We start from the raw sequence: 72,089 nt of genomic DNA, 5'->3' as shown, positions 1-72,089 counted from the left end.
TAGTCTTCACGGTAGAAGCGGACGCGTCATCCTCTACTCGGATGTGTTCATTGATGCGCTGCATGAGTTGGCCCATGGAGGTCGGCTGATGCATGGTAAGCGAGTCCCACAGTCTATGTCCGACCGGGGGACCTCGCTTGTACCGTGTGATTGCAAGGTTGACCGGGCAGTCCAAGATCTCGTTGAAGGTTTCCCAGTACCTTGAGTTGTATACCTTCAGTGTGTCGCACGGTTCCATCTTGACACTTAGCAAGTGATCGACTTCCTTTGGTGTTTTTGTGTTGGTTTTGAAGCGTGTAACAAACGCCTCGGCCAACTGATGCCACCTTTGTATGCTCCCTTCAGGCAACCGCTCAAACCACTTTAAGCCCAGCTCGCCCAAACTTGACGGGAAGATTAGGCACATAAGTTCGTCATTGCGCCTATGTCCGGCCATAACCTGTCGGAAGTGGCTCACATGCATGTATGGATCGGTTTTTCCGTCATAAAGTGTGAACTTAGGCTGGTGGAAGCCTGCCGGAAGTGGTGTTGTTTCAATTTCCAGGGAAAAAGGAGTGGCACTCAGCTTGGCCAAGTCCATATCTTCAAGGAGTGGCACTGCTTGGCGGGGCGGAGGCATTCCGACCTCCTCGCTGGCGTGAACCCCGTAAGATAGTCGTTGGAAAGCTGGTATTCTCTGGGCTTCACGCCGGCGGGCCCGCTCCTTTAAGACCGCCCGTAAATCCTCTGACTGAGCAGAGTAAGAGTACCTCGACGTCGTCTCCGGACGTGAGGGTTTGTAGGTGCTGTCTTGCGCGCTAGACTTCCCTGCACCCACGTCGGAATCACCAACCTGGTAACTTCTTAATGGATATTGACTGAGTACGTCGCTGACTCTGACCGCCTGAACGGCGGGATGGGGTGCGCTCACTGTGGTCTCCCACTCCAACTACACCCTTCCCTTTGACATGCCGCTTGAGATCTTCCATCTCCGCCGCCATTCGCCGGATGACAGCATCTTGATCCCTCAACTTGCTTTCCAGTCGCCTGGCGTGCGAGTCTCTCCTCCGCCGGTGACCGTCTGGACTCCGTGAATGTCCATGACTTCGTCCGTGCTTGTCCCGCGCGTCTCCTGACTGTCCACTAGTGGGCGTTCCCAAGTCAGCCATTGGGTGGACAGCAGGAGGTCCCTCTCTCCTTCGGGTATACTCCGGGGTGGCTCCACCGATGGCGGACAACGGAAACTCGTCGTTGTTCCCCATGGACAGCGATCAGATGAACCTGGAAGACAAGGTTTTGCCTGTCAAGCTTCCCACAGACGGCGCCAATTGTACGGGGAGCAAATATTCCGGCAAGCCCATACTCCTTTCTTCCGTGCTCCGTCGATGTCCGATCACCTGCGAGCAAGAAACGGTGAGCTACCTGGCGGTGTGTGGCCGGAAAAACCCTCCGACGGTCAAGTTAGCACACACCTTAGGATGGATAGAGAGAAGGGAGAGAGTGTTTGAGTGTAAGAATTCCTTACAGAGATGTTCGTGTGTCGCGTATGGGGGGCGCAGACATGCTTATATACCTTCTGAGCCCCATATCCACTCCCAGTCATCTCTTGACACGTGGCTCTGCTATCCCATCTGTCAGCGTAAACCTTGCCGATCATCACCTAATCTCAACTGCCTGACTTCACAGCTGGAGCTCGGTAGCCGAGCTGCTCTACCACGGCCATGCCATGCTTCATACCCAAGCGCCTAACCGGATAAACACATGAAGGACCGGGCTAGGCGGCGTCCCGGCAATGCCTAGCCCGGGTACCTCCTTTGGTCGGCCTTTCTGCCGGTCAAACAGTCTCCTCGGTTGACCACGCCTTTCCGCCCGCCGGTCACTCAGCTTGTCTGGCTTCAGCCATCCCCTAATCAGGCAGCTCGGTCCAACCAGGCGCTATCTAACCGAGCTCCGTCTTGGGCCGGGGTGACTCACACTTGGCCCAAGTTCTGGCAGCCCACTTCTTGGCGGATGGCCAATCATCTCGGCCCCATGCACCGTTGGGCTCTCAATCTGCTCGGCCGTTACTTCGGCCTAACTCCTGATCATAAATCACCCTCTCACCCAGGTTTTGGGATAGATGTGTGGGCTCACTTTGCATGAGGCTTGATCTTTGGCCCATGACGGAGAGCTAGATATACCCAGCTTGATTCATCGATTTTCTGACATCGGTGACAGAGGCAACCTTCTTTGGCGAGGTTTTTGGCAACATGCCCTCTGTTTATGTATGCTTGCGCATTTTTTTCTTTCCCCTAGTTACGGCGGAACTAGCATTCGGTTGATCGAGGTGGACCAATGTCTGAAAGAAGGTAAGAGTTGTATCGGTTTGGCGCTACCTGAGACCTTGATGGGCTTAGATGCTTTTCATTGGCGAGAGACCACCAGATTTGCGGGGAGTCCACTACTTCTTCTGGTATTGTTTTCCACCCTTTCTGATATATGCCTCGCACATCACTCGGCACTCATGCTCTATTTTCTCTCAAAGCCCTTTCTTTACTTTTCTCTCTATGCATATCTCTCTATTCTTTAATCTCTCTTATCTTTCATCTCTTCCCAGGTATGGCTCATGGATAAGTTGAAGGTGGTGGACCCTTGCCCCGAGTATTCAGCTCGAGCTTATTTCTTCCGTCAACGAATAGTGGACTTTTCTAATAAGAGATAGTGGTGCAACTGGATGTGTAGCAGGTCTGCAGCTGACATAGCTTGGCGTTGCCCCTGGCTCAATCTGACTAAGATGAGTTACAGCATGACTCGGCAACCTGGCATACAGTTGATTGGCCTCACACACTGGGTGTTTTAATTTCCCTTCCGGTTCAGACGCTAATTTGGACATGATCAAACCTGCCCAGAGAAGGGGGTAGAATACCCAGCTGCATTCTCGATTTGTGCTTCACACCTGGCTAGGTACCTTGTTGCTTGGAGGACGAGAGAGCTTCTGGCCCTTGCCGCTAGTTTCAATTATGCCCTTTCTGGTGAATGCTTGGCTTAGCTCAAGGATAAGGCACAAGTTGGGCCAACTTTGGCTACAGAAGCTTCCGCAAGCATATACAGAGGATGCAGGAGCACCTGACTTGCCTATACCCCTAGTTTATTGCTTTGACCTTTCTTTTCAAATTTTATGATGTAAAAGAAACTTTGATTTGTATCAGAGAGTTGGAGAATGTATTTCATGTTGAAATCAATGGAATTAAAGTAGTGAGCACTAAAAATTTTCCTTTTGGTTTCAAAATGGTCTAAGTTGTAAAAGGTAAATTTTGAACAAAAATCAACTTTTATTAAAACTTTCCAAAACCATTTTTGAAAGTGATCACTGCCTGACACGCACAGAATCGATTCTCAAGATGTACAATCCCAAATCAGCAAATCATAATTGCCCCTGCTTGAATACCACTACTGCTCTGCATTGTAACTAGCTTTTTTTTCCCAAAATGAGGATCACAACGGAACTAACAGATGATGAACAGAGATGACCTGATCAGAAAAACGGACAGGACAATTAAGTTGGAGATGGTTACGGTCGAACTTCAAGATGAAGTTGTCTACGTATCCCAAAGATGGGAATAAAGCCTTACGTAGTTCGGTTCAGGTTCACTCGAGTATTAACTCTCTCCTTTTACGCTCTAACTTTTGCCAAAGTCGCCCTTTAGGATTTTCAACCTTGCGAGCTCAGTTTTTCTTTATTTCTAATTTTTCATGCTCTAACTTTGCCTAGGTCGCCCTTTCGGTTTTTCGGCCTAGCGAGCCTCTCAGGGGCAATATTTCTTTAACTTGTCCATGTTAATTGGCTATGAAAATTCCATGCCATCTAAGTCTATGAGAATAACTGCCTCTCCTTACTAGATAGTTTTGATAATGTAAGGACCAGTCCAATTGGGTCTAAATTGGCCCCTAGGGTCATAGATGGGAGCTCGGTTGTCTTTCAGTACCATATCTCCCTCCTTAAGATTCTGGGACTTAACTTTCTTGTTAAAAGCCTTAGCAATTCTGCGTTGGTAGTCCTGAACATGATACAATGCCTTTAGTCTCCTCTCATCAAACAACATTAACTCCTCAAATCTGCTCTGTTGCCAATCCGCCTCCGCTATCTGACACTCAGCCATAACTCACAGCGACGGGACTTCAATTTCAATAGGTAAAACGGCTTCCATCCTATAGACGAGAGAATATGGGGTTGCCCCTGTAGATGTCTGGATCGAGGTCCTGTAGCCCCAGAGTGCGAACAACAGCTTATCTGGCCAGTCCCTGTAGGTCTCAACCATCTTCTGTAAGATGTTCTTGATATTCATATTGGCAACTTCAATAGCTCCATTGGTTTGTGGCCTGTATGTGGATGACTTACGAAAAGCCATGTTGCATTTCTCCAATAAGTCTATCACCTCTTTGTTGAAGTGGGAGCCATTATCTGATATGATCTCATTCGTGACTCCATACTGGCAGATGATATTGTTTCTGATAAATTTGGCCACATGCGATGCTTTCAACACTGCATAGGATTGAGCTTCCACCCACTTTGTAAAGTAATCAATTGCCACCAAGATATATTCATGTCCATTCGACCCTTTTGGTGAGACCGCCCCAATAACATCGATTCCCTAGACCGAGAAAGGCCATGGCGAAGTCATGTCGTAGAGCTTTGACAACAGAATATTCATGTGATTTCCATGAATTTTACATTTGTGGCATCACCGTACAAAACCAATACAATCCTCCTCCATGGTGGACTAAAAGTATCCTTGTCTTAGGATCTTCCGGGCTAACATCACACCATTTATGTGTGCCCCACGTTCTTCGTCGTGGATAGCCTCCATGAGGCGCTTCGATTCCTTTTCCACCACACACAATATATGTATTCCCTGATGACCTCTTTTATATAGCTTACTTTCGCAAATGATAAATTGGACGACCATACGCCGTATTCCCCATTTGTCCTTGGCATTTGCCCCTGGTGGATACGTCTTATTTTCCAAGAAGTTCCAAATGTCGTAATACTAGGGTTTTTTTGTCTTGCACTTCATCTATCGCGGCAATAGTTTTGTAAGCCGGTGTGTATTTTTGTTCAATGATAATTGGACGCATCCGGTCCCTAAGTGGGATGTCTACCATAGAAGATAGAGTTGCTAAAGTATCAGCGAACCTGTTGTTCTCTCTTAATAGATGCATGAATGTCATTTTCAAACCTCAGAATCAAAACATCCAAGGTCTGATGGTAAACCTTCATCTTCTTTTCTTTGGTTTTCCAGTCTCCATTTGTTTGAGAAATAACCAAGTTTGAGTCCCCAATGACATCCAACCTTATTGCCCCTAGTTCTAGGACGACTTCTAGACCAGCAATACATGCTTCATATTCTACTTCATTGTTGGACACTTTGAACCGGAGTTTGAAGGCTAAAGGTATATGGGAATCGTCGGGTGCTATCAGCAACACACCTATCCCATAACTGTATTGATTGGACACTCCGTTAAAGTACATTGTCTAAGTTTCCTCTTCAACTTGCAGAATGTCTTCATCTGGAAATAAGTATTCCACTACCTCATCTCTTTCTATTGGGTGGTCTACCAGGAACTTCGCTACAACTCTTCCTTTAACTGACTTGCGGGTGACATACTTAAGATCAAATTAGGAGGGAAGAAGCAACCAACGAGCCAGCCTGCCTGCAAGCGTTGGTTTCTTTAAGAGATATTTGATGGGATCTAATCTCGAAACTAGGACTACAGAGTGAGCGAACAAGTAGTGCCTCAACTTCTGGGTAGCCCATACCAAGGCTAAACAAGCTTTCTTTAAAGGAATGTACCGGGTCTCATAATTTAGCATTTTCTTGCTCAAGTAGTAGATGGCTTTCTCCACCCTATCTTCAGATTCCTGAGCGAGCATACATTCTATAGTCGTGTTTGTTACTAACAAGTACAGAATCAAAGGCTTCCCCGACTTCGGTGGCGACAACACAGGCGGATTCTGGAGATACTACTTAACTTGTTCAAAGGTAAACTGACATCGATCATCCCGTCAAAATTTCTTTCCTTTCTTTAGGAGACCAAATAGTGGTTTATAAGTCAAGGTTAATTTGAAAATAAATCGTCTTATGAATTTCACTTTACCCAGAAAGCCACACACCTGTTTTTCGGTCCTTGGTGGTGGCATTTCTAAGGTGGCCTTGATTTTGGAAGGATCTACTTCAATTCCCCTCTGTGTGATCAGAAAGCCCAGCATTTTTCTAGCCGTTATGCCGAAGGTGCATTTTTGCGGGTTTAACCTCAATCCATATTTCTTGATCCGTTGAAAGAATTTCTTCAGCGCAGTGTAGTGGCCGTCTCATTCTTTGGACTTGACAATCATGTCGTCCACGTACACCTCAACCTCTTTGTGGATCATGTCATGCAGAATGGTGGTTGCGGCCCTCTGATTGGTAGCTCCAACATTTTTCAATCCGAACAACATAACCCGGTAATAATAGGTACCCCACAGTGTAGTGAATGTGGCATTTTCTCTATCCTCGGGTGCTATCAGAATCCGGTTGTACCCAGAAAACCCATCCATAAATGATAGTAATGCAAGGCCCGCAGTGAAATCCACTAATTCATCAATATGCAGCAGAGAAAAGTCATCTTTCAGACTGGCTCTGTTCAAGTCTTAGAAGCCTACACACACCCAGATTCTACCATCCTTCTTTGGCACTGGGACGATGTTGGCCTACCAAGTCGGATACTTGGATACAAACAAGAATCCTGTATCAATTTGCTTGGTGACCTCTTCTTTGATTTTTAGTGCTCAATCTGAACGAATTCTACGTAGCTTCTGCTTGACTGGTCGAGCCTCGGGGTCAAGAGGGATCCAGTGCTGTATAATCTTAGGATCGATTCTAGGCATGTCTTCGTAGGACCACATGAAAACATCTTTGAAATCATTTAGTAAAGCGATTAAACTCTCGTGCTCCTCTAAAGACAACGTGGGTTTGATCTAGACCAGACGTGGATCCTTCTCAGTACCCACATTAATGGCAATGATTTCATCAGCATAGGGTTTAGCAAACCTCTTCTTCTCTCAATTAATCAAGTTTTTCAAAGCTAGAGGAATTTCTTCCCCTTCGTTTATGTTAAAATTCTGAAAATCTTGGTCAATACATTAAACCAATAGCATAGAAAAGTACACAGAATTTGCAGAGTTTTCATTCAAAAGGTCCTGATTTTCGGTTACAAACTCAAAACAAAAGCTGAATGAAGACCTAGATAGGATCTTGGTATCCGGGTTACCACCCCCAGAAATACCAAACTCAGACTCAGAAGAACTTGAATCTGATCCCGACCCCACAAACTCGGTGGAATTAGATTCTAGCTCATCACCGGATGCAGAACTAGACAGATAGCCTTCCTCTAGTTGCCAGGTAAGAGATGGTGCCCCTGATACATCCAAAATGCCACCGGTTGGGTTCACACTCGGTTCTTCCCCAATCATGGAGACAGTAAGGTTATCCCCCAAGTTCTCTAGGTCAGTTGCGGGATCTGTCAGAAGACTAGCCAGTGTTGCCCCTACTCTAGGTTCGGTACCATCTGAGTCACCTTCCGTGCTTTGTTCAGCTTTGATGCTTGGTTTAGCCCTTTCTTCATCATCACTGTCCTGCAGCTATAGATCAAAGAAGATCTCGAACCTAGGAACACGTCGTTTCGAGGAATTTACCCAAGGCTCAGGAAAGCCACAAAAAGGAAAATCCTCTCCCTCTAGAACAAAATAGCCATTCAGTGTCCCTTGGATTGGCCTGTGCATGAGTTCATAATGTTTCCCGGCTTGCTTAGCTTTGGCTCTACCTTCCATCTCTTCTCCCTTGCTGATCCAGTCCTCTTTGGTGGGCACATAGCCTAGTCCAAAGGCATGTGGGTTGTGTGTCACATCTGTCAATGCTGCAACACCTTTCTGACCACTCATTTCGAGCCCCATTCTTGGAACGTACTGTAGCTTATTCATGAAGTAGATAGATTGGGCACTAACGTACATGCCTTTGTCTATGGCTAGAATCGTCTACACTACCCAGGCTTCAGCCAAAGTGAATCTTGAGAGGAATACATCCTCCTCGCCATGGTTGATTTCTAGCACTGGCGTAGTTACCTCTAGCGGTGGGTGGATGGATGGATGAATTTCCAAAAATAATTGCCACTCCTTCCTCATGAGAGTACTTTAACATCTGATGGAGAGTGGAAGAGACAGCCTTCACATGGTGCAACCAGGGCCTCCCTAACAGCAAATTGAAGGTAGCTGACACATCCAAGACATGAAACCTAACCTTTTGCTCAGCTGGGCCCACCTGGACTCTGAATTGCACTGTGCCCATGACTTCTCTACTTGTATTATCATACACTTGAATTACTTGGGTTGTGGGAACAAAGTTCGCTGGTTTGAGGCCAATTGTGTAAGCAGTACGAGAAAGACAGACATTAATGGCCGAGCCAGTTTTTACCAACACCACCGACACCCATTTCTCCCTACACTCCACAGATATGTACAACGGTTTGTTGTGAGTCGAGCCCTTTAGCGGCAGCTCTTTGTCAGAGAAGGTAAGCGTTGGTTTGGCACCACTTGGAAAGACCAAACCCACAAGTTGCTCGGGCGTGGTGTCAATGAATAATTTAGCCTTGTCCATTGCAGAAAACATTGCTTACCAGTGTACTCGTGAGGCCATGAGAAGACCCTAGATAGAGATGTCAGCCTGAATTTTCTTGAGCTGTTTCAATACTGCCTCTTCTTATAGTTGTTTCTCCTTCTATTTCTCAGCCTCTTGGTTCTTTCCAGACGCCTCTGTTTGATCCAGTTGTGGCAGCTTAAAATATCACCTACTTCTCCTTAGATGGTCTATTTCCTCGGCATACCACGTATTGTCAAGAACGCATTCGCCCCATTCTTCATCAGTATGGGCCGGATGCAGATCATTATCGTCCCACCATTCGCCTTCAGTGGCCGACAAATAATTGTCTTGCTCTGCTTGTATTACCTTCACATCATAGGTGTCCCCCATAGGGTGTTGTGACTTTTCAATTTCTCGGCTGTCTTCAATCCTTTCTCATTCAAAATGCCTCAGTGTAGCTTCCTTTTGGTATCCACAGTGCTCACAGTGCCCACTTCCTGGGCTGGGTTTTCCACACTAGCGCTCTCTGGCAGCTTTTCTTTCTTATCATCCCTTCCGACTACTATAGCTATCTCTACTTCTTTTCCCTCTGGTTTTATTCTAGTTTTTCTTCCTTATATGGCTCGTCACTCAGCCATCCAGTGTTGTCAGTTGAACCGTTCAAGTCGAACCACCCGATTTGTATATCTCTCTGATCCTGTTCATCAAAGAACTGTAGGTTGTCCAAATCCTCCTCGAGATTTGCCAAATCATCCAACCCTTGGCTCAGGCCATCTTCCCTGATCACATTGATGTCTACCAAGGTTGGCAGCACCAATTCAGGCTTAATTTGACTAGTTGACACAATATAGCAACTTGGATTATACACCAAGAGGTGGCCAGTGTATGGATTAAGTTGAGATTTCGAGGTGGGGGGACTTGATTATGGGCTAGGAGTGGATTTGTGGTTACGTTTGGTTTTTGAGGTGGAGCGATCACCTTGTTGTCAATGAGATCTTGAATCTCATGACACAATCGAAAGCACTGGTCGGTGTCATAACCATGTTGTTGGTGAAACGCACAGTATTTTGCGAGGTTGTGTTTGGGCGGGAGAGGATCAGGAAGTGGGTAGGTTCTAAGGGTTTGAGGTGCCTTTTCTTGACTAGCACCTTCATGGCTTGAGAGAAAGTCATGTATAGTTGGTTAAAAGTCCTCTCGGATCGGGTAGGGTTGGACGGTGTTTGTGAGCTTGTGTTGGCAAAGGGGCCAGTAGTCTTGGTTGTGGTGACAACACTTACATCTGACGGCCTCGTAGCTGTGCTACTGCCGATAGTATTGGAATTGCGAACAAACGCCCTTTTTGCCGGCTCTTTCTCATCTACAATAAGCCCCTACTTCATGGCGTCTTCGATTTGCACTCCTATCTCATGGAGTTCTATAAATGTAAATAAATGGAGCACAATCATTTTCTATAACAACTTGCCATGAAGATTCCGGATGACCATCCTAATCTGGTCCTTCTCAGAAGGCCTCGTGGTCATCATCGGGGCTTTAGTTCTCTACCTTGTCACAAATTCAAAGAAACCCTCCTCCTTCGACTCTTGGCGTGTTGCCTCGAGATCACGAGTTGTGACCTCGATTCGTGTATTATACGAGTACTAAGCAATGAAGGCCTCGACCATCTTTTCCCAATTCTGTTTGACAGAATCTTCCAACTTAGCATACCAAAAAGTCGCTATACCTGACATGGTGCAGGTGAAGAGAGACAGCTTCTGTAGTCTCTTTAAGCCCATTGGCCGCAAGATACCTGAAAACAGCCGTAGGTGAACCATCGGATCTCCATAACTGTCGAATCGGTCAATGTGCGACATTTGAAACTAATTTGGCACTGTAACTGCAGAATCAGTATACCCGTCCTTTATATTTGGGATGGAGTTAACCCCTTTTGCTCCCTTGAATAACTTTTCTAGTTTATTGACCTTGAGTATAGTTGGGTCAACCTCGAACTCGAACGGAGCCTCGATTTGATAAACAGGGGTTTTGGAGGCTTGTGTTGGGATTGGCTCTACTGGATTGCCTTGGTTTTCTTGAATATTGGCAGTATGAGCGATTGCTTCGGGTGCTGTGATAGCCATGGTAAGTGCATGGGATGCAGAGGCCGTAGTCGGCTGTGATTGTTGTTGTTGTAGCTTGATTATAACCTCAGCCTGGCGGGCCTCATCTTGCTGTAGGGTGTCTCAACTATTTTGTTGTAGATGATGTATCAGTTCTTCCATACTGACTGGGAGATACTGTGCTATTGGAATAGGTGATTGATCTCGTGCTGGGCTAGAAGTAGATGATCGTTCCCAAACCTGACTGGACACAAGTAAGTTGATAGGTGACTGCTGTAAAAACTAAATTGGTGAATTCTGCCTGATTCTCATTTGTTTTGTAACCAGTGGGAGTGAGGTAAACACGGGTTGTCCCCGAACAAGATCCCTGGCTTTACAAAGTCTTCTGACTCAAGCCTAGAGTACTTAGGGGATATTTGAACTTTCTGAAGCTATGGTTTTAAACTACCTAGCAAAAAAAATAAAGCAAAAGAGTAGTAATTAGAAACCGCACAAGACCTTAGCTAAGATGTTATTAGATCAGACATGATCAAAGCTGAAGGACTGTACACCACACTAAATTCTGCCCCCCAAACAGATACCAAATTTGCAACTACTATGCACATTCCTGTATAGTTTCACTATAAAACACATACCAGTTAAGACCAAAACACCTCTATGAGGGGGTAGGGTTAGCCTGTCCTAGTTTTGTCATGGACTAGGTTTCACTATTTCAATCAAGCAGTTTCATGCAATCTTGTATTTCGGGTGAGTATCCTGTCCTAGTTTGGAACAGTTACTAAGGCTTTACTATATGCAGCTAGGACAAATGGTCAAAAAGGGTACCTCAACAAGACTACCTAATATACCTCTCACATCTAACACCGAGAAGTGAAAAGAGGATCACACGGTATAGCGGTAGTCCAGATCCAAAGGGTTATGTTCCTATCATGGTAGAGCCCACGATCGGTCAGCCTTTGGGCAAGCTTTTGAGCAAGCCTTTGACAAATCATCCAGGAATAGCAGATGGCAAACACAGTGACTTAAGCGCACCAATGCAAATGCAATGCAAAGAACATATAAGTGTAGATGAAATTTCACATCATGAATTTCAAGTCAAGTTCTCTAATTTCCCCAGCAGAGTCGCCAGAAACTGTGGCTCGATTTTTTGTGCTCCTTTCGGATATGACTAGTCCTTCAGTTCAGACACCCGCGGTTCTGAATCTAATCTCACACGTGCAATGTGAAATAGATAAACACCAAAGAGTCCAATTCCGAAAAATCTTTTGAAAAATTGATTTTGAATCAAAATGCCAAAAATGGACTGTTTTGCCAGATACAGAGTCACTACCTAAATATTTTTAGAAAATTTAAGAAACCTATGACTTGTGCCAAAGGCTACCTGTTTGTCATCATCAAGATTGCCTTGGCTCGGGAACTTAGGTACGAGAGGGGAAGGTCATGAATTGAGCATCCCTGCTCGCCCGATCAAAGATCGGTCTCTACTAATCATGATATGAATCTTATGTACATTATATGCTCTTGTTCCGGTTTATTAGGCTAGCATTTACTATATGATGTGCACGCAAGTATAGACTAATTTGCAAAAATTGGAACATTCTGATTCACGTTTGTTTTGAAAATTGTTTCGAATATGTACAACTTGAATAAGTGATATCATATATACATTAATTAAATTATTCCAATTCAAGCAATTAGCCTTCATCCATAGGCATTCAAACAATTTATCAATTAAGCACTTAGCCTCATGGCAAGCATGCTAGACATAGCAACAATCACACTCGTGCAATATGCTAAAGAAAATAAAGCTTACCTAGTACTCCGAGGTGAGCCAAAAGAAACAAAAGAGTTAGAAAATATGCATGCTTCTTACTAATGCAACATGGCTAATACAATAGATGCGATATGCAACTAATAGGCTCGGCTACTAATTATGACATGTAAATCAATTTGATAGTATGCGGTTTAAACACATATTCAACAAAGTAATAAACAAAAATGCTTTGTTTAGAATGATGAATCGAGCCTTGATGAATGCAAGACAAGTGGATGCAAATCATGGAATATGCTAAATGAAACATGATGTTCTAAACTACCCATTATAGACAAGTAACTAAAAGGGAGAAAGACGTGGGGTTGGAAGACATACACAAATATTACATATTGGCCCTTGTGCAGGAGGGTCCGAATGAATGAGCTAGCTAAGCGGCGAAGTAACTAACTATTACAAACCAAATGAATAAATTAACTACACTTGCTAATTAACTAATTATTACAACACAAATTTAACTAACTATTCTAGCTAATTAAATGAAATAATTACAATACAAAACTAACTAGCTATTTCTAACTAATTAGTTACAAACTTGCTACTTTAAGCACAACATTACTACTATTATAACATCATTTCACAAATCCCGAGGATTGAGGGATGACTCATGCATGAACACAGATTTCCACCCGATAATGCTCTTCGTTTTGTTACTAGAATGCCTCTGTTGCACAGTTAGAAAATTGCACTTTTTTCACCTCAGCCTCTGCTCTGCTCTGCTAGAAAAAGGACATTGTCTGCCTGGAAAAAGTGGCCAGCAACCCAGAAGTAGTGGCCAGCAGGCCACTAATAGTGGGTTGCCGTCCAGTAAAAGCGGCCTACCGGCCACTTATTTTGGTTCTTCCTTGCAACAACAGAGAACAAACAGAGCAAAAACCAGAGTATTTTCAAGGGATGTTTGTCCACCCTGCCTCTCCTTATCAACAAACATGTCAAAGGGGGGTAGGCTTGATTCCCAAATCATCAATCGACGCAATTTCATTGCATGATGACTTATGAATCAAGGGACACAATTTCAATAAATGCATAACAAAGACCAACAAAACCTCCTTCCTATCATGGATTGATCAAGGGAAGTGGTTGACCTTGAAAACTTGGACCATTTCATCACTAACAAGTATGAAATAGTCCAAGTCTCCATGTGTTCAATTAACGTCCGATTAAACACAACACCTTTTATTATCTTATTCCATTTTAGTCCAAGTTAACTCCTCTTTTAATTACCTTTCCATTCATTAACCAATTAAGTCCAATAATGAGCTTTAAGTCCATTAATAGAAAGAAGCACCAAACCAAGTGTTGTTTTAGGCATGAGAGAAGTGTCATGCAATTGGTAACGAACCCCCAAAGGGATTAAACCATTAAGCACACGACCTCTGTTTCAAGCTTAAACAAGCAATTAGTTTGAAACAACTTTCAAAACAAAGAAAAAGCCAAGAAAGGAGGGAGGTTGTAGAGATGATTAGAGGTTATCACACGTATAGAAAGTTTGAAATAAATACTATCAACTTAAATAGGTTGGTGTCTAATACCTAAAACACCAAGGCTATGAGGACCACTACACTACAAGCATACTATACAAAGCATGAATGAAGGTAACACATAAAAACAGTCCTAAAATAGTCCTAAAACAGCCCAAAAAAGTTGCTGGACAGATAAAAATAACTACAACAACTAGCTAAAATATTGAGGAATTAAAACTAGCGCAGAAGCACAAGGAGGGGAGACAACCCCTCCACTTTTGGGACTTCAAAACATGATTTTTGCCTCTAAAAAACCTCTGAAAATCAGTGGTAAAAAGCTCAAAAAAAGGTGATGAGAAGGTGGGAAACACAAGGGCAAAGGCCTTAGAAGCAAAGTTAAAAGAACGGTTATCAACCCCTCTACCTTTAATGGCCTTAAACCACAAGTTTCAGCCCAAAAACACAGGTCATAAATAGCTCCAAAACAACAAGAAATGATAGAAAACAAGTAGTGAAAGGATGGTACAAAAAGCACTAGAAGGTATACGTCTTGAAGATGAATGAAACCTTAAGTTACAAACCACCAATTTCACACTCTCAAGTGCCTTAAGAGCTAAAATTCAATCCCAAATCACCTCAGCAAGGAACTCTCTAGGTTTGGTTTAGAGTGTTTGAGCAAAGGCTATGTAAGTTGCAAGAGAGAGAACTGTAGAGAGAGAATTTTGCTCTTCCAAAAATATTTTCTCACTCCTCAATTTTTCCAACCTTGAAACCAATTGGGGAGGTCATCTATATATAGAAAACCATGTGCATATCTTGAAAATATCTGTATACATACAGTTGGAATGGTGTATGCACATGGGGGGACAGGTGGCAGAAAATATCTATTTTTTTTACACTAGTGGCTGACAGGCCAATTAGTGGGCGACAAGCCACACTAGTGGACGACAGGTCACTAGAGGCATAGGCATGAAAAACCACTATTTTGGTCCAAAACAAAGCACAAGGTTTGAAGGTTCAAAACTAAGGTTTTCTACTGAGGAAGTCAAGCATTCGACAAGCGTACACATTCATCATTGAGTGGCGCCCAAGTCTTAAGGGGCGTCAAAAATAGGGTGTCTACAATGGTCCAACAATATATAGAGGGTTTGCTCGAGCACACACTTGGTCGCTTGAGCCGTCTGTAAAGACTGCAAAAGTACTGTGAGCTCGTCAAGTTCGCTTGAGTGCACACTTGGTCGCTCAAGCGGTCTACAAATTTCTTGGGTTTTCCAAATTGCTCTTTGAAGTTCAAAAATGCAATTCAAAGCCTTGGTCCAACAATATATGGCTTGTTCAAAAACATACAATAACTTTGGAAAACATGTACACATGACCCCTAAAAAATCATTTGCTCAAAATTACTTTAAATCCACAAAAATTGAACCAAAAACTCATACATGTAAATTACTCCAAGTTCTTTTCTCAAAACTCACGAGTTTAACAAAATTGAGCTCAAAAGCTCAGTACATGTACAAAATCCTTTTCCACAAAATGAATTTAAAGGTTAACACATAATGGATGAAACATGCATGCACAATATAACTCATAATTTCAACACAGACGCTAGAATTTAAGCTCAATATGCCAAAATTCAACATATTCTTGCATGCATGTAGAACTTCTTCACTTTTTGACTTTAATTGACAAAACACATGCAAATGATCATGTATAAGCCATGAACCCAACTCTAAATCACATCATCTTCAAGGATTAAGAGTTAGATGCTTACCTAGAGGTTTCAAACGCACTGTTAATTCTAGCACAACTTTGATCAATTCAAGCTAATACTTCAAGTTTCTTTCAATCTCTACACTTTCTCTCTCTAGAATGAAGTATCTCTCTCTCTCTCTCTCTCTCTCTCTCTCTCTCTAGGAGCTCGTTCTCCGAATTTATGAGTTCAATGAAGAGGAAAATAAGCTCAAATGAGCTTATGGCACAAATATATAGCTAGGATAGCATAATGCAAACAATTAGAATATTAAACTAATTAAACACAACTTAATTAATTAATCTGAATCAATTTTTGATCAAACTTGCTATAAGGTTCTAAAATTCCATTTAGTCTAATCATGTGCTCAATTTTGGTTTATGGCGCCATTAAGGCCTTTAATTTTATATTTAAAGCGGAAATCACAACAGATTTTCTTATGATCAACAATTAGTTTCCAAAGTAAACAGATATACACAAATTAATCACTTGGCACATATCAAAATTAATAAATAACACATAATTAAATAATTATAATCATGATATGCATGTTGGGGTCGTTACAGTATATCTATAATTTGCACAGATTAGAGAAACGCTAGTATAGATAGAGATATATATACTTGTATGAATAATTGTGTGTATGTAATATGCATATATAAGAAATAAACAGAGAGGTATGTATGTATGTATGTAATTTGCATAGATAAGAAATGGACATATAGGGAAAAATGGCTTGGTCAATTTCAACAGATAGGAAAAACTAGGATAAGAATTTCAACAGATAGTTAAAAAAATTAAACACAAAAAAAATTTACATAGACAAAATTGGACAAATAGAAAATTTACATAGATAAAACTTGGAGAGAGAGAAAAAACTTGAAAAGATAGATATAAATTTGAACAGATAGTAAAAAAAAATCAATAGATAAAGAAAAATTCAACAAATAAATTAAGGAGTAAAATTAGAAATAAAATATCATTCAAAACTAACAAAATGATTTTTTACCAAACTATTTCACAAAGGGTAGACCTCTCACTAATAAAAAATATTCATTGGACCTAATGCCTCAGACCCTCATTAGGTTGGACTTTTTAACAATTATCTCAAAAAAAATTTAGGACGAATTACACTAATAATCCCTTTAGTTTGGGACCTGTGCCATTTTGGTAACTGACCTTTCAATTGTGATACATTTGACTTGAGGAGCCATTTGGGAACATGAATAAAAAGCCAAAAGCTAGCTTTTAACCCATTTTGGGCACATCACCTCTTACATAAAAAGCTAAAAATGTTAAAAAGTCAGCTTTTAACCATCTTTTCAAAACACCTCTCTTGTTCCAAATATGGATAATTGAAGATCTTGTTTCTTTTGCAAACGCTCCATTTTAAGAGCAAAGTCATCAATTTGATAAAATACAAAATACTTTGACAAAAATAAATATGAAAAAGATATTTTTGAGTTTTTGAAAATTATTTGTACCCACTAGAGATAAAATTATATAAAAATGATAAATCTTTTACATTTTAAATTTTTTTTTTTTACCAAATTAATTTTGAGTATGTGTTTTGATAATGATCATGTAATGGATAGTTATTTTTGTTGATGTTTTTTGATGGTTATCATGCAATGAATGGCTGTTTTTGTTATTAACAGATATTTTTTTAATGTTTAGTAGGCTTTTAATAAGTAATCGATTTTTTGATTTAATGACATCAAAGTTATTACCATGTTTGACTTGAGTTTTTGAGATTATTTTGAGATTTTTATTTTTTGTAAAAATAGAAACTAATTTAATAAAAATAAATATAATAGATGTATATATATATATATATATATTTCTTCTACTCTCCCAAAAGATAAAATTATATAAAAATGAGTAGTGTTTTTTTTTTCACCAATTTAATTTTTAGTTTCTAAGAATTTTTTTTTTAAAAATAGATTTTGAAAACCAAACTAAACAGAAGTTTGTAATCAAGAAAGTGTTAGCATTATTTATTAAAACAAAATACAAGTTAATCAATACAAAATAAATTACATGACGACTTTGTCCTTTAAATGGAGAATTTTTCATTTGCAAGATTGTGATTCAAAATTTAGGGTCAAATGTATCACAATTAAAAGGTTAGTGACCGAAGTGACACAAGTCCCAAATTATAGGAACTATTAGTGTAATTCGCCTAAAAATTTAAAACAAATCACTAAAATAAGCACACACAAAAAACAGCCATTTACCTATCTTTAGTAATTTTTTTTTTCAAAATATTAACTATTATTATATGTCTGTCTACTAAAATTAACTATTTGAAAATATTGTTTAAATTAAAAAAGAAAAGAAAAGAAGATGTAATCACCACTTTTTATAATATACATAAAACCTCTATGATGAGCTTGACATCAAATCTTAATTAATATATTTCTCAAAAAATATAATCATGTAACTTGTTACAAAATCATCTTCCATCTTATTACGTAGTTTATTTTTGAAAAAAAATTATAATTAAAAATATATGTTTTTATGAGTATAATGACAATCCGTTTCAATAAGTGATATTAAATTTTAGGAGCTTGTTCTAAGAATGGCATGTTAAAGTAGACAATTTTTTATTTTTTATTTTATTTTCAAACAATATTCCTATTTTTAGAGAATGAACAAAGAAGAATGAATGCAACGTAAGATCCATAACCAAATTAAAGTGTGATTTATAAAAGAAGAAAAAAAAAATGTATTTTTTTATCAGCAAAATAAGACACTTTATTGATGAAACAAGCATGAAATACATGAAAAAAGGCCAATGAGCAAAACATCATACTGACCTATCCTAATCCCTGCGAGGTTGGCTCCAAGAGAACCACAAAATCATCTGCAAGCTTAAGACCAAGTTGGTAAGGTACCAACATCAACAAAACAAAAAGAAAACAAAGAAACAAACAGACAAACCGCAGCTCCAAAACCTTCCCAACACAGAAAAGAAAAACACCAAAGCTGCTAACAGAGTTCTCAACCCTCACCACCAATACATATTCGAACTTGGTTAAGATTATAAATAAAATCATTGACCGTGTACTGCCACACCTTTAATGATGATGTCAACCAAATAGCCACCCTAGATTTAATCAGGTCAGAGAGTTCCTAAACATCAGCTTTAGCATCATTGATGACACAATCATTTCTTAGCTTCCATATAGACCACAAGGCAACGAGGGAGAGAATCCTCCAAACCATCCTCTCTTGCTTCTTAAGCTTACCACCCTCCCACCAATTCAACAAAGCAGCAACTGTACCACGAATGACCTATCGTAGCCCCCCACCACTTTAATATGGATGAACAAACATTCCACATAAAAGGACAATGTAGCAGCACATGAAGCACTGATTCCTCTTATTTTTTACAAAAGTAACATAAGGTGGATGTATCTCGAGTAAGAACCCCAATCCTTCGTAGGAAAATTGAAGTTTTAATATTATGCTTCCACGCGAGCCAACCAAAGAATTGCACTTAGGAGGTAAAACATTATTCCAAAGCAAATTACTAGGTCTAGAAATAATCCCTACCTTCATAGTGTTAAAACTATACAAAGAAGACACTGAAAACAAACCTAAGGAATTGGCTCCCCACCATGGGTGATCCACTATTTCCATGCTAACTACAGGGTCAGATCCAAGAACAGAGACTAACCTTGGCATTTCCAATCTTTCCCAAAAAAAAAAACTCCCTTCTAGGTAGCATATTCCACTCCCCTAATGTATCTTTCAGATTAGTAAACATACTGAGTGAGCCTTTTTTTCTCCTTTGATAGACTAAACAATCTGGGAAAATCACCTTTCAAATAATAGGAATCACACCACTTATCTTCCCAAAACCTTACCCTACTACCATCCCCCACTGTTATTTTAAAATTGTTCCGAAAACTCTCCATTAGATTCGGATTAAAATTGACCATTGAGATTATACCAGACCATAATCGTGACAGTCTAATGCTAGCAGCACAAGAAGGTAGCCAACTGCACTTCTCTTGATTATACTTGCTACAGATCACTCTCCTCCACAATGCCATCGTCTCACTTACAAACCTCCACCACCATTTAAATAATAAACAAGAGTTAGCTACTCTAATCTTTCTAACGTCCAAGCCTAACTCTTGTATAATTAACAAGAGTTAGCTATTGATCTTTCTAATGCCTTTTATTTAAAATAAAGGGCAAACTTCACTTTACCCCCTTGTGGTTTGAGGTGGGTGCGGATTACCCCCTTGATATTCGAATATCACTACATAACCCCCCTATGGTTAATGGATTGAAGTGCACAGTTAACACCGTTAACGACAGAAGTAAAAAGACTATCTTGCTCTTATATTAATAATCCTTGTTTTCCATTTCTCATTGAACCATGCATTTGAGAAGAGTTTCAATCACATTTCCTAAGTTCATCAATTTACAATAAATCATCACATTTCCAGTCACAAAATCATCACATTTCCAATCACAAAATAAATCATCACATTTACAGTAGGGGAAATGTGATAATTTTGATTTTGTTCTCGTTCTCTTCAGAGAGAGAGAGAGAGAGAGAGAAAAGGAAGAAATGGCACAAGTTAGCAAACTTTCCAGTGGAATCCAAGGCTTCCATTGCAATCCCACTTCACCCAAAACCCACAATAATCACAAACCTTTTCTAGGTTCTCTACTTTTTGGATCAAAGCTAAAGAAGGGTTCAGAGAATTCACTGTGTTTGAGCTATGAAAGGGCTGTGAAGAACCAGTCAGCTCCACTTAGGGTTTCGACTTCGGTTGCCACCACTGATAAACCCCAATGTCACCTGAGATCGTGTTGCAACCCATCAAAGAGATCTCTGGCATTGTCAATTTGTCAGGCTCGAAATCGTGTTTTCAATTTCTATTTTTTGGTGTTCATGAATTATGATTGTAGTTTAGGTTTTGAAATAAAATTGAATTGCTCATTTGGGGTTTTGGGTTTTGGTCTAAATTCTATGATTTTTTTTATCTGATGAATATAATTAATTGAGTGATTTGGTGAGAAATGATAAGAAATGAAGAGAAAGAGAACAAGATCAAAATCATCACATTTCTTTATCCTAAATCATCACATTTCCAGATCTGATGATGAAGATGGAAAAAATAATATAAGGGCATACTTTGGAAATTGATGATGAAGATGAGGGCATTTTAGTCATTTAATTTGGAGGGAAAATTATATTTTCATGACCATTTGTACATGTTATACACAGGCTATTATGTTAGATGGAAATGTTAACTGTGCACTTCAATTCATTAACCACATGAGGGTTATGTGGTGATATTCGAATGTGAGGGGGTAATCTGCACTCGCTCCAAATCACAGGGGGGTAAAGTGAAGTTTGCCCTAAAATAAATGCCTTTTATTTGTTTTTATATTCTTTTAGTCACCAATAGGTCGAAAGTCAGCCAAACCCACAAGAATAAAAACAATTAAAAGAATTTAATTAACTCTAAACAATATAGAAATATAACAAATAATACATTTAACAAATAGAGTAGATCAATATTTGATAAAACTCAATTTAGAAACTATTTTTAAAATTTTGTAATGTAAATAATTTGGAGGGTGCAAACTACTAAAATTTTGAGAGTGCGAAATACTCCAATTTAAAATTACCTTATTAATTACTATAGGATAATAATATACATAATTTTTTAAAATTTTAAGGGTGTGACCGCACCAGCCCGCTCCCCTTACATCCATCCTTGTGTGCAATGTGCTTATTCAGATGTCTTGGTATGTTGGAAGAAGTGTCTGGCACAGGAGAATGGAGAATGGTTGAGGTTTGGAGGTGAGGTGCATGGCATGGGAAGCAGCGAGATTCCTTTGAAGGGCGGGCTACTTACGGGCCTACCAATGACGGTTTGAGGCCTCAAACCCAACATGAGAACCCTATTTAAAATCAGCTGCAACAGAAAATGCATAGAAGCGTCAATTAAAATTATTTTGCAGTTAGTCCACATAAAAATAAAGAAATGATCAACAAACTGCAGAATACAGAAACAACAGTAATGAGAACTTATACTCTTTTGATTCACTGAAATGAGTCATAATGGAATGGAATGACATTCCTTAGAGTCTCATATGTAATGACCATTATTTTGATATAGTGAATAATAATTCAATTTATAATGCATTTTGTCATTATTTTTTTAATTAGCCAATATTTTGATAAAATGATGATTCCATTCCGTTTTATTCTAGTGAACCAAACACCACCTAAGGGTAGAATGGCATCGAAGTCAATGTCACCTTAGCTTCCAAATTGCATCCTTTATTAACATCAGTCAAAGAATGGCAAAGCATACAAAATTAGACTGCAAGCTAATTCATAAAGAAAAGGCAAAATTAAAAATGAAAAAACAACAACGATGACAAGAAAAGGAAAAAAAAAAAAAACTATATTCCAAAGCATGAATGTACTATTAAAAACAGAGAAGGAAGTAGTGAAATAAATTTTAAAACCTAATAGGTCATTGAATTATGAAACATTCAGTTTGGACTACTTAAGAAGTGGTTCAATTTTAGCAAAAATGATGGATTGATGATAATCTACTACTGAATCAAAGACAAGAAGCTTCTGTACCACATTGAATATTACACAAAATAAAGCCAAGTGATGGATTTGTTGGGGATCCGCGATCCCGCCCAAGACCTTCCAGAAATCATACCAAGCAGAAAAACACATTCACCCCCAAGGAGACACAATATTTAACGTGGTTCGGCCTCAATGCTTACGTCCATGGGAGAGTAACCGGTTATCACTATAACAATGGAGAGATTACAGAATGATTACAATATAGACGGAGCTCACACCATCCTCACTCACCTACACACCTGTCTCACTCTCTCACTTCGAGAGAGACGGTCTTTCTGCCTCACAAATGGTAGAGAGCTTGGTTGGCCTTGTACATGGCCAGCTGTTCCTTCACTTTTGGTGGTCATCTATCTTTACAACTTTTCGGTTGGCAAGCTAGGTAGCCGTGTTTCCTTGACTCCATGGCTTCCATTCACACATGGAGCAAAAACTCAACAATCGCTCCCTTCTGCTCATGTGGGGTGATGTGTCATATCCACAACAAAACCTATTGCCAATCTTGTCACGCCCAAAATCCAGGATAGTCTACATCTCCTCACTGAGACACTTGCACCCCCTGAAGTTAGAGATAACACACTAGAGATACAAGAGGAGGAGAGAATCCTACATCCTCAACTCAACTTACACCACTCTCTAATTTGGAGAGAGCCTCTGCTCCTATCTCGCACAGGTCTCTTCCATGCTTCCTGTCTTGGATGTCTTCACCTGCTATGCTTGAACTTACGTAACCAAGAAATCCAGCACCCTCTGATTGGATGCCCTAAGTGACACTGCAACTCCTCTCTAGAATGACACTAACTTGGCATGCATCACAATATATGGCTAGATCAATAGAAAACACTCTCTGTTTTTCAAACAACACGGTTTGCTGGTCAACTTCCTCTATCTTCTTTGCTTAGAGCTTTTCCTCTAAACTCTCAGTCTTTGCCCTCTGCATTTCTGAACAACCTCCTAGCGTTCCTATATGCTCGTTGTCTATGCCTTTGCAATCCCTGATTTGCTGTTTAGTAGATTGATAGTTGATAGTAGCTCCATCTGTCAAAGCATCGTCTGTTATGCAATTTCTTGCATAGTGCTCACACCCATGGCTTTTGGTCTCTCTACGCTCGAGCTCACCTAAGAGATCCAGATCAACTCTATCTTCCGTTGCCATGGAACTAAAGAAACAACCATAGAGAAAAGAGACTTGCCACACTTTGGCGCTCACTGTTGCGTTTTATCCATCTCAATTTCTCTGTCTAGAAGTTCCTATGAACTTTCAACAACCCGCTGTTGCACACTCTACCCGTGTCTTTTCTGTACTGTACATCTGCACCTTGTACGACACTCTTGTGTACCTACTTGTGCTCTTGTACCTCTATGCTTGCGCTCAGTATACTTCTCTACAACTATTGTTCTATTCGTCCACATACCACCAGTACCTACTCGTATACAGTGCTCCAACTGCCACAACATTTCCCTAAGCCTGTATTGGCTGCCAATCATTTATTAGTTAATGAAGTGGACTTTTGATTGAACCAGATCTTCCGATCAACTAAAAAAATAATCATTTCTGCAATCCTCTAATCGCTCATGACCAATCTTGATCTCCCTCGATCCGCCATTTGATCAAGCCTTATCTCCTTTGGTCTCCAATGATCTATCTCGATCTATATCTGGTTGTCCAATCTGGTCAGAATCTTTCCATTCTAACCTCTTTAGTGAATTCGCAATGTTCCACAATATTCGGCAACCTCCCCCGGCTATTAAAGATGACAAACTCTCATATTTTGGCTATTTTCAAAAATCATTCAGAATCTCACTATTCTAATCTCGTGGTTGCGTCCAGAATGGCCCATTTAGCTTGAACTAACCTTCGCTGCACTTTCGGGGACCTCACTGAAAACGTTTTCTGAAAACTGGGCCACAACACAATTTTTAAAAAATTTTGGGCCAAATTGCAATTTTCAAAAGTTTAGGGAATATTTTGAGTTCCAACAAAATATTTTGACTGATGACATCACTCTGCATTAGTGCCTGTGTCATCCTGGTATTGATGACATCATCCTTGTATCATGATGATGTCATCATCCACTAACTCCTTTTGGATCGGATCTGGGTCGGGTTAGACCCGCCTGCTTGCTTTTATCCACTGATGTCACCATTGCGTTAATGCTGCGTCATCCTCCACTTAAAAAAAAAAAGCTCTCCTTACGCTGGGGGTTTTTTGAACTGCTGACCTCTGAGAGAAGAATGAAGTCCCCAACCACTCTGCCAACACAGAGCTTGTGCTGTATAGTTTCACAAATGAATATTTATTGCATGAAACAACAAAGTCTTCTTCAACTCCTATTTCCTCGTCGGACTGAACCTTCCGATGAAACTCTGACACTTTTTCGGTGACGCGTGTGAGGAAGCGTGATACCTCCTTTTGGGTTGGTTTTTCTGGGTCTAGATTCCTCTCGTCAAGGCCTTGCTCCTGGTATGCTCAAAACTCAATTTTGAGCAATTTGATTTCTGGGCCATTTCAGAAAAACACATTGTTTCTCCTCTACCTCACTCTGATACCACTTGTTGGGGATCTACGATCTCGCCCAAGACCTTCTAGAAATCATAGTAAGCAGAAAACACACTCACACCCTAGGAGATATAATATTTAACGTGGTTCGGCCTCAATGCCTACGTTCACGAGAGAGTAACCGGTTATCACTATAACAATGGAGAGATTAAAGAAAGATTACAATAGATGAGGAGTTCACACCATCCTCACTCACCCACTCACCTGTCTCTCTCTCTCACACCTCTCACTCTCTCTTGGTTTGCTCTCATCATCCCTCTGCTCTCTATTTCTCAATTTATACACTGAAGAGAACGGTGGAGAGCTTGGCTCGCCTTGCACATGGCCAGTTGTTTCTTCACTTTTGGTGGCCATCCATCTTTATGGCTTGTCGGTTGGCAAGGTAGGTAGTCTTTCCTTGACTCCATGGCTTCCATTCACACATGGAGCAAAAACCCAACAGGATTACTGCTCTCTGTAATGAAATGCCAAATGGTTTTTTCTACATGGATAGGATAAAGCCACTTCACTTGACTAAATGTTGAAAGCCTATGAAATTGACAACCAAAAAAAAAAAAAAAAAACCTACTTACCTAAAGAAAGAAAGAAATAAGAAGGTTTTAACATTTTTATATGTTTGTTTGTTTGTTCGTTTGTTGTTATTTATTCTATGGACATGGATGATTGAACCCTGAAAACTTTGTTTTCATAAGTTTTGTTAAAAGTAAAGATCTCCACTAAACAACCAAGTTTTGCTGAAGCATTTCTATAATATTCTACCAAGAAACAAAACCATCATCACTAAAAAAAAATACAGCCAAAAAGCAGCATTCTATGCAAAGTATTTTTAGAAGAAAGGATCTATGATAGAAATAAAGGCACCGAAATACTTAAGGAATTCCTGTGAAGACATTGGAAAAAATCTTTCATTCTCGTAATTTAGTAGCCATGGGGATCTGTAGATGGAACCAACCACCTAACTCAAGTTTTGGTAGGCATTAGCTTTTTATTTTTCTTGGGTGCCAACACAACAAACAAAGTAGGTTACTCCATTGCAAGTTTAGTTATTTATTCATTTGACTGATTGACTCCTCTCAATCATTAATATAATTTAAGTTCTGCTGTATGCAATAGATAAAATTTCAAGAAAGCTTTATTATACCCATATAAGTGAAAAGTTTTGTTAACCTCAATGGGGAAGAATAGTGTTAATCTTCCTAACTAGAGCACTCATTGGTTTACATTGTACATGACTAAGCTGTCTTAATCAATTTTCTTTCATTTGTCTTTGTAAAGTTTACAAGAACAAGGAATGAGAAAATATTGCTATATTTCTGAATGAATGTTTTACAAGGATACATAATTGATTATATAGTGATACAGAGAAGCTAAACTAGAAAAGAATCAATATATAATATTCTTATGCTATGCTTAAGGATCATCAATCAATCAACCAGATTTTGTTGCAAAAATCTTCAATTAATCAACCATATTTAATTCTAATACTCCCCCTCAAGTTGGAGTCTGAATGTCATGAAGTCCCAACTTGCCGCTTAAATATTGAAATTGTTCCTTTCCAAAAGGCTTGGTGAAAATGTCTGCAAGTTGAGCTCTTGATGGAACATAGGATGGGGCAATAACTCTGGCTTGTAATTTTTCTTGTACAATGTGGCAATCAATTTCTATATGCTTCTCGTGTTTGTGAAAATTGGGATTCTTGGCAATGTGAAGATCTGCTTGGTTGTCACAAAATAAAGCTTGGTTGTCACAAAATAAAGCTGTTGGCTATAATTGTGGAACCTTAAGACCTTGTACAATGTGTCGTGTCCATGTAATTTCCAAGCATGTTGCAGCCATAGCTCGATATTCGGCTTCAGCAGATGAACGAGGCACATTGGTTTGTTTATTTGATTTCCAAGAAATTAAGGAACTTCGCAAAAAAACACAGAATCTGGAAATTGAACGTCGACTTGTCGCACAACTTGCCTAATCGGAATCATAATAAGCTTATAGTGTAGGATCATTAGAAGAAGGAAAGAATAATCCTTGACTCAGGACACAGAATATACTATATCTGGGCTTGTCACTGTTAGGTAAATCAATCTGCCAACTAATCTTCTGTGTTTGGTGGGATCATGTAATGGATCACCATCGTCAGGATTTAATTTTAAATATGCCTCCATTGGAAAAGAATTAGGTCGAGATCCTACTAATCCCACGTCGTTTAGAATATCTAACGCATACTTACGCTGGGAAATGAAGATGCCTTTTTTGGATCGAAAGACTTCAATGCCAAGGAAATATTTTAGATTACCAAGATCTTTGATGTGAAATTGTTGCAAGAGGTAATCTTTGTGAGACTTGATTGTATGTCCATTATTTCCTGTGACTAGAATGTCCTCCACATAAATAAGCATGACAGTAAATGTGTTGCCATCGGGTTTGGTAAATAAAGAATAGTTAGCCTCTAATTGGGTGAAGCTTGCCTTTTGAATTGAGCAGGAAAATTTGGCAAACCAATTGCGGGAAGCTTGCTTTAAGCCATATAAGGATTTATTCAGCCGACATACCCAAGGTTTTAAAAAGCGGCCGCAACCGTTACGTAACGCCGTTACGTAACGGTTTTGGTGGTTACCGCCACCCGTTACGGCCGCTTTTGCAGTGTGATTGAGATTCACAGGTGTGTCGGCTGTAGCGGCTGTCGTAGCGGTCATAACGGTACCGTAACATTCATAACGGCCTGTTACGCACCGTTACGTAACAGTTCTGAACTGTTTCTTTCAAAAAAACACACAAAAAAAAGCTAAAAATGTTGGAAGAGGGATAGAGAGAAGTGGGAAGATAAAGAGAGAAGATGGAGGAGCAAGAGATAGAGAGAGAAGGGGAAAGATAACACTACAACAAAACTAACTATTCACTGGATCATGTTTATGACATGCATTAAATGCATGTCGTAGTTAGTACATTCTACGACATTTTTTTTTTCGCAAGCCGTTAATGTTTTGTCAATAACAACATACATACCATGTAAATCGTTGATTCATATATTTATAGCATACAAAAGTATGCCGTAAAAAATGTATGTTTTTACGACTTAAAATAATATGCCGTAAAATATTTGCACTTAAGACGACATACATTTCATGTCATAAAATATTATAACTTTACACGGCATGCATTAACATGTCGTGAAAACTTTTGCAAAAAAAAAAAAAAAAATTCAATTCAAATTTTTTTTATGGCATGCAAAAGCATGCCGTAAAAAATGTATATTTTCACGGCATATAAAAATATGTCATAAAATATTTGTACTTAAGATGACATACATTTCATGCCGTAAAATATTATAACTTTATACGGCATGCATTATCATGTCGTGAAAACTTTTATTAAAAAAAATTTCAATTCGAATTTTTTTTTTTTGATTTAAAAAAACTAACAATTTCCAACCAAGCTTCTCACCTTACATTTTCCTAATTGAGGGCAACGTAAAAAACGTTATTTTATAATTTAGTGTCTCTGTTAAGGGATAATTGCACCCAGTGGGATTTTGAGAAAAAAAAAATTACATATTCATGAAAAAGTTTATAATTTTAATAATTAATATTTATATGGTTTCTCATTAATTTGTAATTATTTTTTTTTAAAATTACCTTGATTTGATATTTTTCCTTCTTTTAATAATTTATTTATTTTTTACTTTTTAGATGTGCCTAATCTGAATACAATTAAAAAATAAAATATAATATAATATATATGAAATATATTAGATTATATATATATTTTTTGAATTTAGTGATTTTTTAAAAAAATTAAAAAATATTTTTCTTTTAAGTATATGTAAATTATTTGAAGTTAAAAAGTAAAAAAAAAAAATTATTTAAAACATTTAAAAACTTACTCATAACATTGTCCCGTTACTCTCTCACTCACTCTCTGGGTCTCTCTCTCTCTCTTTCTCTCTCTCTCTCACAGCCCTCTCTAAACCCTAATCTCTCTCAACTGATCGAATCAACCTTTTTCAGCCCCGTTTAATCTAATCTCAGAGCGATTGGTGATTCATCTCAGATCCAATCTCAGAGCGATTGGCAATTTAGATTTTGAGATTTCGAAGCTCCACCGCCTACACCATCTGCACCGGCGAGGGGAGCGAGCACCATCGTCTACTAAGGTGAGCACTACCGTCTCTCTCTCTCTCTCTCTCTCTCTCTCTCTTTGATTCTTCAATTTTGGCTATCAATTCCAAAATGTAAGGCGATTTTCATATTCTGTTTTTTGTTTTGATAGATTTTATTGTAGTTTTTCTGAAAATTTGTTACACTTATCAGTGATTTGTGGCAAAATCACAACTTCTTTGCTCTTTATTCTCTCACTGTTGCTTACTGTGTCTTTTCTTGATTTCAAATTGCATCAATCTCCCAATGTTAGGATTCATAGATATCTCTTTTAGTTCGTATGAGAAATTTATTTTATCTAATTCAATAATCATCAGTCTTCGAAGCTCTTTGTCTTGATATCTCGTAATCGATGGCTTTATTAGAATGTATAAAGCATTTGATTCAGTTGGGATGGGTTGAATCTTATGCCGGTGATTTGATTGCATGTCTTGTGATGGATTATTCATACATGATTTTTAAAAAAAAAAAAAAATCTTTGACTTAATTAGAGGCTTAGATGGATGAATTAAGTGTAGAGTTTGTTGCTGATGGAGACAGATGGAAGCAGCTATAGCTGGTTCAAGTTGAAGGAATGGTTAATTGTGATAACAATGAAACTGTTTCTGAATTATGTCCCAGATTAGATGTTGATGGCTCTAGAAAATAAACGACTTTTAGGAAGTGAGACAATTACCTTTTTTAAGTGCTGATAGACTCCAGAGTTTATAATATATGAGAGCAACAAAGCTGTTTTAGAATATGACTTTTGGGAAGCATGACAGTTGTGAGTCATTTAGCTGAGCTTTATTATTGCTAACCAATCAGGAAACAATGTCTTTTAGGGACTTGAGACCAAGTTCCCTAATAAATTACTTGTCATTGATATCAAACAACTATGACTTTTCTATAATAAATCAACTTATATGTATCTTTGATTGTCTCCCACAAATGTATGAACTTGTGGTTGAGTGGTTGTAATATTGTGTGTAAAACTGGAAGATTGGTGGTAGGTGGTCTAGTTATTAGGTGCATTTGTTGTACACCAAAACGTACATAAATTTTGTTTCTATTTTGGGTGACTTCTTTTCATTATCCTTTGGCACCGATATGGAAGTAGCTCTCATGACATTGATTGCATGACGGGCATACTCTCTCATAGTTGAGCACATCATCAACTAGCAAATTACAGTGTTAATGCGTAAATGATCTCCACTCCACCTACTATATTTATTGTATCAGTCATGACCTTATATGTGCCAACTATAAATTTATTAGAAATTTTTATAGATTTTTTTATTTTATTTTTATGTATCATAAGAACTCTATCTATTTAACTTTGTAAAAAAGTCACAATGCATAAAGTATGAGTGTCATGCATTATTTTGAGTTTGTTTCTTATTATTTTCCCTTTTTCTGTCTTTCTTTTGAGGAACATTTCATTCTCTCTTCTAATAGTGTTTCTTCACTAATTTACATGGAATAATTTTCTCCTCTGTTTATTTATTTATTTATCTTTCACAGGGTAAAGTGTGAACATGTTTGAGTCCTAGAATGAGCTCCTACTTTTTAAGGGATTTATAGGCAACAACTTGGCTGGATTCAGTCATGTAAATATTAAGTCCGTGTGTTTACCATTATGCTTCAAAGGACACTGTAATGCAAGATAGTGATCATATAAATTTGCTTCCATTTAGCGCTTGTTGATGTTGAAATTATTTTAATGTCATGTTCAATGACCCCAAATATACCTAATACTTAAAGGCAACAAACAAATTAATCCTATTAAACAGAAAAATTATTAGTTTAACACCATACCAGGTTCTTAATGTCCGAATTCCCTGTATCATATCCAAGAGATTACCTGGGTCAAATTAACCCTTAATGTCAAAATTAAATACACAATATGGTATAAAAGCATCAACTCTTACGAACTAAATTGGTATGCCCAACCAATAGTAGTGGCTAACATCATTTCCTAGTAGACATATGTATGGTTTATATAATTTAATTTATTTGTTTGGTTGACAAGAAATAGAATTGTAGTGCCCTTATTTTAAGTTTAAGGGTGATTCATTGATCCTCTTGTGTAAATTGATGACAAAAGTTGATCTCTTACCTCCAAGTGTCAAAGATTTGCAGTTCAATCGGTTTTTTAAAAACGACAAGGAGTTTAATGCTTCCATTGTCAGAAGTTCTTTGTTGTTAATTGCAGCCTAGATGGAACAAATACACCGTCATATTAAGGAACAAGTCTCAAAAGGTTCATTGATGAAATATTCAGAACTCCATAGCTTTCTATGTTGTCTATGGCATTCAGTTTACAAATTAAATTTTCTTACTTTTCCAATTGTCTCAAAAAATGGCACCTTTTTCATGTGATCGCTAATTAAAAAGATTAAGCATTACTTCTTATGAGCAAAAATATCATCTCAACTATTGAATATTACAAGTGAGAAAATGTCATAAAATTTACGAATGGCTTCTTATCCAAATTTATTTTTCTGAAATGAACATGTCACTTTATAATAAGGATCCAACCTCCCTATTGACTCTGCCTCTTATTCTTTACTTGATGAATAATAATTCTGTGGGGAAGTGGTTTTGGAAATACTCTTCTGATCCTGGGGGATGCTCGTGATCCACTGATAGGCACCTGAAAGGAAGTAAACACTTCGGTCGGGGGTGCCGGGATTAGCACTCCGACGGACAAGTCAGTCTCTCGTTCTTGATTACTTGTATTCTAAGTTAAACACCACAATTAGCACATACCTCTTTCTGGCTGATGTCTCTTCTATTTATATCTTTTCTTCTTTGGGCCTTGGGACTAGTTCCAAATCCAACCTCCTATTCGACATATTTTGTAATAAACCAATCTCCACTTGGCCCCTTGCTTAATCGACTATCTAGCCGAATAAGGTTGGGTCCGAGTTTCCGTTGCAATGGCCGAATGTTCCGAATCTTGATTCTTCAATGTTTGACTCTCCGAAATCTCTATGACTCCCAATATTCGGCCCCCACAATTGCCCCCCAAGCACTCCACTAGCGGCAGTTGGCTGAAGTGTTTGGCTTTGAACTCGAAGAGTCAGAGTTGAAATTCGGCAGCTGACCATATTTCAACGCGAATGTCTGTCCACACGCTTCTCAGTTATCATTTCAACTTCTCACCTCTTCGTACACTCTCATTTATCGTGATTTAAAATTTTGACGTCTTTTCAAATAGATACACGCTTTTAGACGCCTGTCGCTGGATTGCCTTCCGAACTACCTCTGCGACCTCCTACTCTTCTCTACCTCCTTCACCACTTGTAAGTTCTCTTCTTCTTTGCTTTGAATTTCTTTCCTTGCTTTGTTTTTTGGCTTAGCATAATCATATTGGCTGGGGAGAATGGCGAAACATTTAAAAGATCTCCTCTCATCGGATCGAATTTCTGGCTTCCGACGCCATTTTTCCATCCTTGATGACGTCTGTCTGTCTTTTGTGGCAGACGACACCCTTGATATGGAGAGGGTTGATGAAACCACAATCGTCTTCCCTCTTCTATCAATCGCAGAGGGCGGGGTCTGTTTCCCCCTTCACCCACTCCTTAGAGCCATGCTTTGCCATTAGGAGTTAATCCCTTCGCAGCCCAACGTCAATTTCTTTAGGATTGTGATGAGGATTGTCGCACTAAACCACCACATTGGGCTTAACCTTGGCATCCTCGTTATTCGGCATTGCTACGTCTTGGCCAAGTCTTCTGGTCGACACGGGCGTTATTTTCTTAGAGCCAAAGACACTGACCATCAACTAGTGACTATGCTTTTCAGCTCTGGGAAGTGAGTCGATGATGTTATGGTCGTCGCCCAAGGAAATTGGGAATTTAGCAAAGGTGAGGATCGCCTTGATCGTATTCCTAGACGGAGGGGCGAACTAGGTGGCCGAGTATCATCTTTTATTCATTTGTTAAATTTATAAAGCTTCATTTTTGGGATCTTACGGTTTTGCTTTTGCAGGGAACGATTTGAAGAAAATCTTGACCTCAACTGACGACGCCGTCCTTTCAGAAATCAAGACTGCGCTCAAGTACTTCGGCCGACGGAGTCTTCAGAAGTAGGGGAGGGCGGCCCACGTTCTGCTCCGCTACGAGCCAACTTATACGACCTTTTCGGCGGCAGAAAATATCCCAATTTCGATCGGTGAGGAGTTTCTTGTTGCCCGTATCTTGATTGACTTCAAAAATTTGAGGCAAGTTAGTTGCGAGGAATCAGATTCAGAGAGACCGGAAGTAGCTGAGGCCGCCGAATCAGACGAAGCCGAAATAGAGGTTGACGAGGCATTGAAATTAGCATTTGAGGAAGTCGGCCTCAATTCGACTGATAATCCGTCCACTTCGGGTCGAGAGGACCGTCCACTTGACGATATTTTTCAGGGTCTGGAGGATCTTCCCGGCGCGTACCCAGAAGATATGGCTGGGCTAAGCCTCACTAAGCTTGCCAAGAAAGTGAACGCGAAAAGCATAGCTGCGCGGCGAAGGGCGGAGGAGATTTGGGCTGCCGAATCTCAGTCTCAGTCTCAGTCTCAGTCCTCCCTGCCCGTTATTGAGGAAGTGACGGCAAAAGGAGGAAGCACCGAACGGAACCCTTGGTGCAGGCCAGTGTAGAACTGAGCAAAGGGTGGAGAAGCGCCCTACCGATGTCAAGGCCGGCTCAGAAGAAGATCGCGCCGACAAACGGCCTCATTTGGAGGAATCAGATGTGATTGTACCTTTTGTTATTCAGCTGAAGATGAAAAATACGCCGATCTTCTCCGATGCTTCGGTAATCAAAGATCCAGCAATTGCACTTAGTTTGGCGACGTCCGTTTTACTGCCTACTGATAAGGCGACTTTTCGGGTGGAGCCGAATCTGGTTGCAATCGCGTTGGCCGAGCAATCGGCTCTTTTGGTACATATCTTGACTCTGTCTTTTCTCCTTACACATTATTTTGGTTTTAACTTCCTATTTTGCAGACCGTCAGAAGGATAGCCGACATGGGTCGTCGCTATCATGATACCGTGGAGCAGATTGGCCGTTTACAAGCAGAGGTTGAGGGCCAAAGGAGTAGGGCGCAGATTGAGGGCGCTCGTGCCGAGGCCGAGTTGGAGAGAGCCCGTAATGCTGAAGATTTGAGATCGGTCGCCGAGGAGAAGGCGAATGCGAGCGACACCGCGCTTAAATTGGCCCAGGAGGCGAATTCTAAATTAAAGGCTGAGTTGGAAGAGATGAAGGCGGCGAAGGAAACAGCTGACCTGAAGGCTTCCAGCGCATTTGATGCCAGGAAAAAACCTGCTTATGATGAATACGTAGACGAAGTCCCCAAGTTTGAGAATCTGGGCTTTAAACACGGCTGGCTTAAAGCCCTTGCTGCTGCTAATGTGTCTTTGGCTGCGCCAATTCCATATGAGCAAGTGGATGTTGAGCCTCTGGAGTCTGATTCCGATGGCTGATTTCAAAGGCGCTTGTTTTTTGTTTTAGGATTTGCGTGTATTTTTTAACTTTTTGCAGTTTTTTGCTTAGTAATTTTCATATGTAAAATGGTTACAATTTGTGCCCAATTTACTTAATGAAAATTCATTTTGTACCTCGTTGTTACTGATGAATGGAATTGCTTTGGGTCAAATGTTGTATAATTGCCGACTAAATGATTAGGACGCTTTAAAAGCCAAAAATTGGTGAATGAACTGGCTGCGGTACATATCGATTGGCATGAGGCCAGGGTACGCGGCCGGCTAGATTAATAAATCTGCCATTGCCCTAGCTAGTGCATAAACTTCAAAGGCATTGATCAAGAATTGCCGTTTAGATAATTAGGCCGTTTTAAAAGCCAAAAATTGAATGAACTGGCTGCGGCACATATCGATCGACATAAGGCCAGGGTACGTGGCCGACTAGATTAATAAATCTGCCCTTGCCCCAGCCAGTACATGAACTTCAAAGGCATTGATAAAAAAATTGTCGTTTAGATAGTTAGGCCACTTTAAAAGCCAAAAATTGAATGAATGAACTGGTTGCGGCACATATCGATCTGCATGAGGCCAGGGTACGCGGCCGGCTAGATTAATAAATCTGCCCTTGCCCCAGCCAGTGCATGAACTTTAAAAGCATTGATAAAAAATTGCCGTTTAGATAGTTAGGCCATTTTAAAAGCCAAAAATTGGTGAACTGGCTGCGGCACATATCGATCAGCATGAGGCCAGGGTACCCGGCCGGCTAGATTAATAAATCTGCCCTGACGTTTGGAGAGTAGTATTAATGAAATTGCCTCGGGGGCACTGCAAGTATTAGAAATAAATAGGGAGTGGCTGTTTGCGCCAGTAACTTCGCTTACTGTGTTTTCAGGGCAACTTATCGTGAATGGCAAATAGAGTTTTCTTTAACAGCAGAGGCGAAGGTCGAACTTTGGCTGAGCTTGATACTGTGATGAATTGCGGCAGAGAAGCCACCCGTGCGGGATGTGGGGCGTCCAAAGAACGGGAAAAACGTCAGTCTCCAAGTCGTCGAAGCAGATCACCCCGAAAGGAGAAACAGCAACGGGGAAGCTCTCCGCGATCACGATCGTTGAGTTTTGCAGTTTTCGTGGGGAACAGACCGATGACGGAGGTGGACTCCATTATTAGGGACCCAGTGGTGGCGGTCGAATTTGCTCGACAGATTTTTCCACCAGAGGTGCAGCAGTCGATGGTTGGCCGACAAAATTTCGACGGCTTTCGAGAGGGTATCCACGGGGCGGTGAAGGGGCTGTACACCGCTTACGAAGTCAGCATGCGCCTGCGCGCCGCGCTGCGGGAGATAGAGAAGATGGACAAAAGGGTCCGCAGTTCGGAGGTTCGGGCAGAGAAAGCTGAGCGCGAACTTAATGAGCTTAGGATGGCTAAAGCTGCCGAGCTGCACGTGGCGGGTCGATCTAATTCAATCGTGGACAAAATGGTGACCCAATGGCTATTGAGTCATGCCATTGCCGATCGAGACACGGCTAGCATGTTTGCCATAAAAAATGCGAGATCCAAAGGTTATGAGCAAGGCTTTCATGCGGGCCGGAAGGTTGGGATCGACAAAATGAAAGAAAAGCTTGTAGAGGAGGTTTGCCGATGCGAGAATCGGGGATTTAAGCATGGTTGGATCGCGGCATTTCAGGCTGCAGAGGCTCTTCAAGCAAAGGATGTCGATTCGGCGTTACCGCGGCACCGACGCAATCATTTTCCCTTTTCTGCCTTTGAGGTCGAAAAGAGTGACGATGAGGGAGAGGCCGCATAAAAATATTCATTGTAATGTTCAGGCGCGGATTGCGTCGAAAATTAAGTAATTATTTGTTAGATGAATAAAATGCTATGTTGTTAATATTCCTGTTGCCTTATAATTACTTGTCAGATTGCGTAATTATGTAATTCTTTGGCGTATATATGTTTGCATGTTTTGTGCTTTATTGGACAGAGAATGTTCGAATAAACAGTTTTAGCCTGCTCGTCCTAATGGAGCATGTCACTAAATATTTATTCAGTATGCTCGTTACATTGCCCAAAAACGGTGTTGATAAGACTCCGAATCTGGCATTTTCTTTAGGTATTTATTCGACTCCAGGCTCAGGCTTGGACGGCGTCATGCGTCGAAGGGGCTCTGAATCCGAAGACTTTGAGTGGCCGATCGTGATATCCATGAAGGGCGCTTTGAATCCGGAGATTTTGATTAGCCGATCGTGATATCTACGAAGGGACGCTCCGAATCTGGAGGCTTTTTCGGCCCAACGACGTTATGTGCCGAAGGGGCTCCGAATCTGGAGACTTTGCGTGGCCGATCGTGTTATCCATGAAGGGTGCTCCGAATTCGGAGACTTTGACTGGCCGATCGTGATATCCACGAAGGGCGCTTCGAATTCGGAGGCTTTTTCGGCCCAACGGCGTCATGTGCCGAAGGGGCTCCGAATCCGGAGACTTTACGTGGCTGATCGTGATATCCACAAAGGGCGCTTCGAATCCGGAGACTTTGATTAGCCGATCATGATATCCACGAAGGGCGCTCCGAATCCGGAGGCTTTTCCAGCCCAACGGTGTCATGCGCCGAAGGGGCTCCGAATCCGGAGACCTTGAGTGGCCGATCGTGATATCCACGAAGGGTGCTCTGAATCCGAAGACTTTGATTGGCTGATCGTGATATCTACGAAGGGTGCTCCGAATCCGGAGGCTTTTCCAGCCCAACGGCGTCATGCACCGAAGGGGCTCCGAATCCGGAGACTTTGATTAGCCGATCGTGATATCCACAAAGGGTGCTCCGAATTCGGAGGCTTTTTCAGCCTAACGGCGTCATGCACCGAAGGGGCTCCGAATTCAGAGACTTTGAGTGGCCGATCGTGATATCCACGAAAGGCGCTTCGAATCTGGAGGCTTTTCCAAAACACTTTTAGAACAATTTTTGACTAGAATCCTCGCATTACAAAAATGGAATTTGTAGATGGCGAATCGTTTAACACTAAAATCATTCCCCACAGGTCGGGTTTAATGATAAAACTTTCGCAAGTGGGTCGAGTTCCAAGGCCTTGGAAAGACTCCTTCCTGTCATATCTTTAAGCCGATATGCCCCTGTTCTTGCGATGGAATCTATTTGATAGGGGCCGTCTCGGTTTGGACCAAGTTTTCCATCAGCCGACTTCCTGTCGGCTGGAAGCACCTTCTTCAGGACCAATTCTCCTGGTGTATAGCGGCGCAGCTGAACTCGTTGATTGTATGATTTCGCCAACTGTTGCTGGTACCGTGCCATGAACGCAAGGGCGCGGTCTCTTCATTCCTCGATTAGAATCAAATCCAAAGCCAGCATCATGTTGTTTCGACCTATATAAAAAACTTGTGACTTGAGGGTCGGGAGGCCGATCTCCAAGGGTAAGATTGCTTGGTTGCCAAAGCATAAGGCAAACGGAGTTTCTCCAGTTGATCTCCTCTGCGTTGGTCGATGAGCCCACAATACACTCGGCAATTCTTCGACTCATTTGCCCTTGGCTTTCTCCAGCCTTTTCTTGATGCCGTCTAGGATGGATTTGTTCAAAGCTTCGGCCTGACCATTGCTTTAGGGATAAGCCGGCGTAGAAAAATATGGCCGAATACCATATTTGTCGCACAGTTCTCGGTAAACACCACAATCAAATTGAGTGCCATTGTCTGAAATAAGGGCTCTTGGAATGCCAAATCGTGTTATGATGTTCCTCCACACAAAGCGTTTAACATCAACGTCTTGAATGTGTGTTAATGCCTCAACGTCGACCCATTTTGTGAACTAATCTGTTGCGACGATCAAGTATCGCTTATTCCCTGGGGCCCTCAGCAATGGTCCTACGATATCGAGCCCCCAGTGGGCGAACGACCAAGGACTAGTAATAGAGTTCAGCTCTTTTGCGGGCAAATGGGTTAGTGGGGAGAACTTCTGGCACTATTTACACTTTTTCGCATAACACTCGGCGTCCGCTCTCATTGTCGGCCAATAATACCCCTGCGTTATAGCTCGATGGGCCAAAGAACGCCCGCCAGAATGGGCACCACAACTGCCCTCATGTATCTCAGTCAAAAGCTCCTCGACTTTGTCTGGGTGCACGCATTCCAAATATGGACCAGAGAGGAATTTTTTATAGAGCCCTTCTTGCGGATCTAAGTAGTATCTCATGGCTTTGATTTGCAACTTGTGCGCTTCTTTCTTCTCCTCTGGGAGTTGGTTAGAAGACAGGAAAGCAGCAATGGGATCCATCCAGCTTGGGGCAGATTCTATAATGTTAATCTGGACTTCCTCCGAAGGGCCAATGCTTGGCTCCGGGATGAAACCTACTTCGATAGTCCGTTTAATCTCTGAGTTGATGGCGGAGGCTAGGCAAGCCAAGGCGTCCGCATGGGTGTTCTGATCACGTGTTATCTAGTTCAACTCATGATGGTCGAATTTTGCCAACAAGGAATTGGCCGTTTTCATGTAGGCCGCCATGTGGTCGTTCCTTGCCGCGTACTCCCCCTTTAGCTGGTTGATCACCAGTTTTGAATCACAAAACACAAGCAAACGCCGAGCGCCAAGAACGTGTGCGTTCCGTAAACTGGCTAGGAGAGCTTCATATTTGGCTTCGTTATTTGATGCTTCGAAGCCAAGCTAGACGGCCTGCTCAATTACTGCGCCGTAAGGAGACATGATGACAGCTCCGGCTCCACTGCCCTGCTGATTGGACGAACCATCGCAATACAACTGCCAAATATCCCCAACATAAATCCTCTAGTTCGGCTTCGGTCGAATTTCGTCAGGCTTGAAGTCGGTCAAGACACCAGTGAATCCGGTGACAAAGTCGGCAAGCACTTGCCCTTTGATTGAGGTTCTGGGTAGGAATTGGATATCGTATTGGCCGAGTTCCAAAGCCCACTTTCAAACACGTCCGGAAGCTTCTGCACTGTGTAGTACAGACCGGAGGGGATAGTCTGTTAGCACCCCAATGCTATGACCCTGGAAGTAATGCATCAGTTTCCTCGCCGCCATGACTAGGGCTAGGATGAGCTTTTCCAGCGGAAGGTAGCGTGTTTCGGCATCAACCATTGCCTTGCTCACATAATACACCGGCTGTTGCTCTCCCAGCTCTTCCTTTATCAGCACGACCCTGACGGCCCGGTCGGAAACTGCCAGATACATAATGAGCGGGTCACCAAGAGAGGGCGTTGCCAAGAGTGGTACTGAGCGGAGGTATGTCTTAAGGAAGTTGAAAGCGGCTTCACATTCGGAGGACCATTCAAAAGCCTTGCCCTGCCGTAGTGTATGAAAGAATTGTCGGCAGCGATCTGTGGAATGGCTGATGAACTTGTTGAGCGCGGCGGCCATTCCCATTAACTTTTGCACCTCTTTTACTGATCGGGGGGAGCTGAGCTCTAGGATTGCTGTGATCTGCCTTGGGTTAGCTTCAATTCCTCGGTGATTGACGACATATGCCAAGAATTTTCCAGAGCCGATTCCAAAAGCACATTTGGAAGCGTTCAGCTTCATTCCATTTTTGCGTAGGATGTCGAATGTTTCTTCAAGATCGGCTATATGATTCTGCTTTACCTTTGACTTGACCACCATATCGTCAATGTACACTTCCATTGTGTGATCGAGTTGCTTTTTGAACATGGTGGTGACTAGTCTCTGGTAGGTTGTCCCGGTGTTCTTCAGCCCAAAAGGCATAACCTTATAGCAGTAGGTTCCTCTTGGGGTGAGGAATGTAGTTTTCTCCTAGTCCTCTGGATGCATGGCAATTTGATGGTAGCCTCTGTAAGCATCGAGGAAACTCATGCGCTGATGGCGTGCTATAGCATCTACCAGTTGGTCTATCATTGGGAGAGGAAAATAGTCTTTGGAGCAGGCTTTGTTTAGGTCCGTGAAATCAACGCAGACTCGCCATGTACCATTCTTCTTCTTCACAACTACAGTATTAGAAAGCCATGTGGGGTAGGTAACTTCCCTGATTGCCCCTGCATCAAGCAGCCGGTCAACCTCTTCAATCACGGCGGTAGTGTGATCTGCGGCAGATCGCCGGCTTTTCTGAACGATTGGCTTGCACTTAGGGTCAACATTCAAACGATGCTCGGAAACAGTTGGGTCGACGCTCGGAATTTCATATGGAGTCCATGTAACGACCTAATCTTGGCAAGGCAAAACCCTGCCAAGAGGGTGCACCTCAAACGCTATAGCACCTTTACACCACAATTCCTGTATAATTCATACATCACATCACCACATCACCAAAAGTGCATAAGACCTTTCAATTGCCTAACATATATGAGATGATCTATTCAAAGACAAAAAAAAGTATTATCATGCTACAAGATAGTTCCCAAGCATTTCCTCCCCCAAAAAATATAATACATACTAATCACGAATCCATCAATACATCCAACTTCATAAACAATATTTACAATCAACCTCCTTCATAAAAAAAAAAGGGTAAGCTTACATCCTAGAATGACCCTAAGCAAAACCTCAACCACAAGATGCCCACCTGTGATCCTTCAAAAAAATTCTAGTCTTCCAAGTTGAGACGAGCCACACAAAGGTCTATGAATCTGAAAAAAAAAATTATTTAAAAGAATGAGCTAAAGCCCAATGAGTATACCAATACCATGGAGTTGTAAAACTTGCTCCTACCAATAGGGTTCAAAATAAAGATACTAAACATAAGAGCTTAATTGGACTTAAATTTATACAAAATAAAAATAAAAATGATGAAATACAATTTTCATAAAACGTTATCAAGATTTTTCCAAGGAATCTCATAAGGCAGAAAAAAAATACATTTGGATAATGAAAGTAAACAAAAATATAACTTTTCAATACATTAAGATTTCCTGTCCATCATACAATCCACTACATAGCCTTAGGGTCGCGTTACCTCGCGACTTAGGTGGTGACGGTACCGTTACCCAAAACATAACCATAGGAACATAGCTCATGTCATCGTAGCACTTCAATTCTTGTTTCAATGTTTCGGTCCCCAGGACCCCTTATACATACAACGACCCTTATGGTCCTTAAAACATTTCGGTCCCCAGGACCCCAAAGCATTTTGGCCCTTGTGGCCCCAAAGGCTATATTCGGTTATATGATCAATAAAATAAATACCCTCACATAACATTTCACTGTCATTCAATCATCATCATCATAAAATTTGAAAGACTCAACTTAAATAAATGGGTAAATTACATTTACCTCCCCTGAGGTTTCTGACAAATACAGGGACCTCCCCTGTGGTTTGAATAATTACAGTAACCTCCCCTACTTTACTTGACAATGTCAAGATTCCCCCAAAATTTGACCGCCGTTTATGTACCTAGCCGACCCTGCTGATGTCATCAACTGTAAACACAAAAATACCTAAAATGCCCTCAAGTGCCTATAATGCCTATAATGTAAATACTAAAGTGCCCAATGTAAACACTTAATTTTATTTTTTTATTTAAATATATTATTTTATTTTGTAAATATTTTAATTTTTTAATTTTAAGATTTTAAACTCAAAATACAATTTCAGACTCAAATCGTAACTAAACACATAACTCAAACCTCAATTCAAAAATTATTTTCAAACCTCATAACCAAACACATAACTCAAAACTCCACATTATTTTCAAAACTCTACACTCAAATCATAACAAAACACATAACAAAAAAATTAAAATATTTAAAAATATATTTATAAAATAAAATATTTAAAATAAAAAATAAAATTTTTAAAATTTGTTAATATTTAAAAATATATATTTAACATAAGTTTGTATTTTTTTTAAGTTTGTGTTTGGTTATGAGTTTTGAAAATAATTTTTGAATTGACCAACACAATCATAAAACTCAATTCAAAAATTATTTTCAAACATCATAACAAAACACATAACTCGAAACTCCACACTATTTTCAAAACTCTACACTCAAATCATAACAAAACACATAATTTTTTTTTAAAATATTTAAAAATATATTTATAAAATAAAATAAAATATTTAAAATTAAAAAAAATTAAAAAAATTAATATTTAAAAAATATATTTAACATCAGTTTGAATTTTTTTAAGTTTGTGTTTGGTTATGAGTTTTGAAAATAATTTTTGAATTGACCAACACAACCATAAAACTCAATTCAAAAATTATTTTCAAACATTATACCCAAACACATAACTCGAAATTCCACACTATTTTCAAATCTCTACACTCAAATCATAACAAAACACATAAAAAAATTAAAATATTTAAAAATATATTTATAAAATAAAATAAAATAAAAAAAGTAAAAATTTTAATATTTAAAAAATATATTTAACATAAGTTTGTATTTTTTTAAGTTTGTTCTTAGTTATGAGTTTTGCAAATAATTTTTGAATTGACCAACAAAACCATAAAACTCAATTCAAAAATTATTTTCAAACATTATACCCAAACACATAACTCGAAACTCTACACTATTTTCAAAACTCTATATTTGGTTAAGACTTTATGAGTTTTGAAATTTTTTTTGAAAATTTCTAATTGGAATTGTAATTCTAAAAGAAAACCAAACATGTTTCTAAAAAAAATATTTTTTCGGAACATGTTTGTACTCAAAACTCAATTCAAAAATTATTTTCAAAAACTCATAACTAAACACAAATTTAAAACTCAATTCAAAACTCAAAACCAAACTTTTTCCAAAACTCTATTTTAAAAGAAAAAATTAAAAAAATATATTTTATTTTTTAAAATTATTTTTAGAGTCATGATTTGAGTGTGGAGTGGTATTTTGAGTTATGAGTTTTGAAAAGAAAAAATTTATTTTGTTATAAGTTTTGAAATTTTTCGAATTTATTTTTTTAGGGTAAATATTTTATATTTTAAATATTTTTTATTTATTTTAATGTGCATTATATTTCATACATTTATGTGTTGTATTTTTTAATATTTTAAATATATTTTTTAAATATTAAAATTTTTTAAAAAATTATTTTTTATTTTAAATGTGTCATTTTTAATATAAATATTTTTAAATTATTTTATTTTATGGTTGTGTTGGTCAAAGCAAAGGGTTTTCTCGTCTTTACCTTATGGCAGTGATGTTCATCTTGAAGAAAAGAATTTTTCGTCTTTTTGCAGGCAAAAGCAAGGGTAATATGGTCATTTTATATAAAACACTAACGTCGTTTGTGCAAAATAGACAGAATGGGGGAATCTTGACATTGTCAGGTAAAGTAGGGGAGGTTACTGTAATTATTCAAACCACAGGGGAGGTCCCTGTATTTGTCAGAAACCTCAGGGGAGATAAATGTAATTTACCCTAAATAAATTCTCATAAAAAAAAATTAATGCTTCATTATACAAATGAAATCATATCTTTATTAAAACTCAACCCTTAGCCTCAATAAATTTATAGATTTTCTTTTTATACATATATCATGATGAAATGTATCATTCACTTCCTTTAATTCAAAAATTATTTTCAAACTTTGTAATAAAGATAGAGGTAAGGTAATTTCCATGGTAAGTATACTCACCTCCAAAAATAGCAAAAGTGTAGATTTGAAACTCTACAAATTAATTTCCAAGAGGTGTAGAGATGCCTTCCTCCAATCCTAACAATTAGTAAAAAGGATCTCAAATTAGGAAAAGCTTTCAATAAAAATTACAACATCTACAAAAATGATCCTAAATAAAATTATGCTAAGGAATGGCAAGCTAAAGAACTCCTCCAACTTTAAGTCACCCAAACAAATAACTTATCCAATCTCCATAACACCCATCCTTTGAACATCTTTGAGTTAGTAACTTTTTAAATATCCAATCAATTTATATGCACAATACCACCATCAATTTACTACAAAAGTCAAAAATCAACATTTTTGTATAAACTCAACAACTTAAGTAAAATCTCTTCAATCACTTATAAAATTCCTCCATAGAACATGGAGATACCCAATCCACCATTTATCAAATCAATTTCAACATATAAATTTCCTAACACAAAAATCCCCAATTTTTACGTCACATTCAAACCCTAGATTAACCCAAAATCTTAATCTCCAAATCGACCATCAAATTGACCATTTTTTTTTTTAACATCTAAAACATTCATGGAAACTAATTGAGAGTATAAAATTCAACAATCAAACCCCAAATCATAATAGATCTAAAACACAAAAATTTCATCATCTCTAACTCAAAATATGTAAAACCTTAAACTAAACTTTTAGAGAAAAATTCTTACCAATTACAAGCCTCTAATCCATCAAGAAAATAAACCCCATGCTTTGATTCTTCAAAAGATTAAGAAAAATCTAGAGTTGGTGCTTTTATTGTGTTATTTTCGGATGGATTTAAGGACTGGCCGACCGGACCCTTTTTCCGGCGAGATAAGGTGGCCGGAGGTGGTGGGTTAAGGTGGTGGTGTAAGGGTGGAGCAAAGGTGTGGTGTTTGGCCTCCAAGAAAGTAAAGGAAAATGAGAGAGAAAGTAGAGAGAAGTTAGAGAATGAAGAATGAAGACAATGAAGAAAAAAAAAAAATCTGCACTTCTATTTTTTTTTGTGTTGAAATGGGGTGTTTGGTCACACCTACCATCAAGTTTGGAGTTGGGTTTAGATATCCTAAATGGAGTTTAACATAAGAGTGTGTTTGGCTCTAGATGAAAAGTTGAGAATATTATAGTCCATGCAAATACATCAAGATTATCGAGCAGGAAGGATACTAGCTGCTGTCTGTCGGCTTGATTCAGGGAGGCGCCGACCATGAAGAATCTCTCTGGATTGCCATCAATCTCAATTCGGTCTAAGTCTTCCGTGGTTTTCTCATTCGGGAGCCGCCCGACATCGTCGAGGCTTTCACGATCCGGCACCTCAATGGAATTAACTTGCAAATCCTTTAGCGTCTTTTCGGAGAGAAGATAGCATACTTGTGCCGATTGTTGGGAACCACGGATCTGCTCGATGCCGTATTTTGTCGGGAAACGCAGAAGCTGATGATAGGTACTTGGGACAGCCCACATAGTATGCAATCAAGTTCGCCCCATGATGAGATTGTACGGCGAAGGCAGCCTGACGGCCAAGAATTCCACATCCATTGTTTGGAAGCCTGCTCGGACGGGTAGTATGATTTTCCCCAACGGATATTCTGGATTTACGTTGAAGCCGAATAATGGATAAGGAGCCGGAGACAAGTCTGATTCGTTTAAGCCAAGTTTGATGAAGGTCTTGTAATACATAACCTCAGAAGTACTTCCCTGGTCTATGAGAACGCGCTCGATAGTAAATTAGTTGGCAAGTAGTTCAATGACCAGTGGATCAATGTAGGGGACTGTTATGCCGATAAGATCAGAATCGTCGAAGGTGATACTCGGAGCTTCATGCGGCCGTTTGGCCAGCGTGTGTTGCTTCTGGGATGCAGGGTGTGTTTGAATTGTATGCATGGCTGAGGGCGTTGACAAGCTGTATATCATATGGATGACTGCAAGCGGAGGTGATTCCTGCTGAAGTAGAATTGGTCTGGTTGCGCACGTTTGGGCATGGTGCTGGGGCTGAACATCTCGGACCAACTCCTGAAGGTCTTTCAAGGCATAGCTACTGTCACGATCGTGATCTTCGCGATATTCACACCGCCTATCCCTTCTTGTCGTGTCGGGAGGTGCCACCGCTTCTGATGGCCTGGTGTAGAACGAGGGGGCCCACTTTATATGCGGGCTTTCTCCGGAGGAACTGGAAACTTCAGATCGTCCATTCTTCTTGGGATCCGAGATAATAAGTCAGAGCTGTTATCGGTGTCTCGAAGCCGGGCTCGAGGTCGTCGATCACCTACTTTCAGAGGTCGCTCGGGATTTTGGGGCACGGCTTGTTTGGATTTTGCTACCTCTAAAGCCAAATCCTGACGGAGGCGCTCGTTCTCATCGATCAAGTTTTCCAACCTCTGCTCATTTTGCTTTGCCTGCTCCATGATCGCTTGCATTGCCTCATGTTCTGGAGTCGAAGGTGAGGCAAAGTTCAAAATGCGTCTTGCTGGGATACGCTCCGGTCCGTGCGTGTTTGTTGGAGTGAAAACGTCTACCTGCGTGTTTTCATCAGTGACTATTAGAGGGTCCTCCGTCACGTCCGCCATGGATATGCTTGAGTATTTCCACAGATGGCGCCAGTTGTGGGGAAGTGGTTTTTGGAAATACTCTTCTGATCCTGGGGGACGCTCGTGATCCACTGATAGGCACCTGAAAGGAAATAAACACTCCGGTCGGGGGTGCCGGAATTAACACTCCGACGGACAAGTCAGTCTCTCTTTCTAGATTACTTGTATTCTAAGTTAAACACCACAATTATCACATACCTCTTTCTGGTTGATGTCTCTTCTATTTATATCTTTTCTTCTTTGGGCCTCGGGATTAGTTCCAAATCCAACCTCCCATTCGGCATATTTTGTAATAAACCGATCTTTACTCGGCCCCTTACTTAATCGACTATCTAGCCGAATAAGGTTGGGTCTGAGTTTCCGTGGCAATGGCCGAATGTTTCGAATCTTGATTCTTCAATGTTCGACTCTTCGGAATCTCTACAACTCCCAATATTCGGCCCCCACAAATTCCTATAAGCTTCAAGTTTAGTTGTCTTTTAACTTCGTCTTCATTTTTTTTAATTTTTTTGTGCTTGTACACAGGTTTTCTATTATTGGCAAGGGTAATAGCTGTGACATTCTGTGTAACCTTAGCAACATCATTGACTGCAAGACTCGGTGCAACACCTATGGCTGCATTTCAGATTTTCTTACAGGTCTGGATGACCTCGTCGCTTCTTTCTGATGCCTTGGCTATTGCTGGACAGGTATGGCCACGTGCTGTTCTTTTTAATTTTTTCCCTTTCGAATATTTGGGAGAAATTCTTCTATTTAATCAGGGAAGACAATGTGAGAAACTCTTTTTTGTGTGTGTCTCTCTCTCTCTAATTTCTGAGAACCAAAAAGAGCCTAACCAAATAACGACGAAACTTCGTATTTTTGTTTTTTTTGTTTTCCAATTGTAACATAAATTGATCAATCAATTATTTTTTTTCTTTATCTCATTCTTCCAGGCTATCATTGCTTGTGCGTTTGCTGAGAAGGATTATGAGAAAGCAAAAGTTGTTGCAGCCCGAGTGTTGCAGGTAAACCATTTTCCAATTCTTAGTGTACAAATCGTTCTCTCAACAAACGCAATTGTTTTGATACCCTCTTCAATTTTCATTATACAAAGCCTAAATATGTTTGAGAGGTTTTATTTTGCAGATGGGATTTGGGTCTGAGGCTCGCTGTAGTTGTTGGACTCCGTTTGCAATTTGGAATATTTACAAATGACAAAAATGTTGTTCACCTCATTAGTATAGGCATTCCAGTAATTCCATCTATTGGCAAAATAACTTCTTTTTTTTTTTTTTTTTGCTAAAAAAAAATAAAGCAAAAAAATATTTGTTTTCATATGTCAGTATTTTTACTTATTTCGTGAGTCTAAACTGAAATTTATGATATACTCCCATTAGTTTGTAGCAGCTACACAACCAATCAATTCATTGGCCTTTGCTTTTGATGGTGTAAACTTTGGAGCATCAGATTTTATTTATTCTGCATACTCCATGGTAAGTATACTAGTGTTTCCTCTAGACAAAGAACAAAAACATTTTTTATTTTTATATTGTCCATATAAACTCCTTTTTAACTCATAATTTTATTGTATCATCAGGTTCTGGTATCTGTAGTGAGCATTGCGTCTTTATTCCTTCTCTGGAAAAGCCACGGTTTTGTTGGAATATGGTTTGGTTTAACCATTTTTATGGGTCTGCGTGCATTTTCTGGGATTTTGAGGTAATTTCCTTTGTTAATTCTGTGAATAAATAGTCCTTTTCAAGCGATTTCCCAGTTCAAAGCTGATCAAATTTCAGCAGGAAACTATAAATTGGACCACTTTTCATATTGGCACATTTATACTCAAACCCGCCACTTTTCCTATTCTTGTTTCATAATCATGTATTATGCTTATTTTCTATTAAGTTAGTGTTGTTGTCCCCAATTTTTGTAGAGTATAACTCAAAGCTGTTGCAGTCTACCAATTACATTACCAGGCGACAAGCTGTCAAGTTAGGATGAAAGTTTGAGATTTTATTTGAAAATATGTAAATAATTAAAAATAATAATAATTAGACATCTCAATATTATCCTAGGGAATGCAATTTTGTCTCCAAAATTGTACCCTTCATGGATGATAGAGATTTGAATAGCTTGATGATGTATCACTTTCTTGGTTTGTATGTTTGAAGATGTTATCAGCTTGTTTAAAGTTGTATTTTAGAGATTAGTGAATCTTATGATTTGGATACTTTTCTTGGTTTGTATGTTTGAGTTTGTTATCAGTTCGATATGATAGAAGTTGAGGATGGAAGTTAGTATGCAAGTTATTTGAGGTATGGATATTTAATTTTTTTACTTATTTCATAGTTGTTGCTTCTGCTTGGTTTGTTCACAAGTTGTATTTTTTAAGCTGCTGTTTGCATATTATTAGGCAAGTTTATATTCATATATATATATATATATATATGTATATATTATATTTTAAAAATAACATTTTACGACATATAAAATTATGTCATAAAAAGTGTAATGATTTATGACATGCAAGAAAATGCTGTAAAAGATTATATATGGCATACAAAGCATGTCATAAATATATTAAAAATGATCTTCTACGACATACAAAATTATGTCGTAAAAATTGATGATTTATGACATGAAAGAAATACCGTAAAATATTATATACGGCATACAAAGTATGCCATAAATATATTCAAAATAACTTTCTACGGCATGCAAAATTATGCCATGGAAAATATAATGATTTATGGCATAAAAAAAATGTTGTAAAAAATTATATACGACATACAAAGTATGTCATTAATGTTTAATTTATTACTTTTTACAACTTTACCTGTATGCCTTAAATAACGCTCAACTTTCCACGACATGTCATATAACAGCATTTGTGTGCATGCCGTGAAAGAGTTTTTACGGCATGCATTGCGAGCCGTACAAATTCAATTTTGTTGTAGTGTAAAGAAAATATTATTGATTTGTTGAAACTGTAAAACCTATGCTATTCTATTCAGTTGCTATCACTCAACCATTTTGTTTGTGTGTGTCTATCTATATATTGTTTGATAATAATAATAATAAATGTGGTCATTGTCTATTTGGCTTGGTTAAAATACGTATATATATATATATATATATATTTAGGTTCTTATTTATTCTGTTACTTTTGTGATTATTTATTTTATATATAATAGTTAATGATGGATTTTTTGTATACTATAAAGTCATTAATTATTAAAATAAAATGTAAAAAACTCAGTTTATAGTGATTTAAAAATATAAAATATATTGGATCATACTTAAAAATTTACAAAAATTGATCAATATTTATTTTAAACCCAATAAATATGATCATGGAAAAAAAATATGCGTATCGGTAAGTTTTTTTTAAAATTGTGCTAAAATTAAAAAAAATTCACGGTTCCGGTTATCGCAGCCGTTACGCTACGGCCTTTACACTCCGCAACCGCAACCGCGCCACCGCCACCGTTACGACGACTGCAACCGCTTTTCAGAACCTTTGACATACCGTATTCTCCCCCTGTCAGTGAAGACCATGCAGGATGTCCATATAGATAACCTCATCAAGATCGCCGTGCAAAAATGCATTGTGAACATCCATTTGATGAATGGGCCAATTGCAAGAATCAGCCACCACGATGAGACAGTGGACAGTGGTAAGTTTGGCAGTGGGAGAAAAAGTCTCCAAATAATTAACTCCTTCAATTTGAGTGTTGCCCTTAGCAACGAGGCAAGCCTTGTAACACTCAAGAGCTGTCAGATTTGTATATGATCTTGTAGACCCATTTGCAGCCTATGGATTTGTGACCGGCAGGCAGTCGGACAAGAGACCAAGTATTATTGTGAGCAAGGGCATCAAGTTCAGTTTGCATTGTATCCCTCCATTTCAAATCAAGAATTGCTTGAGAATAGGTAGAGGGCTCACGGAGACCAGAAATGGAAGCAGGAAAAGAAAAATGGGTAGAAGAAAGACTGGAGAAAGATAAAAAAATTAGAGAGAGGGTGCCTTGTACCTCGGGGCGGAGCTGACGACGGAGAGGATGAGTGGAGTAGAGGGGTGTGGACAAAGTTCATGTGGTAGTCAGCATGCCACACAGGTTGTGTATGAGGTCGGGTAGAGTGACGAGTAACAATAGTTGGTGGAGAAGGGGGAGCGGGTAAAGGTGTGACAGGTGGGGCAGTTGGAGCAAGGGAGCTGGGAGAAGTAGGAGGGTGAGCGTGGTTGGGCGGATGTGGGATATTTGGGGCAAGTGGGTTGGCAGGTGTTGGTAAAGATGGGGTGTAGCAAAGGTCGAGGGTAGGTACAATCGGTGGAGAAGAAGAAGATTGTCTATAGGGGAAGATATGTTCACGAAAATGGACATCCCTGCTAACAAAAGTTTTGTGAAAATCTAAATCAAATAATTTGTAACCATTTTGTCTTGTAGGATAACCCAAACAAGCACAATAAAGAGCTCGAGGATCGAATTTAGTATCATGTTTGACAATGGTAGCATAACATAAACAACTAAAAACACGAAGATTATCATAAGATGGTGGAAAATGATATAAGCGCTCAAAAGGAGTAACGTGAGAAAGGAATGGTGTAGGCATATGATTTATTAAATAAATAGCCATTGAGACACACTCACCCCAAAAGCGAATAGGTACATGAGCTACTTGCAAAATATAGTAACGCTTGCGTTCGACAACTCCATTTTGTTTGGGTGTGAAAACGCAAGAATGCTGAAATTCGATTCCTTTAGTGATAAAAAATGAACGTAAAGAAATAAATTCACTATCATTGTCACTTCGATTTAATATGTATGCTAAATTCACTACAGGAAATGCCACTTTTGGCGACCAAAATATTGGTCGCCAAAAGCCCCATTTTTGGTCGCCAAAACAATTAGCGACTAAAATATTTTGTCGCCAAACTAGTCGCCTATACGCTGTCGGCGATAGTATTGGCGACTAAACTATTTTTGGTCGCTGAAAGTGAACGTTTTGGCTACTAAACTCTGGTTAGTCGGCAAAGGTTATCTTTTGGCGACTAAAATATTAGTCGCCAAAAGTGAACATTCGGCTACCAAACTCTGAGTAGTCGGGAAAGGGTATGTTTTGGCGACTAAATATTTAGTCGCCAAAAGTGTTGAAATAAAATAAAATAAATTTTCAGCGACTAAAATTTTTGTCGGGAACAAGTTTTAGTGACAACATTACTACATTTAGGGACTAAAGAATTTAGTCGCAAAAAATATTATTTTTCATTTTATTAAACTTTTGGCTACTAACCATTTAGTCACTAAAAGTTCTACCTTAGGCGTGGTGACTTTTGCCGACTAAAACTGTTCGTAGCCAAAAACCTATTAAGATTCATTTCTTTACTTTTTGCCACCAAAAGTTTTAGTCGCCAAATGATACCATTTTTTCCGTGACTAAAAAATTTAGTAGCCAATAGTTTATTTCTCTCATTCTCAAATTTTTTAGCTACTAATTATTTGGTGGCAAAAACGTTTTGAGTTATGTTTTTGCTACTAAATTATTAGTAGCCAAAACTTTTGATTACCTATTTGGCTACCAAAACATTTGGTGGCCAAATAATTTTCTGTTTTTTTTAAAAAAAAAAAAAAAAAATTGTAAACCTGTATTCATTTATATTACATGTACCCTGTATAAACAATATAATCCATCAACACTAAAATATATTATCAACCATTAAAGCATTCAACATAATACATGAATAACCATGATTTAAATCACATACATAATACATGAATAACTAACGTCAATAATTTAAATTACAACCTGTAAACATAATACTTTCTATTACATTTGTAATTAATACATCAATGATACACAAACACCAGAGAAAATCAGACCAGCCACCTACAACGAGGAAGATTAGTGATTTGAAGCAGCTTGATTCTGTCCAGCTCTGCTCAACAATTTCACGCACCCTCCGGTTGTATTCACGCTTGTTCTCACAAAACAACAATGCTGCTTCTGAATTTGCAGGTGAGTTTGCATTTGGATCACAGAGCATTCACTGAAATGAGAAAAAGGGGAAACCTGCATTTGGGCTTGGGTTTGGGTTTGGGTTTGGATCACAGAGCAATGACTGCAATGAGAAAAATGGGAAAAATCAAAAAACATCATACCTGAACTAGTGACCAGTAGCTTTGTGGAATCAAAACATTCCTAGAAGTTATATCTATTTGGTATGGTAGAGTCATGCTTGAACAATTGACAAACTGCTGAGTTTATTACATGCATTTGCCAGTTTTGCTCATTTATTTATTAGTAAAATGATTGCACAGTATGAATTTAATACACACCACGCATAAACACGTGCCCCAAGTTGTTATGTTATATCTATGAGCCTGTTAACAATTAATGAAAGGTTGGCCGCTATTTTGCCACACTAAATCCAATGGATAGTATGCATGGAGTGGCCAACATGGGTTCAATTCTGCTACCTTATGAAAATTTGTTTAAAAAAGAAAAGTAAAAGTTCTGTTAAATAAAGTGGATAGATAGGTATGCACAAACCAATCAACTTTATTTTGCTGCTCTCAAATATTTTTGTATTTCATTCTAGATTTCTCATATTTTATATTACCTACATAGAGGAAAGTGGAAACCATAAAGAAAAAAATAAATAGCACAAGAGCCAAAGGAGATATGTTTTGTGCTAGCATACTCTAAATTGGTTTCAGGCTTGACGCCCTTTTTTCTCAAAATCAACAAACACGAGTCTGTCATACTCCACCAAAAAATTGACAGAAAAAGTTCTTCTGAATAACTCTTTTTCAAGCAAATTAACTGTAACAGCTTCAGTTTACCATTTCACTAATCATTCGAAACTAGTATCTTTAAATCAAAATCAAAGGGTGATTTTTTACTACGAGCAATATCATCTGACCATTCCTAGCAATAGATATTTTTGAACCATATATACACTCCATCATACCTGGATAGATGTCAGTATAGCAGCTATATCATATATTGGACTCCACTGATTTTGTAGAATATCCAGACAAATACTTCCATCTGCATAAACTGGTCCAAGCACAAAACAATAGTATGAGCAACTAGCATAGGCATATATCTTAGTGACATTATGTTTCACCACATAAGAGAGGAAATCAAATATCAAGGAGCAATGAAAAGACACAAAGAAAGCAGGATTCTGTGCAACAAGCTCCAATGGATATGGCACGAAGTGTAATAGAAGCATGCAAACTAATAAACCCCAAAAAAGTAATAGAAACTTATAAAGACAAGTATAAAGCAATGTTGGCAGTCCTAAGAGGAGTAAACAGTATTGAAGTTAATATTAGTGGCAGAGCATGACTTCTGAGGATGCAGTGGCAGAAACTTACACTTTCCATAACACAACACAATAATCTGCTACCCTCTCAATCAAGAAAGCAAAAGGATTTAATTACTTATGACAAATAGATTTTACGTGAAGCCTTCTATAAACATATCCATTACCTTCCCACTTCTCAACTTCAAGCACTTAAAGCAAACCAGGCTCAACAACCGCTTTAGTTCGCTCGCATGGGAAGGATGATATACTGGAATTGGTAATTCTATATACCCAAAGTGACTTGAAAGGTAAAAAAATGAACAAAACTTTAGCAATACTTCAATGTGTCCAGCGGTCATGACCATTCAAACTTCTCAGTGTAATCAGAAAATAAAAAGGATTAAAACATGAAAAATACCTTCGCATGTCCCGGGTTCCGCAGCACCACATGATTCACATTTTCCAAATTCAAGCGGCAAACTAAGGAACGGATTTGAAAGTTGACTAGCATGGCTTATAGGGAAATCACTATTGGATGATGTGCACTAACAAAAAAATAAATAAAAGGAATCATACCAACTTATTCAACCAGAATGGTCACAAGATCCAAAGTTGCACTTAATCAAATGCCAATTGTAGGACAATTTGTTCGGAAGGAGGTTTACATCCATCACAAGATCTAAAATATGTCTCTGGAACAATATTAGGACTCAAATCTTCTAGGGCCCAGTTTTTTTTTTTAAGAATTTTTAAAACTATAAATGAAAAAACACATCTGAGAACTGTTTTAGTTTCCAAAAAAAAGACAACAATTTTCAATTTCAAAATCTAAAGAAAAAATATTATTTTCAAAACAATTTTTCATTCCCTATCCCCTGCGTACCTCCTCCCTCCACTCACTGAACATTTTTTCTTAATCTCATTTTATTTTTTAAAAACATATGTATGATGTACCAAATATTGAGCATTAAGACTCTATTTACATTATCAATTATAACTCATTTCTCAATGATTAATTCAACAATTATGTTGATAGAATATATATAAAACCATCTAATTAATAGAAAACACCTATGACAACCTTACAGAAAATAAACCTACTTTGCTGTCCACATCTCTATGGTTATCAATCATTTCATCCTCTGTTATTAATCTTTCTAATTTTCTCACTTTACAGCAACAACTAACATCTATCCGATCCGAGTTTGGATAGAAAACAAATTAATACAGTTGTTACATAACATAGGTTTAACTAACATAGGTTTTTGCATAGAGAAAAAAGAAAAAGAAAAAAACAATGCCTGGTAGCCTCATTGGGAGCTTAGCTGGTTTCTTGTTCTTCATCATCTAGGAATTGAAAGAAAAATGAGCATATTCTCAATGGTAGTGTAAAGAAAGAACAGAGGAAAGCTTAGCACCTAATTGCATACCAAACATAATAATGAAATGAAGATGTGAACTTGTTCATCTCCTCCAACCTTCTCTTCATTTTTTAGTACATTAGTATTGCTTTTGTTTTGCCTTAAGTGGTGATTACATAGTAGATGTGGCTCAATTATTACGCTACTGAAATTTGAGACTAGTGTTAAAATTTCTTCCCATAACATCTTACACCAAGTTCTTCCCATAAAATGTCTTAACATAACATCTTCAATTGTCCTATATTTGTTAGTTATTTCGTCTTTATTATTTTGAAAACAGTACACATCGCAGTGTAGTCAAAAGATTCACCAATTTGAGCTGTAAATTTCTAGTTAATACCCCGATTAAAAGGTTGCATTTCATGACTCCTAAAAGAGGATCTCTAATGTGTTTGTGGAGAAGCTTGGTCCGAAATGCCACTAGATCCATTTGTCGCCTTATTTATACAATAAAATTCACATGAGTTTGCATAAATTTAGAAAATGATAATATATGATAAATACATCATTTGGATAGTTTCCCCGTGATGATACCAACAATTATAACTCGGACTAATTCCATAGGATACCATGTGATCATGTACAGCTTCTAGGGTCATGTATGAATTCACACATCTCATACATGGACATGGAAATTGGCCATCATTAGATACATTGTGAGAAGCAAACTCCAAAATTCTTTAACCCCTTGCACATCATCTCTTGACAATCTACTCTTTTTCATCCAACTCTTATCCATTGATTGATAATTAAATAAACTAAAGTACCATAAAATAAAATAAAAAGTTAAATACATTGTATAGAGTTATATATAGTAACATAAAAAGGCACTACCTAAACCTGCTTTGATAACTTCTAGACTTGCTATTTTATACCATATTTAGTTTCAAATCAAATTCGTGCAAGAAAAAGGCAATGATGATCCATAAGATGCGTATCCTAAGAAACACAAAACATAGAACAAAAAAAAAGAAAAAAAAGGAAGCAACTTGTTTTACAACTAATATGAAAATAAATATTCACTAGATAAGAACACTAAGACAAACTGTAAGTTCTTTTACAACTTTAAAGCGAAAATTATATGTTTTGCTATTCATTTTTCTACATGTTTTGTGAAGTATGGTGCGAAAATGGGTACTTGTCAAGACTCCTAAGACCATAAACAACAGTGATTCTATGGGTTACATATGCCTAACACATTCTGAAGATATGAATTTGGGTTTGCATGATGGTTGCTAAACTAGTAAAAAGGGTGGGATGTTTCAAAGTTCTTCTTTAGTTGTGTATTTGGATTCAACAAAAAAAAGGGGCAAAATTCAATGTTGTATTTTCTCTAATCACATTATTAGGCCAAGAAAACATTACAAGTATACAAGCATTAAAATAATGGACAACAATTTTCTCACAAAAAATAATAATAAAAAATATATATAATGATTCCTCATTGCTATTCATAAATGTGTGTAGCATCAACAACAATGCATTCACTTCAATGACTATATTGGTTAAAATATGAATATCATAATTAGAATAGAACATGTTAATCATTCTATATTCAAGTATTTTTTTTTTTCTCAAATTAAAATCATTCAAGTGTTTCATGAACCTTTCAAAGTAGAGAAGTTTTGGACATGCTAGAAGAAATGAATGGAATGGCTTTTATCTTATCATAATAAAATAATGGACAACAATTTTCTTAAAAAAATAAAAATAAAAATAAATAAATAAATAAATAGTATACTATGTTCAATCTACAATCTAGAAGGATATACTAGCAGTGGTAGTTTCTAAACCTGATCTTCATAATTTCTATGTTAGCTATACTCACATATTGATTGGGAATGGGGCTAGGACTCTGTTCTGGGAGGATAGGTGGATTAGGGCTAGTTGTTTAAAGGAAGTGTTCCCTAGACTTTTTAGAATTTGACTTGATAGGTAGAGATCTGTTAAGGAAGTCCTTGAACTCAAAAGGGTCTGTTAGAGTGGGATGAGGGGGTTTACAAGAGAGCTGAGAGATTGGGAAAAAGAAGAGGTTGCTAGACTTGTTAATCTGATAACCAATGCCTATGCTCTTAAAGATGATAAGGATGACGATTTAAGGTGGATGGCAGAAAATTCTGGGTGCTTCAGTGTATTCTCAATGTACAGATGGTGTGAAAACAATATACAACCAAATGTATGTGAAATCAATTTGAAACAAAACTAATTCACATATTTGAATCAGTTGCTTTTCCTACAGTATCATGATTTCATCATTGGATAATGACCAGTACTATTCAGATCATCAGACTTGGATCTTACTCTGAATTGTTGAGTGGCCTAGTTAACCACTAAACTAATTGGATTCACGATGCCTTTTATGGCCATTTTGGGACCTCACGAAATAAACATATTTGTTAATTTGTTACTAATTCACAGTCATTAGTGGATCGCCAAGGTTACAATTTTCCACCAAAACATGGACATAAAGCTGTTTTGACACCCATTATGAATATTGCATTAGATATCCCCATTGGGAGTTGACTATTGCACGATCACATTTAAGCAAAAAATAATACTTGGTCTACCAGATATGAACAAAATTACAGTAAAAGAACAACTTATGAACAAAATTGAAGCACCAGACCTAAGTATTAGACACACGTATCAGCATCAAAACACAGAGGGAAAAAGAAATCTCAAAGTAAAAAAAAAAGGAAAAAGAAAAAGAAAAAAGGACTTACGACATGCCCAATACGCGAGAATAGAAATCAAGACTGACTTTTGGGTCCTTAATCCGAAACATCTGAATTCAAAACAAATTCCAAACATGAACAACACATGTACATACAGTCTACAGATACATACATATTAGAGGGAGATGAGATTTTCTATGGAAACAAACAAAATTCAGAAGTGTACCACATTTACTCCAGATATTCGCAAGGTAAAAACAAAGTGACTTCTGGATGAGTGCTTGCCATATACCTGGGTGAACAGAGCATCATCAGTGGCGAGCCTCAAATCATCCTTGGTGTTTCCATTTTCAGTCAAAAGACTCACCTAAACAAAATGCAAATTTCAGTTGCCATTGTGACATTTTGTCGAACACCTTGCAGACACAAAAAGTATATAGCATGATTCATCTTTGCTATACACAGAGAAACTATACAGATGAGAGAAAAAACAATCCAAAATCAGCAAATAAAGATCAAACCATTTCAGAACTAAATTCAAAACTAATTCACTCATCAGATCAGAGAAGAACCAGATTTCAGAAAAATAGAGAGAGAAATGGAAGTTTTCTTACCTGTGATAATGGTGGCCCAGAGATCCTTGGTCGATCTACAGATAATTTCAGAGAGATCAAAGGGGAAGGGCAGAGTCGATCAAAGTGGAATCGCATACGCAGTGACGGTGGTGCTCGTGTGCGATGGCAGTGATGCTCCCGTACCCGACGACGATGGAGACAAAGGCGAGAGAGAGAGAGCTGGAGGAGGGCAGAGGCGTGAGAGAGTGAGAAAGAGAGCGAAAATAAAGAAGTAATAAAGTTCCCTCTGAAATTTCCCTCCGATATGAAGCAAAATTTTTAAATTTTGTAATTACAATGGCCGACTAATATGTAGTCGGTAAAAGTAAAATAACAACAATCTAAAAAATTAAAATAAAAGTAACAAATATATTAAAATTATTTTTAAATAAAAATATAAGTAATAAAATTATAAATTAAAAAAGGCAAAATTTAAATTATCTTAAATATTTGTCCTAATATTTTATGTACTGAAAAATATAATAATATATTTTAAAATTTTATATTCTTATATTTTCTTATATTCTTATATTTTATATATATATATATAATAAGAAAGAAAAGAAAGAAAGAAAATTAAAAAAAAAAGAAGGAAAATTTTTTTAAAAAAAAATTATGAGCCAACTCAACCCGTGTTTTTTTTTTTTTTTTTGGGACTCCTGCATGACTAACTGGGCACTAATCAATTTTTTAGAATTTTAAAACATGCAATATGTATATTTTCTCATAGATAAAGACAGATAAAGAAATCATGTGTCAAGTGGATTTAATTAATTTATTATTCAGTTGTAACTAGCAGTCAAAATCATTTTCTCAAGCATATCTTAGCAGTCAAAATCATTAACGCATAACTAAAAAATATATACGCACAGCCCCAGCTTATGCCTTTAGTTCAATTAGTATTAAATCGCCAATTACTTTTATAAATCCCTCAAATTTTAAAAAATATATATATATCTAAATTAAGTGAGTACTTATTTTGTATTTTAAAAAAATCACAAATATTTTCTTTTTTAAATATATCTAAATTAAGTGAATCTAAAAAATAAACAAATTTGCTTTAAATATTTAAAAAAGTTGAAAAAATTAATTAGCGACAGTAGAAGTAATAGTGGAGGTGGAATGGTGTTTGCAGTAGTGGTGAAGGTGATAGAAGAGATGGGTGGTGAGAGAGAGTGATAGACAGAGAGACATAGAGATGAGGGAGAGAGTGATAGACAGAGAGACACAAAGATAGAGAGAAGAGCGATGAGCGAGAGAGATAAAGAGAAGAGAGATGAGCGAAAGAGACAGAGAGAGAAAAGAGATGAAAGAAGAGATAGATGAGTGAGAGACACAGAGATGAGGGAGAGAGTGAGCAATGTGAACACAATGGGAGAGAGAGATAAACAGACAGATAGACACATAGAAAGAAAGAGAGAGAGAGAAGAGTGAGAGACAAACAAACAGACACAGAGAGAGAAAGAAAGAGAGAAGAGTGATAAGTGAGAGAGAGATAAAGAGAGAAAGAGATATAGAGAGAGAGACAGACAGAGAGATAGAGAGAGAATGAGATAGAGAGAAACATATAGAAAAATATAGAGAAACAAGCGATGAGAGAGATATATAGAAAGAGAACGAAAAGAGATGAACGAGAGAGAGAACAGAAAAATAGAGACATAGAGAGAAGACAAATGAGAGAGATAAAGAGAAGAAAGATGAACGAAAGACACACAGACAGATAGACAAACAGACAGAGAAAGAAGAGTGATGAGTGAAAGAGAGAAAAATATGAGTGGTGGTAGTTGAATGGCATTTGCAGTAGTGGTAAATATGGTAGAGAAGATGGGTGGTGAGAGAGAGAGATGAGTGAGAGACGAATAGAGAAAAGAGATAGAGAGATAGAGAAAGAGACAGAGTGATGAGCGAGAAAGAGACAAAGTGGTCGCTAAAAGTGCATTTTTTGTAGTGGATCGATAAATCGAAAGGGAGCTCAATAAATAAAGAAGACAGATAATTCAAAACTTAATTCAAATCAAATTTTTAAATATTTTAAATATTTAAATATTTTAAAAATATTTTAATTTTGTGAGAGACAGATAAAAAAGAGAGAGACAGAGAGACAGAGATAGAGTGATGAGCGAGAGAGAGAGATAGACAAAGTGGTTGCTAAAAGTGTATTTTCTTATAGTCGATCGATAAATCGAGAAGGAGCTCGATAAATAGAGAAGATGGGAGTAAGAGAGTGAGCAAGACGAACATAGTAAGAGAGAAATAGACAAATAGACAAGTAGACAGAGAGAGATAGAGAAGAGTGATGAGTGAGAGAGAGACAGGGAGAGAGAGATAGACAGAAAAAAAGATAGAGAGAGAAAGAGAGAGAGAGAGATGAAGAGATAGAAAAAGAGAGAGAAACAAAAGATGAGCGAGAGATAGACAAAAAGAGAGAGACATAGAGCGAATATTTGCTGCTAATTTTTTTCGAGTCAATGAAAAATAGATCAGGCTTGTTAAATTAATATTTTTTAATTTTATTTATTGTTTATACTTTTTACTTTATTAGAGTTTTATGACTCAGTTTGTGAAAAAAAAAATTACAAAATTTGGAAATATTTAGAAAGTATAAATTTAAAAATAAGTCTTACAAATCAGATTTATTTACTCATAAGTCATGAGTGAATTTTTTTTACACACTTAGCCCTCGTTTTGATAATGAAATTTTTTTAAAACTTTTTAAATATATGTTTTGTGTCTGTAAAATGATTATTTCATTAGTACTGGTAATAATATTGAAAAATTTATTAAAATGATAAATAATTGGGATATTTTGTCTTTTATTTGTGAATTTTGATTTATTCTTAATTTATTAGTGTTATTGAAATATGATGATGTAAAAAGTATAAATAGTTTAATTGTACTTTTTAAAAATAATAAATTTATTATTAAAAATTAAATTCATCAGACTGACCTGTAACTATGCCTTTAAATTTTTGCAATGTAAAGCTATCGACAAACAGCCAATAACAAGTTGCCCGTTTTAGCATACCTTTCGCGTGAGGGCCCAATTATTAAAAGATGTGTTCAACCCATCAAATGAAAGCCGACAACTTCTTCCATCTAAAAATAATAGTCTATTTTTAGAATTTAATTTCTTTTTATAATACAATTATTACATTTTAAAAATATTAATTTTTCAAAATTACCTTTTGATAGTATATTTTTGTAGAAATATCAATTGTCATAATTGTACTTTTTGTATTATTAATGGATTTAAAAAAAGGACAAAATAAGAAATTCATATTATTTTAATAATTATTATTTTTTTAAAATTAATATTTTGAGATAATAAAAAATAAAATAAGATATTAATAATTTTGGATGGTGGGTGTACAACCTAAAAATAAAAATAAAAATAAAAATAACTATTTTGTTTAGTCAAATTTTCAAGTGGAGACTAATGGTATTGTTATTAATAAAATAAAATAACAATTTTTTTAATTTTTTTATTTTTATTCGGCTACCAAAAAATGTAGTAGCTAAAGGTAGGTCTTTGGCGACTAAAAGGAATTTTGTCGCCGAAAGTTAACATTTGCCGACCAAACTTTTGGTCGGCAAAAGATTAAAAATTAATTTTTTTATTTTCATTCGGCTACCAAATAATTTAGTAGCTAAAGGTAGGTCTTTGGCGACTAAAAGGAATTTTGTCGCCGAAAGTTAACATTTGCCGACCAAACTTTTGGTCGGCAAAAGATTAAAAATTAATTTTTTTATTTTCATTCGGCTACCAAATAATTTAGTAGCTAAAGGTAGGTCTTTGGCGACTAAAAGGAATTTTGTCGCCAAAACTTGACATTTGCCGACCAAAAGTTTGGTCGGGAAAGATTAAAAATTAATTTTTTTATTTTCATTTGGCTACCAAACAATTTAGTAGCTAAAGGTATCTCTACGGCTACTAAATTTTTATTTAGTCGCCAATTGTCATATGTTTAGCTACTAAAAATTGTTTTAGTCGCCAATTGTAATATCTTTAGCTACTAAATTTTTTTTAGTAGCCAATAATCAACATTCCCCTACTAAAAAAAATTAGTAGCTAAAAAGTTGACTTTTGCCGACTAATATTATTTTTGGTAGCCAATTCCGTGACTTTTGGCGACTAAATTAGTTTTGGTAGCTAAAAGTGGTCGGCAAAAATGCTTTTTCTTGTAGTGAATGTATTAATTGAAAAGGTAAAGTAGAGGAAATTGCACTAAACTAAAAAGGTAATCTTGTCTATTCAGCCAATGGACAAATATTAAAAAAACAATCATGATAGAGACCACTAATTTGGTGGCTCTAAACCCACCACTAATGAGATGAAAAAGTGTAAAAAAAAAAAAAAAAAAAAAAAAAAAAAAAAACAAACAAACAAACAAACAGACACAAGACATATTGACCCACTGCCACATCGTCAGTAGTAGCTCTAATTAGAGCAGCCACTCCTTTTCCTTAAAAAAATGTCAAAAGGGGCATGATTAGAAGAAATGGACTTAGAAAGGAGACGTAGACAAACAGGAGACGGGTGGCCAAGACGATGGTGCCAGGTAGCATCGAGAGTGGAAGCATGGAAAGCGGTTAGACCACCACTTTGCTAACCCCAGCCAATCATCTTCCCCGTAGCCATGTCCTGCAAAACACAGAAATCTGAGAACAGGAGTACACAACAATTGAGGGATTTGGTAATTCTTACTGACAGATAAAAGATTTAGGCAAAAAGAAGGCACATGAAGAACATCCTTTAAAACAATGTCTTTGTTGAATAAAAGTGTGCAGTAGAGTTGATGGGTACGGTAGAACCAGTGGGTAAAGTAACTAAAGGTGTCTTACTTGGATGAGAATGGATGAATAAAGAAGAATCAGAAGCAATATGGTCCGTGGCACCACTATCTAAAATCCACTAATTCGAGAAAATGGAATTAATAGAGGGATGATTGCGCAGACCCGCAACATTTGCGATAACATCATTATTACCCTTGGACAAGTGTCGTGTATTTACCATGGCAGTGATCAGCTGTTGGCAGAGGTAGCATATGCAGCAGGAGGATGGCTGATTTTTGTGTCCCTGCTGGAGGCTTTTTGCTTTAAAATTGGGATCATGACGTGGGTGTCTAGCTGGGAACCCATGTAATTTATAACAGGTTTCAATTCTGTGTGTATTATTTTCGCAATATCTGCAAAACAATCCTTCAGTATTGGAATTGGGAGGAAAAGATGAGTTACTGGAGGACTTGTGATTGAAATTGGAGCCTTTAGAAAACCGCATAGTAGCAGCTGAAAAAGTTTTGGTGAGCAAATTGCTCCCAATTTCTCGCTGTTTCTCATCCTGGGTTACCATGTTCTAGGCTTCTTGCATATCAGGTACCGGCTGTAGAAGTAGTATTTGACCTTGAATGGAATTGTAAGAAACGTTGAAGCCCATGAGAAACTGCATGAGCCGATCCTCATTATGATGTGCATGCCTCTTATTTCCTTCACCACATTGACAACAATCGCACGTGGACGAAAGACGATAAGAATCTAACTCAACCCAAAAACCACGTAACTTTGTGTAATAGTTTGCAACTGACATAGTTCCCTGAACATGTAAAGCAATGGAATGCTTGATTTGAAATATTCGAGGTAGATTACCTTGAGCAAAATGGGCTCGAAAGTCGTCCCAAACATGTTGGGCTGTGGAAGCAAAGAGGACACTCAGAGCAAGATTGGGTGATACCGAGTGAGAAAGCCATGAAATCAACATATGGTTGGCTCTTTCCCATAGGTCGAACTCATCTGGATTGGTAGACCTGGAAGGCTTTTTGAACCTCCCGGTAATAAAACCTAGTTTGTTCTTAACAGAAAGAAAAATTTCAATGGTCCTGCTCCATGTTGCCCAATTTTTGCCATCTAGCAATTATGAGCAAAGCTTGGTGGTTGAATTATCTGAGTGATGGAAATAATAACAGCGTGGCAGGACAAGGCCTTCTTTGAGATTAGAACCAGTAATATCGGTAGTATCTCCCATGGTTGGCTGGAAGAGAAAATGAAGGGCGACTGAAGAAAAAAAAAAAGGGTTTGAAAACCTTGCTGTGGTACCATGTAAAGTTTACAAGAAGAAGGAATGGCAAAATATTGCTATATTTCTGAAAGAATGTTTTACAAGGACACATAACTGATTATATAGTGATACAGAGAAGCTAAACTAGGAAAGAATCAGTATACAATATTCTTATGCTATGATTAAGGATCTTCAATCAATCAACCAGATTTTGCTCTAACAATCTTCTTTCAATCAACCATATTTTACTCTAATAGTCTTCAATAGGTGCTACCTCTATCATTTCACGATTTTATTTATTCCTAACCCTGTCTCTCCCACTTTTGTCACACATCCATCTTTGTATTCTCATCTCAACTATATTTATTTTGCTAATATGTTGTTTCTTGATTTTAGATTGCCCAACACTCTCTATTTTAAAGCATAGTTTGTCTTATACTGTCTTATGAATTATTATTATTATTTTTTGGGTAAATTACAAACACACTATTTGAGATTTACTTAAATTACAAATTACTCATTGTGGTTCTAAAAATTACATTATGTCCCCTAATGTTTTTAATTTCATAACAAATAAGTCCTTTTATTCATAAATCATCAAGTTAATTAACAGTTTTTAATAATGTTAAATTTTATTTCATTTAATAATTCAGATAATTTTATTATTGTATAGGTGAACAGTTATAAATTTCATTTTTTTAATTAATTCTGTTAACTAAAAAATTCTGACAGGGAGGTATTTGTAATTTTCCAAACCACAAGGGGCAATTCGTATATTAAACAAATCTCAAGCGGTGTATATGTAATTTACCATTATTTTTTTATTTTTTTAAATCTTACCACTACAACAAAACTGGCCTATAACAACGTTTTTGTTATGGCGTTTTTTTAAAAAAACGTTGTCTCAAAACGATTTTCAAAATATTCTGTAAGCAACTCATTTAAAAAACACGCGTGCTAGGTGTATTCACAAATTTCTCCTTTTTTAGCCCACGTGTTTCTCTCAGTCCGGAGATAGATCTAGGGTTTTCTTCATCACTACTCTTTCGTATGGTGAAAGTTCACTAGATTGAGCATCGTAGGCTCCGATTCACGATCGTAACCTCTATCCGGCTCTCTCCATCTTGGCTCAAAGCTCTCGATCAGTCCGATTTGAAGATTAATTTTGTGAGTCTCATTTTTCGATTTTTCGATTTTGTTTATGTACGAAACTCAAATCTGTATCTATGATCTCAGATTTGTATCTATAATCTCAGATCTGTTTGATATATATACACTAATTTATTTTAGAGAGAACACAGATCGATTATCGATTGATCGATTGATCTATGATCTCAAAGCATATTAACATCCTCAAATCGACTCTATTTCTGACTCGTTCGTGGTGATGTTTGTTGGTCTATCACACTAATCAACATTGACTTCATCTTTCTGAATGGTTGTGGTTTTGTACAGTATAGGTTCTGTGTGTTTTTTCTAATGATCTGTAAGTTTTTTCTTATGGTGATCTGTAAGTTTTTTCTTATGAAAGTTCACAAAAATGATTGTTGGTCCATCACATTAATCAACATTGACTTCATCTTTCTGAATGGTTGTGGTTTTGTATAGTACAGGTTCTGTGAGTGTTGGTTTTTGTGCGTAATTGACTGGTAAAGTGCGACTGAGAAATTTTGGAGTTTGCTTCTTCCTCTTATATATGAAAATGGAAGATATGACCTTGGATATTCTTGTTCTTGTTCTTCTCGCCTCTCAAGGGTATGACTAAGTCTCTGTTTTTGTATTTGTTTTTGTTTTTTAAGAAATGTTTTAAACATTTTTCGTTCAACTTTATTCATGGTACCATCAATTGTACATTTCTTTTTTTTGTATAGTTTGCATAGTTCTTGTTTTCTCTTTTAGACTCCTTAGTTTGATTAAGAGTTATTGAACATGCTAATTGGATCTTTTCTAGGTGATCATCAACTTTTAGAGTGTGTTTGAACTCTTTATGTCTGTTTTTCATGCTTGATTATCAGAATTTTTTGTAATTGTAGAAATTTACAGGCAATTTCTAACAACGATAAAATAATTGAAAAATGAAAAATTAAATAAACATTTACCATTTTTAGACATGGATATTTTGTAATAAGTGATGTTGCTGCTTGGATTTTGTACAAGGTACGTGAAAAGCTTGTGTCAAAGCCTTGCTCACATGGTGTTTGATTTTTGTTCTGTTTAAGATTTTTGACAAGCTTTATGTGATTTGAGCTGCTAGTAATTTGGAATTTATTTTCTAAATTTCATATGCTAGGCAATCAACATATTTATTTACATGGAGTTTTCTTAATTATGTCTATCAGATTGAAGAAGATAGTCACTGAATTCCTTTAGTAAGTGGGTTTTCAAGGATTTTGCTTGTAGTGTTGTAAATGGGAAAACACTAGTGGACCAAAGATATTGATGAGCAAATTGGGGATAATCAACCAGGCTGTGTGTGGGGTGCCCTTCATGCTCTTGACTATCATCACTGGCATTACAATGTTAACAAGCTGCTACCCCACACGAAGCATAATGGACCAAGACATGTGAAAGGTAAGCGATATGAATTTGCACTTTGCTTTCTTCTTCTTGGTGATTATGGATGACATACAAGGTTAGAAGTCCAGATTTGGTGCTCTATTTATTATTTTGGTCTTTGTAGAACCTTTGATTTTCCCTAACTCTTCAATTCTAGTTACTTTTATTAGACTCATCAAATACACAAATTTATACTTTATGCTAAGAATTTGTTTGGATTTTTACTTTTTTCCTCCCCTCCCTTTTTCTTACTAGTTATGTTTGGAGATTAATTTCCTCAATAGAGCTACTGTGGATAATTTCACATGCGAATTCTGATGTTAGCATTTCTTTTGCAAACTTATGTTCAAATGTTTTAATTTTTTTTTTGTGTTGAAAATGTTAAATTAGAAAAGAAACTAAAGTCTGTGGAAATTTACTGCATTCAATAGTTTCAACTTCCAACTAGAAATGATGAATTCTGCCATGGGATGGTTGAAGGAGTGAGGAACTGTAACTGTTGAGAGTGGTCCATTTTGCTTGATTTTGAGTCCTTCAAATGAGAGAAATAAGAGATCTTTTAAAGGGGTATAATACCCAACGGACAGGTTAAAATGTCCAATTTTTTTGAGCTTATTGTATAGTTGTTCAACTAAGTAGATATCGATCAAAAAAAAAAAAAAAAAAAAAAAAACTAAATGGATAAACTTTTCTTTTGATGCTTTTAACAGAATTTATAGCTAGTTCAATCGACAAGTTTCATCTATATCTTTTGTTGTTGGATGATTCTCTTGCATACGTGCTAGTTCTTTTGTGGAGTTTAATATATATTTATTGATTTCCTTTTCCTTTGTGCTAGGAGATTTGAAACTAAGACTTACCCCATCCTGTCCACCCCATCCATTCATCATTTGATCCAAGTAACTGTATTATTTTGATTCCATGCAGTTGTGAAGGAATGTGCATGAGGTCGTTTCATGCCACTGTTGAAGCTGGTTCTGAATCCATATGTGAATCTCTCTGCCTTTCTGATGAACTAGTAGATGTACACTATCCTTTGGTTTCTACTTTTTATTCTCTTTTAGCTTGCATTGTTTTGGTTGTTAATGCTGTTTGATAGATTGTTGGCACGTTTTGAAGTACATGTGATGTATGTATTTTATAGGCAATACAAAATTTTTTATGTGAGAACTATCAAAAGAAGCAGCACCAGTATTTCTTTTGTGGGGAATTAGGTTCTTCTGATAAATTGTCTGGTGCAGAGGTAGGAGTTCTTTTGGAAAATTGAACTAATATTTTAATGTTGACTGTACATTTTCCCCATTGGATCTTCATAGAATTCTTTTTGGTTAAGTTTAGCTATTATCATTATAAAAATTGAAGGTATTCCATCAAGAGCAAAATTTAGCCACTTAGTGTTTCTAGAGCAACATTTAAAATAATCTTCTTGGTTAAATTTCAACAAATATTTTGAAATGAGATAGAATAATTATTTTAAATTATTAATGAGTCAATCAATCCCTGGAGATGCTTAGTGTGAAGTCATATTGGATGATTTTGTGTTGCATAATTCTCCTCCCCTCCCTCCCCTCCCTCCCCTCCCATCATTCTCCTCTTTTATGGTTTTTATTTTCCATGAAACTTATATCTTAGTCTTCATAATGCTGTCTATATGCTTGGCTCCTTTGATCTGCTAGCTTGAGTTCCATTAGGGTGTCTAGATGCTTCTTGGGATAGTTTGGTCTTGCCCTTTGTATTTTGGATCACTCTTTGGTTTTATGTTCCTTATTCTTCATGCTATTTTGCTTATTTTATTTGCTTTGTAAAGAGATTTTGATGGTGATCAATTTTTATTTTTATTTTTTTCTATTTGTTCTAGAAGTCTGGTTGTAGGGTTGTATTTTTGTTTTTCTTTTCCCATAGACACAGATTAGAAATTTGAGTTTATTTATGAGTCTATTCACTTCTATTTTCCTGATTTGATTTTAATATGTATTTCTGGATTATTAATTCCATCTAGTTTTCAAATAATTGATTAGAATTCCATAATTGAGGTGAATATATTAGCATGCCAATTCACATTTCTATAATGAGTTATGTTGCTTGACTTCCTTGACCTCATTGTGAGCAGTGATTGGATCTGTATCTGATTTGCCCAAAATTTTACCTTCTAAATGCCTTGTGGGTCTTTCCCTGTGTTTCTGCAACATGTGGTCTCTTTTACCATCCACATTGTGTTGCAAAACTGTTCCACCGTAAGAGTGCAGCTGAGGCAGAAGAGCTTCGGAAGAAGATAGCTTCTGGGGAATTTTTCACATGTCCCATTCATAAATGCATTGTCTGCAAACTGGGTGAAAATAAGTTGGATCCTGATTTGCAATTTGCAGTTTGCAGACGTTGTCCCAAGTCGTACCGCAGAAAATGCTTGCCGGGTAACCATTTAAATGTTTCCACAATGTTCCACCTATTTCTGAATGCTATCATGAAAACCATAAAAATAAGTTGGATCCTGATTTGCAATTTGCAGTTTGCAGACGTTGTCCCAAGTCGTACCACCGAAAATGCTTGCTGGGTAACCATTTAAATGTTTCCACAATGTTCCACCTGTTTCTGAATGCTATCATGAAAACGTATGGTCTAATTTAACTACTAGTTTTCAATGGTTGATGCTTGGTTTACTTTGATCAAGAATATTACTTTTGAAGGTCTGGAGGATGAGGGCATCCTGCAAAGGGCTTGGGAAGGTCTTATTCCAAACCGTATTTTGATTTATTACTTGTAAGTGCCCTTACTCTTTTGCTCCTCTCCTTTATTTTTTCTGTAGTGGCTTTCAAATTAATTACTTAAAATTTTCCTTTTACTAGAGAACATGAGATTGATGATGAAATCAGAACTCCAATTAGAAACCACATAAAGTTCCCGGATGATGGACAAAATAAGGAAAGACAAGCATTAGAGCTACTCTTGAGCAGAAGGAAAGTTCTGCAGAAGGAGAGAACTCTGGCCTCAACAGATGGTTCCAGAAAGAGAACTCTTGGAAAGGTATAGAAAGGGGTGGATTTGTCTTCAATTACCACAGTGGATGATTCTTCAAAAAACAGTGCGAGAAAATTGACTGGATCCAATTATTCAAAGAAACAGAAAGTGAGAGATATAACCAGAAAGCCTCTGAACAACGCTGGCTCTACAAAAGTCAGTAAGTCCTTCACTGATGGAAACAAGTTTTCCTTCAGGAATAGTGTGTACAACTTGATCAAAATTATTCAAAGAAACATAAATTTTTTATTTTTTTAATTTTTGGTAAGAGCATTTAAATATCCAGGTGTGCTGATTGGTGAATTTCAGATTTTTTTTTTGTTTTTTAAAGATTGGGATAAATTTTATAACTTAAATATGCTTTATATGCTTTTTATGAACATGTACAGTCGAATTGTTTTGTAAAATATTGAATTTGATGGTTTTATCAACTTTTATTCTTATTTTCTGGTATGATGTGTTTTGTGCAAATTGGAATGTGAATGGAATGTAAATAACCACCTCATAGCATATTTTATATTAATTAAATTAACAAATAAAGGAAAAAAAGATGGCATTTTTGTTGAAAACGCCACTATAAACTGTGACGTCATCAATTATATTTGGCTGAATTATTTAAGCAAATTAAATGGTATACCGACGTTTATGAAAACGTCACTATAAGTATCAATGACGTTTATAAAACGCCTTATACCTATAGCGACGGCCGTATCAGCAACGTAATGTAAAAATGTTGGCATTGCCTTTGGCGGCGTTTTTACCACTTATAGCGGCATTTTTGAAACGCCGGTAAAGGCAATTTTTCCTGCAGTGTATGGATATATGACGATCACACAACCACCCAAAGCATTCCTCTACATATTTTAGATTGAAAGCTCACTCATATTCATCCAAAAAATAAACAGAGTCACGAGGTCAAGAATACAATTGTAAGGCTTCTTATAATCAACTCATCGCCAAGAGAAGGAAAATTAATTATGTTAAAGAAGAAAAACAAAAACAAAAAAGAGAAGCTTGCAAAAGCAGTCTTGGTGAGAGCAATTCTAGCGCTACATAATGATGAAATTTATTCAAGAAGCAAGAATTTGCTTATGGATATAACTCTTGAAAACAAAAATTGTAGCTAGAGGAAAATATTGTGTTGGGTAATAACAAAATTCATACCGAAGAATATTATTATGCATGACTAGGGATGGTAAAATACCCTGATCAGTCATGACCCCGACTCTTCCCGACCCTAATGGGATGCGTTCAGGGGTGGTTTAATAGGGTACACTACAAGAAAATATATTTTTGGCGACCATTTTTGGCTACCAAAAACAATTTAGTCGCCAAAAGTGTCGGAATTGGCTTCCAAAAATAATATTAGTCGGCAAAAGTCAACTTTTTAGCTACTAATTTTTTTTAGTAGGGGAATGTTGATTATTGGCGACTAAAAAAAATTTAGTAGCTAAAAATATTACAATTGGCGACTTCAAAAATTTTTAGTAGCTAAACATATCACAATTGGCGACTAAAACAAATTTTAGTAGCCGTAGAGCTACTTTTAGCTACTAAATTGTTTAGTAGCCGAAAGAATTTTAAAAATTTATTTTTTGTCTTTTGGCGACCAAAATTTTGGTAGCCAATAGTGTTTTTTCAGCGACGAAGAACAATTTTAGTCACCGTAGGTAGAGATTTGGCTACTAAAACACTTTAGTCGCCGATTGGAAAATAAAAAAACGCCAATAGTTT

At 37.6% G+C, this 72,089-nt stretch overlaps 1 protein-coding gene and 1 long non-coding RNA gene across 7 annotated transcripts; both read left to right on the top strand.

The window, feature by feature from the left end:
• Window positions 1-28,854: 28,854 nt before the first annotated feature.
• LOC114259106 (protein DETOXIFICATION 43) lies at window positions 28,855-48,953 on the top strand. 5 transcript variants are annotated; one of them, XM_082887839.1, is made up of 6 exons: window positions 28,855-29,114; window positions 47,251-47,414; window positions 47,661-47,732; window positions 48,105-48,200; window positions 48,305-48,426; window positions 48,641-48,953. In XM_082887839.1, the coding sequence occupies exons 2-6, from the start codon at window positions 47,337-47,339 to the stop codon at window positions 48,645-48,647; spliced, it is 375 nt and encodes a 124-aa protein (XP_082743965.1). In that variant the 5' UTR covers window positions 28,855-29,114; window positions 47,251-47,336; the 3' UTR covers window positions 48,648-48,953. The 5 variants fall into 5 exon arrangements, with proteins under 5 accessions (XP_082743965.1, XP_082743967.1, XP_082743966.1 ...); XM_082887840.1 differs by lacking the exon at window positions 47,251-47,414 and adding an exon at window positions 47,854-47,959 and having other exon boundaries at window positions 28,866-29,114; XM_082887838.1 differs by lacking the exon at window positions 28,855-29,114 and adding an exon at window positions 47,854-47,929 and having other exon boundaries at window positions 47,347-47,414.
• A 16,829-nt stretch (window positions 48,954-65,782) lies between these two features.
• Window positions 65,783-69,716, top strand: LOC114257794 (uncharacterized). 2 transcript variants are annotated; one of them, XR_003627724.2, is made up of 5 exons: window positions 65,783-65,951; window positions 66,393-66,539; window positions 67,124-67,355; window positions 68,268-68,364; window positions 69,451-69,716. It is a non-coding gene; the product is annotated as an uncharacterized LOC114257794 (long non-coding RNA). The 2 variants fall into 2 exon arrangements; XR_003627726.2 differs by lacking the exon at window positions 68,268-68,364 and having other exon boundaries at window positions 69,451-69,711.
• The last annotated feature ends 2,373 nt before the right edge of the window (window positions 69,717-72,089 follow it).

The sequence above is a fragment of the Camellia sinensis genome, chromosome 9, assembly GCF_055761805.1.
Source record: "Camellia sinensis isolate YWXY chromosome 9, ASM5576180v1, whole genome shotgun sequence".
In the NCBI taxonomy this organism is placed as follows: domain Eukaryota; kingdom Viridiplantae; phylum Streptophyta; class Magnoliopsida; order Ericales; family Theaceae; genus Camellia; species Camellia sinensis.
Note: the sequence above shows the minus strand (reverse complement) of the source record. Positions and strands in the feature narration are given on the sequence as shown.

Bases quoted from the DNA above. Each gene is read 5' to 3' on its own strand.
- LOC114259106 (XM_082887837.1), top strand. From the start codon at position 47,392: ATGCCTTGGCTATTGCTGGACAG. The intron at 47,415-47,660 runs GTATGGCCACGT...TCATTCTTCCAG, and splicing joins CCTTGGCTATTGCTGGACAG to GCTATCATTGCTTGTGCGTT. The intron at 47,960-48,104 runs GTAATTCCATCT...TACTCCCATTAG, and splicing joins TCATTAGTATAGGCATTCCA to TTTGTAGCAGCTACACAACC.